Source organism: Protopterus annectens, chromosome 2.part2 (genome assembly GCF_019279795.1).
Source record: "Protopterus annectens isolate FY-2018-M chromosome 2.part2, PAN1.0, whole genome shotgun sequence".
NCBI classification, from domain to species: Eukaryota; Metazoa; Chordata; order Ceratodontiformes; family Protopteridae; genus Protopterus; species Protopterus annectens.
In genome coordinates, this window is record NC_056730.1 from 813,919,578 (window position 1) to 813,991,666 (window position 72,089).

A 72,089-nucleotide genomic window follows, 5' to 3' on the forward strand; every position below is an offset into this window, starting at 1 on the left:
ACAACAACAAACACAGTCCTAATATAACAACCTATATTTATTTTAAATAATATACACTTATGAAAACATCTCCAGAAACAAAACAAGCAGTCTACATAACTCCACAATACTCCCAAAATGACGTATTACAAATCCTTAAAGACACACTGCACCATTCTCCAACTTCCCATTAACATACTAATGACAAGTAAGCACACTGTAATAAAACACTTTAAAACTACAAAACACTACACATAACACCTGTACAAATGTAACACATCTCTCCCAATCTGCTTTTCGGCATTCTAAATGTCGGCTATCTGAACTTGCAGTAGTTTGGCATTTTGTCATTGTGGTCTCAATATTTTGCATTTCGATGTTATGGGATTCGTTATTTAAAAGTAGATCCATATACATATACAGATGGGTAGCCGCAGTGGTGCAGTGGTTAGCATTGCCGCCTCACAGCAAGAGGATCTGTGGTTCAATTCTCGGCTGGTGTGCCTTCCGTCTAGAGTGTGTGTGTCCTCTATGTGGTCACGTGGGTTTCCTCCAGGTGTTCCGGTTACCTCCCACATCCCAAAAACATGCTGAAGGTGGATTGAACACTCTCAATTGGGCCTAAGTGTGTGCATGTGTGCATTCTGTGGAAAGTTGGGTGCCGGGCTTCCAACTCAGCACTGTAAAACTCCACTGACAATTGTTCTGCAGACTGTTGTTCCACTGTGTCAACCCCTAACTGGGATAAGCCGAAAGGAGATGATGATGATCCATATACATATATAGATAGATAGATATAACCTATATACATACCGTATACAGAATATCTATCTTTGTTTCAAATCTTCTAGTGCTCATTGTATTCAATACATTAGGAAAGTAGCTACTTATGGTTGCATCTACTCAATGGTAACTCTACATTTAAAACCTGAAAGCACATTTAAATCTTGACTGAAAAACAGCTAGCATATATAATAAGCTGGATGTTTCTTCTCCTCATGTGGCGCACAATCTATTCTGCAGATACAGAGACTCCACAAGTCTTGTTTTGCGGTTCCAGAAAAGTTTATAAAAAACTGACAAGGAAGAGTATTGCTGGACTGGTACAATTATAGCTAAGGAAACAAAGTGGATCATTAAATTAAAGGCATGTAAAACACCTTGGTGTTCATTATGCCTTCTAAATCAAACTATTTTTAATACGATGGAACTGCTATATTTTACTTGATGTTCCTCGAATAATGTTATTTAACTAATTTATTTTGCTTTGAGGTTAAAATGTCAGAATTGAAAAGCGGCGATTATGTACTAAGGTGCATGCATGAATTTAAATATCTTCCATTTAAATACATATTAATTAAGAAGGAAAAATCAGGAAATTGCTGTGATTAGTTATGCATAATTTTCAGTAATCTGTGTTTGTGAGCTGTTTAAATGTCTTCAAACCTTCATTAAACAAATGTGTCTGCAAAGGGTATGTAATTTAAAACATGTTATGTTCCTTTTACTATAAAATAAATAATTTAAAAAATAATTATATATTTTTTAGTTTGAGTGAAAGATATCAGGCTGCTGTTTTATGTGTTACTTATTATTGATAGTGCACTCACTCAGCATGTGATGTCTAAAGAAAGATTATGTGCCAACTACATAACTGTTTCAGGAATATTTATACTGCCATTATGTGTGTGTGTGTGTGTGTGTGTGTGTGTGTGTGTGTGTGTGTGTGTGTGTGTGTGTGTGTGTGTGTGTGTGTGTGCGTGTGTGTGTGTGTGTCTGGATTCATTTATTACACTTAAAAAACAGGAAAAAAATTTTGTAAATTTATTTCTCTAAAATGTAACCAAACTCATATGGTACACAGGTTTAAGATTATGAACAGTTAATGATCTGCTTTCTGTAACAAAGGTACTGGATTTATTTGTGCCCGCATTCATTTGTATACTGCGTGACTCTGAGCAACTCAGTTAAACAGGCAGTACCTTCTAGGTTGCTTGTATTCAGTGGTTTTACCCAGTTAACAAATGTTTAAGGTTTTGTGTTCATCACTGTATGGTCTGCATTTACAACTATAATGAAACTTGACACAGGAATCAACCTGTCACATCAACTTTCCAGAATGTTATGAAAACATTACATTGCATACTATTATAAAAAATTTACATCTGGTATAAATTAAAGTGTACAGTGATTAAAAAAATCCATTTCTCTTTCCTTCAGCAAATCTTCATCTACAGTCTCATACAAATGAAGGTCTTACAGAGAACCAATACTGAAATGAGTCCATAGCTACAATCAGTCCTTTTATTTCAAGTAACTAGAAAGACCTACTAGAGCAAACAATCTCTACTTAGAAGAAAAGGCCTGGGAACATAAAGACGTTAAGTGACTAGTCTAGTGTGATATAGTATGCAAATTACAGCTACTGGACATTAAATAGGCAATATAAAACCTTTAATGACTTAAGCATGAACTGATTCATCCAGTTTGTATCTACACAGAAAATAATCTGCGAATAAAGCTTTTAAATTTGTTTTATATTATTCTTACATTAATCGACTCGGTGGTACGGCAGAAGCATTGTTACCTCACAGCAAGAGGTTCAGCTGTTCGATTCTCGGCTGGGCTTGGGAGTGCCTTCTGTGTGGAGTCTGCATGTCCTCCCAGCGGTTGGGTAGCATTCGAAAGACATGCGTGCGTAAATGGGTGTGCCTTAGTTGAAGGTTGGGTGTCAAGCTGGCACCTCGGCGTTTCGTAAAAATCTACTTCCAATCATTAGCAGACCAGAGTTCTGCTGTGGCGACCCCTTACCAGGAAAAGCCGAAAGACCAACAACAACAACATTAAGTGACTATTGTGATTTGTACTGAAAGTAGTTTTAGAGCAGGATCTATTGACTTGTGTCAGAGAGAACTTTGTTCTATTGTATAATATTCTGATGTTGATGGATCTACTTAATATGGTTATGCACTGAGTTTTATGGTGATCACCTTATCAGTCTTTTGGACTTTAATCATATTAATCCATTATCAATGACTCAAATTTTAGGTTTTAGATACAAGGAGTCTCTTATATACAAGAAGGAAAAGTCAAAGTACACATTATAAAAACCACCAGCTTATCATAGATCATTTTGAACAAAAGTATAGTAATATGTAACTATCTGGGCCTTAGCGCATGATGTTGGTGGAAACTGGAGTATCCAGAGAAGGCTGACAAAGGCAGCATGCAGACTTTGGGTCCTGTTCAAGAAGTCAATGCATAGCACACACACAGCAAACTAGAAGAGTTTAACTCACCAATTAATATACCATCAAACATGTGAATGATATGACAAATAGCATTTCTTACAGGGAGGCAAGTTACCCTGCACCTCCCATGTGGGAGGCGTAACTCAATACAGCCTGCCCTTTACTTGTATCTATTAACACCACAACAGCACAAACATGGGGAAAAGAAAAAGCAAGCATCATTTACTCTTACTACTGCAGTTTGATAACACAGAAGTTGCATGCAAAACCATCTGGGGACTCCTCAATTTGGGAAGTTGGAAATGGGATAAATGCTTTCCAGGAGATGCCATTCATTGGATGGTACATCTCCCTATAAACTCTGTAGAGACAATATGATGTGTCTGAATGCAGTACAAGATGTCCATGCTGTGTTCAGTCTCCACCATCCTTCTCTGGCTTCAGTAAGGATTTTTGTTTGTGCTTGAGTAATGACAATGGAAGGTGTTTTTGAAAGGTGGAACACGCCTAGTGCTAACTGAAATGGAGAGTGTGGAACACAAGCTGGACAAAACGTACACCATATTCGTTAGCTTAATGGTGGAGGAGAAAGGGATCCACAAAGGTCTAGGGAAATAATACAACTAAAGTAAGATGTGTCATCGATGTAAGCCGAGCACTCCATATATAGCAGCAGTGTATAAACAAACACAGAAGAAGTGCAAACCCTAAAACCATCTGTACCAGTATTAAAAAAAGCAGCTTGGTCAGTCAGGAAAAATTATCTTGAAGGATAAACTTTCTTATCTATGGCTTTCTTAAAATGAAGATGAACTGCTGAAAGGTTTGCAGAAGGAAATGTTAAGAAAGCGTGGGTGTCCAGAGCATGGGTAGATTTTGTTAGATGTGGTTCACAGAGGATAAAGTGCAGCTTACATAAGCAGGTTCTATCCTTACCTCCTAGGCCCACAAAACATAAGTACTGCCTTTGTAAAACAACTGCTGGTAACTTATTCCATAGCAAGCGTCCTCAGGTTATTTTGAAACATCTCAGTGACTGTCTGTATCTTGCACCTGCTCTTCAAAATCAGCTAACAATCATTATATCGGCATATAATTCTGAGGTCACCTTCATGAGGTCCATAATGCCCAACCTTTTCAAGTGAACCTTTTTGAACCCATTGAAAGTTTGTTTAATAATTTATTTTCATTGTTTTGTTTTACTATTTTTATTATATGTGTTTTATATAAGAACTACCTTTTAACCATGATGATATTTTACTTTCAGTCTGTAATGTAATTAATTTGATTATCCAGTTGTTAAATACTAAAACAATATCCAATTAAGTAAAATAAATAAATTACATAGTGTTAAACTGAATGACTCCTTTGATAACACCAGTGGTGAGTATATTTCCAGAAATTATTAACCTTTTATTACTAAACTGAGATTTTTTTTGTATTAATGATTGAAAATGGGTTGTGTTCTCTTTCTATTCAGTGATTTTCTGAATACATTTGTGATAACTTTTGTAGAGAAACTTTCATGTTTTCCGGCTATGTATTTTCAAGTATTAGATAAAATTTTAAGAGGAATTTATTACCAAGTAGTTTAGAACATTGCTAAGATCTTAATCTAGACCAGAAGAAAGGTAGAACAAAAGCATGTTTCAAAATACAGTGATTAAACCAAGAAAGCTAAACATAAAATATCAGAAGACTCGAATTACACAAATTTTAAACTTATGTTTTGTTGAGTTCCCCACTGCTGTCTACCATCTATTATATCCTGAAACCCCTTTGCAATCTTTCTGCAACCAAGACCTTCATAGCAGTAGACTATGGTATCTCACCCCTGTGCCAATGCCCAACTAGTTGAGTAGCTCAATGAACAATATTCAGAAAGCAGGCAAACATGGGGGTGTGGCCAAGGATGAACACAGGATAGCAGCAGATTTCTTCAGCTCCACCAATTTCATTACATTGACAGGAATTAATTACTTAAAAAAATAATTCTTGAAGTAATTTTCTTTCTAAATATGTTTGTTTTATATAGTTCTTGAACTATATCTAAAAAAGAAAGGAAATCTTAATAATATTCCTGTCAGAAATTACTTTGGAAATTTTCCTGTCAGTTTATCAGTCTGAAATGAGTTCCAGTAAGACAAATTCTCAAGACTCCAGCATCAAGAAAGAACTTCAGTCTCTGATAATTATAGTCCAGCAACTTACTGCTAAGATGGATAAAATGGATACTAAAATAGACACTTTCATAGAAAAACTACAAAACAAATAGACTTGTTACATATGGACCTGCAACAACAGAAGATCCAGATGACAGGCATAGAAGAAGCTGTGAATGACATGGAAAATAAAATACAAGAAGAGGAAATCAACATTGAGTTTCTGCTGAAACAAAATACACATTTACAAACAAAGCTGGATGACCTGGAAAATAGATCTAGGCAATAACATTAGGATTTTTGGACTGCCAGAAAATATTGAAGGTAACAATATTACTTCTTTTTTAACAACATGGCTCCCTAAAACTTTAGATTTACCAGAAGCATTCTCTTTTGGTATCGAAAGAGCACATAGATCTATAGCTAATACTAACTCTAACAAAAACTATCCTAGATCAGTTATAGTTAGATTTCTATCATCTTTTGATAAAGAGATGGTTCTTAAATCTGCTTGGGCTAAAGCTCCTGTTAAGTTTATGAGACAACTGTGCGTTTTGACAATGACTATTCTTCCATGGTAATTGCTAAAAGAAAAGTTTTTCTGCCACTAATAAGGGAGCTTAAAAAAGCACAGTTTAAAACATACCTTCTGTTTCCTGCCAAGCTTAAAATCTTCCTTCCTGATGGTCCTAAGGTCTTCGATGATTTAGACTCTGCTTTACTGTTTGTCAAAGAAAAAAGGATTTTGGATAAAATAGAAGAAATTGAATGGGCTAGTTCTTCATTAAAGAGATTGGCAACTGAAGCTTCTTGGAAGACTTCAGAGAAGAAGAAGAGACTAAAAAACAAATGATTTGTTATATGTTTTTTTCTCTCATCATTTTAGTTCATTATTAATCTTTTTGAATATAGTTCCTGCATTTCCAGAAAGCCACAAATATTTTGGAAAAGATTTAATCAAAGTTATTCTCTATGTGCAAAGAAATGTTATGTTTCATAACCAGTCAAAATGCCTGAGGATTTAATGGCAGGCTGTGACTCGATTTGTTTTTCTTTCTGAAAAAAGTAAGGTTAGTAATTTGATACATTTTTTTATCTTTACCTTTTTTTTTTCTTCTTCTTTTATTATTTTCTTTGTTTAAACAATGACATTCTATTTAGATTATGTAGTGGGTAAAGGGTGGGGGAGGGCAGGGAGAGAACAGTAATGAAAATATCATTAATAGAATAATAACATATGTATTTCTTGTAAGAGTTTATAAGTTCTTCAAATGCTATTTCTAATTATACTTTCTTGATTATACTGCTTATGCTTGTTTGTAAATAATCTGGCATGCTTTAACTAATAATAATCAGAACTAAATAAGAGTAAATAATATGTTTTATTTTTAACTCTATTAATATAAACAGTAAGTAACATTCCATTGTATATACTTCTTACAGCTTTCTCTTACATTTTTTTATTTCTGCCTCACTCCCTTTTATTTTCTTCTCTCTTTTTCTTTTCTTTATTAATATATAGAAATGCTTTTGACTGTGTGGGCACAGTGAATAATAGGATTTGTATGAAAATTGAGTTGGGAGAATAATGCTGAGTTTTATTGCTTGTTGGTAATTTTGAGTTTAATTTCACTTGCATAGAGGCTGTGATGATCTGTGGAATACATTGTGGAGGTTCTGTCATGTTTAGATGCATTTACACTGCTAAATGAATGTTTGTCACTAGTTTTTAATAAGTTTCCCGCCAAAATGTTAAGAGAGACAATCTGGGATGTGGGCTGTCTTATGCACAATGTCCTTGAGTTACCTCAGAATCTTCAAATCACAGAATTCTCACAGAGAAACTGAAAGCAGTTAGTATAAACATTGACAAGGTTATCACACTGACACACCACAGATTCAGGAAAAATACTCTGTTCATAAAATATGTCAGTTATAATGAGTTTAAATGATGTAGTTTCTTGTAGTAAGTAAATGTCTTATTTTAGAAGGCATAAAAATGAAACATTTATGTAAATGTTTTTGAAAATCTACTTAACAGCAGCATAATAATCTGTGTTAAAAATTTGTGTTCCAAACATATACTTTACTATAACTCATTTAATTCATCTGATTGACAAACATAAATAATCTTATAACTCTATTCTGGAAGAAATGTCATGTGATATATTTTAAAGCAGTAGGTTAGCATGATTGTAAAATCTGGTTACCAATATGTGTTTGCTGTGCATTATTTTGTATAAAGCAGACAGATTTATTCTAGGGACAGCAAGTAGGATAGTGCTCTACAAAGACACAACTCAGTGAGATCAGATATATATATATATATATATATATATATATATATGTGTGTGTGTGTGTGTGTGTGTGTGTGTGTGTGTGTGTGTGTGTATGTGTGTGTGTGTGTGAGTGTGATGGCTTTTTCTGAGAATCTGCATAACTATCCAATATGATTTATAATAATTTCTATGAATACAATATTTTACTCTATTGACAAAATGAATGTTTGCCACAAGTTTTAATAAGTTTCCGCCAAAATGTTAAGGGAGACAATCTGGGATGTGGGCTGTCTCATGCACAGTGTCCATGAGTTTCCTCAGAAGCTTCACTCACAGAATTTTCACAGAGAAACTGAAAGCAGTTAGTATAAACATTGGCAAGGTTATCACACTGACACACCACAGATTCAGGAAAAATACTCTATTCATAAAATGTGTCAGTTATGATGAGTTTAGATGATGTAGTTTCTTGTAGCAAGTAAATATCTTATTTTAGAAGGCATAGAAAATGAAACATTTATTTAAATGTTTTTGAAAATCTACTTAACAGTAGCATAATAATCTGTGTTAAAACTTGTGTCCCAAACATATACTTTACTATAACTCATTTAATTCATCTGATTGACAAGCATAAATAATCTTATAACTCTATTCTGGAAGAAATGTCATGTGATATATTTTAAAGCAGTAGGTTAGCATGATTGTAAAATCTGGTTACTAATATGTGTTTGCTGTGCATTATTTTGTATAAAGCAGACAGATTTATTCTAGGGACAGCAAGTAGGATAGTGCTCTACAAAGACACAACTCAGTGAGATCAGATATATATATATATATATATATATGTGTGTGTGTGTGTGTGTGTGTGTGTGTGTGTGTGTGTGTGTGTGTGTGTGTGTGTGTGTGTGTGTGTGTATGTATATATGTGTATGTGTATATGTATGTGTGTGTGGGGGGTATGTGTGTGTGTGTCTCTGGGTATATGTGTGTGGGTACATGTATGTGTGTGTGTCTGTGTTTATGTGTGTTAGGGCTTTTTTTTTTTAGGTAATAACGCAGGTGTTTCTGAGAATCTGCATAACTATGCAATATGATTTATAATAATTTTTATGAATACAATATTTTACTCTATTGACAATAATGAGTTTAAGTAAATGCTCATATACAAACAATTCAAGATTTTTTGGAAGCTGTTGATAGAATTCACATGACAGAAAATAGATGCATCTTAATGCATGTAATATCTGAATCATATTAGCCAAAGTTTTTGATTTAAATGAATGTTAGAACATAATTTTCTCTCCTCTTGATTTCTAACATTAAGATTATTTGAATGCTATTAGAATACAAGTGTTATATATTACATAGATCTATATAATAGTATGAACAGTTTTTAAAAAAAAAAAAAAAAAGTTTATTTTAGTTTATATGATGCTGTTTTACCAAATGTGTAGTTTTGTCTTGATAGATAATTGAATTGAAAACTGTTAACCTCAGTTAAATATAACTAGTATTAAATTGATAAGGTGGTAGCTGAGGTACTGCTGCTTAGGGTAGGGGTTAACTTGAGTAGTAAATACTGCTCTAAGTTGGAGTTTTCAACTCAGGCGGGATGCAAGGTTTAATCCTTACATTATTTTCACTTGTTCATTGTTATATGTATATAGTTTTGACATCCACAATATATGTTGTACACTCATTGTCACTACAAACAAAATTGAATCCTATACAAAATCCCATAAGAGATTTAATAAATACAGCTATATTTAAAGGTACACCTAAAAGAGGAGATGTAACATTATTTATCTTGTTATTTGTTATTTCGATCATAAGATTCTTGAGTTTTAAAAATGCCAAATGACATCTTTAAAAGGAATTTCTTTAAACATTAATGGATTGAATAATCCGTGTAAAAGGGCAAGCCTAATAAGATACATTAATCTACACAAGGCCAATCTAGTCTTCCTGCAAGAAACCCATCTCTTGAAAAAAGATATTGATAAACTAGCCACTAATAAGTATACAGTATTGGTTAGTTCAGAGCACACTCAGAAAAAGAGGAGTGGCTATTTTATGGAATAAAAGTATGCCCATTCCTAAAACCATTAAGTCTTATCAGGATGACAAAGGAATGTTTTGTATGGTTACAATACAAATTAATGGGAAGACTTACACTTTAATTAATGTATATTGGATACCTGGAATTGGTATTAATACAGTGAAACATCATATTGATAAGATCATATCATTCTCTGTAGGGGATATTATTTTAGCTGGTGATTTTAATTGTATACTACATGAAAGTGATACTACCACTATAAAGAAAAGAAGAATTACATCTAATGCAAAACATTTAAATGATTTTGCTAATTCTTATCATTTGAATGATATTAATAATCAGATAGAGTCAAAATCATTACCATACACCTTTTTTCTAACAGATACAAAACTTATTCAAAAATAGATAGGGTCTTTATTTCTAACCAGATGGTAACAGATTTAATTAATTCCAAAATCATTTCATGTCCTATATCTGATCATAACTCAATTGTTTTTGAATTCATGATAAAAATACTCATAATGTTCAGATCAAAAGGATACCAGCATACTTAACTCAGCTAAAAGACTATAAAGAATATATACTTTCAGAAGTACAACATTTTCTAGACATAAATAATACTCCTGAAGTCTCCATTGTCTATGTTTGGGATGCCTTAAAATCATATCTATATGGACAAAGTATCAGATGGTATAATAACAAAAGGAAATCTTGGGATAAGGAATTGTTAGATATTCAAAGTAAACTAGACTCTTATAAACATAATAATAAAGAAAATATTATGGACAAGAAAGTTATTGAAGAAATAAACAAACTAAATGAGAAATACAAAGAAATTTTAACTCATAAAGTTAAAATAACTTTAAAGAAATACAAGTTTTGTCTTATTCAATAAGCCCCAAATACTTACATAGACTTAAAAATAAAACAAAAGATTGAATAAACAAAACCATATCAAAGAAATCTTTTCTCTAAGGAAAAGAAGAATGTTTCTAGTATACCAGAAATACTGGATGAATTTAGAAATCACTTTCACAAGATTAACCATAACAACATTAACATGGAACCTAAAGATAAAATAAAGGAGTTTATAACCACAAACATGAATAAAAGCTTAATAAACAACAGATTAAACTATTGGACAAGAGTATTTCATATACAGAAGTTATTACACAAATAAATAAGCTTAAATCAAACAAAGCACCGGGTAATGATGGTATTATACCAGAGATATATAAAATCCTTTCTAAAACTACATATTCATTAATACATAAGGTTTTTATTCTGGCCCAAACTGAGTTAATAACCCCCATCTTGGCAATATACATTTATTTCACCAATTTTAAAACCTAATAAAGATCCAACTAGATGTTCTTCATATCGACCCATCTCATTACTTAATGTTGATTATAAAATGTTTATGAGTATTTTGCTGATAGATTGAAGACAATTATCCCGGCATTATAGACATAGATCAGACGGGCTTCATTGTAAATAGAAATACTTTTGATAATATAAGAAGAACTTTAACATTAATTGATTTTACAAATAGGAAAAAGAAAGATTTAACACTTATTAGTCTTGATATAGGTTCAGCATTTGATTCAGTAAGTTGGGACTATCTGTTTACCTTACTGAAATGCACAAATTTCTCTGATGCATTTGTAAATTTAATTGAGCATTTATACAAAGGAATGCTGGCTTATATTAAGGTAGGAACATATGTTTCACAAAAATACCCATTCTTAAAGGTACAAAGCAAGGATGTCCACTTTCTCCACTATTATTCACTTTAGTAATGGAGCCTTGGGCTAATTTGATTAGAAACAGTACTGACATAGAGGGTTTTGAAATAGAAGAAAATACAACATCAAAAATTCAACTTTTTGCAGATGATGTTCTAATTACATCACCAGGATCTAATTCTTCTATGCAGTCTTTATTTGATAAAATGATGAATTTTAAAAGTATTTCTGGTTTAATATTCAATGAAGAAAAACTAAAATACTACCTATATATACGAAAAAATACTCTCATTAGTGATTTTACTAAATATGTACCCAACTCAGGTCAGATAACTTATTTAGGTATAATACTATCTAAAGATATTAAATCTATTATATATAATAACTATAATACCTGTTTTCTTAATATACAAAATCTTTTTAATACCTGGAATAATATGTTTTTTACTATGGAAGAGAGACTTACAATTATTAAAATGATAATATTCCCCAAGATTTTATACTTAATACAATCAATAATACTTTCACCTACAAAAATAACTATCAAGAAACTGAATACACTAATGTTAAATTTCTTATGGGCACCTAATAGACCTAGGATTGCATTAAAGAAACATACTAATAGCTGGTCTCAAGGGGGTATTTCTTTTCCAGACTTTAATTTATATATTATCTCTTCTATTATAAAAGTCATTACTTTATTAATAGATTGGTCATATGTCGCAAAATGGAAAGATTATTGGGAGTTAATTAGTATGCACTTCATGAAAATCTCCTTAACACATAAAAATATGATTATAAATAACTCCATGTTGTGGTTGCTAAAGGAATTTTGTACTTCACCTATTACACCTAAACATATGGTCTGTTACCCATTAAATATTATTATTAGTTATCGTAACTTTATATTCATGCACCCTAAGTATAGGGAATGGAATTTTATTGTATTCCTATAATTTATACTCAGGGTATGCTTATGTCATCTACTTCTGAAGGAGCTCATTTAGCTATAGATAATAATCTAAAGTACTGGTATCAGCTGATATCTGATAATAAAGTTAAAAATCTAGATTTCTTAAAACAAGAATTTGATCTAAGAGAAACTTGCTGGTTAGAGGTTCAGATCTTTAGACAACATCTCATTGATAGAATAGATCTAATGTCTATAACAGTTAAAGAATCTATTCCAAAACTGATTGATTACTTGATAATAAATTTACAGCATAAAGTTTCTGATAAAGGTAAACTTTCATATATACATAAAATTATCAGACAAGAAACTTTTTACAATGTAGATTCATACTGGAATTATTTCACCTCTATTAATGGGGACCCACCAACTCAACAAGATAAACAATATATATTGGAATCTGCTTATAGAACTACATCTTCCATTGTCTGGAGACTTTATACATGGAAATTTTTACATAGATCTTTTATACACCTTTGATGATGAATAAAATTAATAATAAAGATAATCTATGTAAGAGATGTAATGTAGAAATTAATGCTGACTGGGCTCATATGTTTTATGACTGTATGAAGTTGAAAGAATACTGGAAGTCAATTAATGAATTTTGCAGGCTCTTTTTACAGATAATTTCATTATTTCTAAGTCTCTTATATTATTCAACACACCTGTACCTCAATGTGTTAAAAGATTAAGCTTCCCTTGTTATGGTCTATCCTAGCAGTGGCTAGGAAAATAATAACTAGAAATTGGATTTCAGATACACCTCCTTCGTTCAATGAATTTAAAAATGTTATGAATATAATGTGTCATATGGAAATAAGCACAATTAGAATGAGAACAACTAGAAAAACATCACATTTTATTGTATGGGATAATTTACAAAATTTGTTAAAAAAATTCTAATTTCAATAGCACAGTATTTTAGTTTAATTAATTGATCTGATTGTAGTGGATGTCTTTGTAAATACTTTAGTTGTTTTGTTGAATATTATAATAATACCTATTTTTAATTATTTGTATAAAATTGTTATGATATTTCTCTTATATGTTAAAACAATAAACTTGTTTTGAAAAAAAAAAGAAAGCAGGCAAACATAACATGAGTAGCCTGATTTGGAGACATTGTGGCAGAAGTGGGAGACTTTTTACCCACAAACCTGCCCCTTATTCAGCATCCAATGATTCTGAAATGTAACATGTCTATAGATAATCAGCTGGTACAGTCACAAACATTCTGTGGCAAACTAGAATCATCAGTCACCACTGTAGACTGCAGTTCTTGCAGACACTCCTTTTTTTCATCCCACGGCAGATCTGGGTTGGCAAAATTTCATTTAATTTCACCTGCTTAGCCAATTTATCAGGGATTAATTCTATTACAGGAAGCCTGGTCATCTGGTTTGCACTCTTACCCCATCCCTAAGTGTGTAAAGCTGGCAGGAAGTTAAATTCTTAGGGATAATATTGAATAAGCAAAGGTGGAGTCTGGATTTGGATAGACTGGCAATGATTTCATGTTTGATCCGAAAAGTAAAACAGTTTAAAGTATTTGGGAAGTCTTTAGAGAATGAAGCAGGGACTGGAGATAACACCAGTATTACAAAATCCATGGGATGGAAAGATACTTGTTTTTTTGTTTGTTTGTTTGTTTTTTAATAAATATTTTGTTTTGTTTTGTTTTTTCTTTTTTTTCAAAGGAATACAAATGATTGTTGCTTTTCAATATGTCTAGTTTAGGTAGATTGTAAGTAAAATTGCATCTCAAAGCTCATGGATGAAGCAGAGAAGACTGCGGAGAACTGTGGAGAACAATAATCAAATGCGGTAGCAGGTTATGGAACAGCAAAGAAGTCATAACATTTAAAATCAAAAAATCAAGTAGAACTGGGAGGAATTATGTATTATGTTAATAAGAAAAAAATCATAACAAGGAAATCAGTTTATTCAAATGCGGAAAGAGAAATCCATGGTATTTGAATATAACACAGCCAATGATAAAACAAAGTTTATTGTCAGCGAAAACACAACACACTGTACAACACTCTAGTGCTTTGACTAAAAAGGCTGAGTGTTGTACAGTGTGCTGTGTTTTCACTGACAATAAATTTTATTATTTTGTGCAACTTTGTTTTATCACTGGCTGTGTCATATTCTAATTCTAAATCGTTTGTGGTTTTGGTAAAGCCATGGTATTCCTCAAAGCCTCAGAAAAACCCAGTATGCAACCTTTACTGGGTCCAAAACAAACGAAGAAGAAACTTTGCAGTATGGAGGGTGTGATGTTCACTTCCTAAATTATCTTATGCACTTAGTTCACTTAAGAAAAATTGAATTGTAAAATATAATTGCAAAATATGTGCTACAAAATAATCAAATGGAAAATAGTAGGTAAACATCAAACTGAAGGATGTGGCTGGAACTAAGACGAACTGCACAACCTCTTGAGCATAAAAAAAGCTTTATTCAATGCTTTCATCCACAGACTTCATCAGAAATATTAAATACATGAACAACCAGGTATAAATACTCTTAAAAAAACAATCAACTTATAAAACAATTACATCATTAACTTTCTATTCTTTAAAAAACATTTGATGTTGATTGAATCATTCAAGCCCAGGAATAATTCTGCTCCTAACCTCAATTGTCACAAAGTTTCTTTTCTTTCAACTTTATTTTAATGCTGCCACCCCTACCATCATCTAAAACCTGCTCTAAAATAGCAAAGGAATATTTTTCATGTGTTTCACAAGATCTTATGTGTCTAAAAACAGCATTATTCATGTCTTTTGTTTTGATGGCATAAAGATGTTCTCTCATTCTTATATTTAAACATCTAGTGTTCATCCCTATGTAATATGCCGGACATCCTGAACACAATGCAATGTATACTACATTATCTGTATTACAAGTAAAGCTACCAGGTATTCTTATGGTGTAAGATATATTGTCCAGACATATATAGGGCCCCTCATATATATATACCTACAACAATTACAATTAAAACATTTATAAGTTCCATTAGGTTTATTAGACACAACCCTAGATCTTGTCTCTTTTCCACTTTCTAATAAATTTTTTATATTCAAACTTTTTTTATGAACAAACTGAGGGATTGTACCTAAAACTTCCCTCAGTTTGCTGTTCCCTGCTATCATTTTCCAGTTATTTTTAACTGTGGAAATGATTCCACTACTGTCTACTGTCATTTCCACAACTAACCTAGGAAGAGCTTCTACACTCTTAGTCCAGATGGCAATGTTGTTAACTACAAGGTCATGAGACAAAATATCGCACATCTTGTTTCCCATTAAAGACCAACAGGCAGGGTAGTTTGTTATGTCATAAGATCATAGGAAGTTACTAGGCTAATGGCTCAGGGGCCCTGACAAGCCTAGCTGACTTATGTGCCTTATGCTTTATTACAAAGAAACATATCAGGTTGTATAGCAGCAGTACAAAATATAAACGAGCTGATTAACTGACAGACTACACAGACACACATGCTTACATCTCAACAGCTCACTACAAAATGTCAGTCAAGCTCGCATGTGCTCAGTATTTATGCACATGTGCAAGCCCATGGAAAGCTTCTTAAAGGCATACATACATATGGATCTACATCCTCCCTCTTTAATGAATTGCCCACAGTATAATGACATTTGAAAAGAAGCATGCAGTTTTTCAGACAATAAGAAATAACACAACATTCATGTCCAAGTTGCCATGTATCTGGAACATGGTCTGGAAATGTGACCTGATCTAGTGATATAGCGATCAGAACTGGGTTTAGCAACAGGGATAGTCATTGATGAACAGCTTGCTTCAGGAGTTTCTGGATTCTTCTCAGGAACAGGGATATTTACTGGAACATCCTCTAGAACTGGAATGCTGGATAACTCACTCTGAGATATAGAGTCTTTTTCACAAGATAAATGCGGCAATAGATGCTCAGCCACTGGGATCAAATGTTTGTGATTCCACAATGTACGATCTTGGCTCTGGACATACACTTTTCATGACATCAATTTGATCAAAACCTTTAAACATCTGCATCCTCACTATCTCCCCTACTCGCAATGGATTGAGCAGTTTGCTTGTCTTATCATAATAGGACCTCTGGGTTAAGCACTTCTTTAACAGATGGGCTTTCTGTTGTTCTTGACACATGGAACCAGTAATGAACTACTAATTGGTAGTGTGCTTCTGGTTTATTGTGGCACAAGTCTCTGTGCAGGTGAACCAAGATGTTTATCATGAGGAACATTTCTGAGATTCAAGAGATTCAAGAAAACATCACTATTATCTTGTTTTGACTTCTCTAGTAGTTGTTTCACACTTTGGACTGCACATTCTGCCAAACCATTTGAATGCGGGTATTCAGGGCTACTCGTGACATGAGTAAAGTCCCACTCATTAGCAAATCCTTTGAACTGCTGGCTTGTAAACTGTGTACCATTGTCAGAAATAACTTTGTGCAGGCTACCATGGACTGCAAAATGATGTTTTATCTTAGCAATGACAGTACTGATGCTAGATTAGGGAGTAGGTCAATGTCGAACCAATTGGAATAAGAGTCTACTAACACAAAGTAATGTTGACCATTCCATTTAAAATGTCTGTAGCTACTGTCAACCAAGGTAGTTCAGGAATCTGGTTTAGCTGAAGTGGTTCTTTCTGTTGATGTGGCTTAGTACTATTACATACAGAACAAGATGAAAGTAGTCTCTCAATGTTCTGTGACATAGAAAGCTAAATACTAGTTCTCTCACCCTTCTCTTGGTAGAATCGGTTCCTGGGTGGCCATAATGCAAAATAGTAATATACTCTTGTTGCAAGGATTTTGGAACAATCACTTTTGGACCTTTTATGATGATACCATTGTCAAACAAAATGTCCTTGCTGTAAAGATTGCTTTGATGGACATCCTTGACTGATAAAGTGGTTGAGTTTCTGAAGAGCTAGATCTGTGGCTGTTTGACTTCTAAGCTCATCAAGATGTATGGAAGAAAAATTTCTCACTTCCATGACTTCAAAATCACATTTCTCATTTTCATGCTGTTCAGTGGTATTTCTGGGTGATCTGGATAAAGTATCAACAAGATAAAGAAGTTTGCCTTTTGTGTAGACAAGACTGAAATTATACTTTTGCAATTTGAGCATTATGTGTTGCAATCTGCCTGGAGCTGTATACATAGGCTTTCTCAAAGGTGATCTGTTTCAATCTGGATAGGTCTACCTTAAATATAATCATAGAACTTTGAACATGCAAACACAATTGCCAAGAGCTCTTTCTCTATCTGCGCATACTGCATTTCAGTTTGGGTTAGAGTTCTGGATGTATAGGCTACTGATCTATCCTCTTAAAGAATGACTGCACCAAGACCAAATACAGAAGCATCACAAGAAAGAGTAACTGGTTTGTAAACATCATAGTATCTGAGAGTTGGCAGACTGGCAATTCTGTGTTTCAGGGCATTAAATGCTCTCTGGTGTTGTTCTGACCACGACCAAGATACATATTTGCATGTCAACTCTCTAAGTGGTGCTGAAAGTTGGCTCACGTCTGGAATGAACTTTCCAAAGTAGTTAACTATGCCAAGAAAACATTGTAGGGCTTGAGCATTGTCTAGAGCTGGCATCTCAAGAATAGCTGTTTGCTTGGAAGGATCTGGTCTAAGCCTGAACTAGTAAATAAATGACCAACATAAGCAACTTCTCACAGCCTGAATTTGCACTTGTGAGGATTCAGCTTAAGATTCACTTCACGTATTCTTTTCAGAACTTTCTTGAGGTTTCTCTCATGCTCAACTTCACCATTGCCTCCTACTAGAATATCATGTACTATAATAGCACACAGATACCCAGAAAAATTGTGTTTCATTCATGCTGGAATACTTTACTGGCAGAATTTATCCCAAATGGCATTCTCAAAAATCTGTACCTGCCAAAAGGAGTACTAAAAGTGGTTAGCAATGAAGATTTTTGGTCAAGTAAAATTTGCCAAAATGAACTCTTTGCATCTAAGACATAATAAACAGTGGCATTTGGCATAAGAGCAGTGACCTCTTTGACTGTATGCATTGGATAATGAGGTATTTTTAGTGCTTTGTTCAAATCTCAGAGATCAATACATATTCTGATATCATCTGAGCTTTTCTTATGAACAATGACCATGGAGGATACCCATTCAGTTGGTTCTTCAACTGGACAAATTACACCTTGCTGCACCATTTCATCTAGCTGGGCTTTGACTCTGTTCTGCATAGTTACTAGAACTTTCTGGGCTGGTCCGACAACTGGACTGGCTTCAGGGTCTAACTTTATGGAGTACACAACTGGGCATTTGCCTAGTTTGTCTTCAAAAAGATCAGCATAGGTAGAAAAAATAGACTAGGTGAAATTAGAATAGTGGTCTTTCAAGCTTACAGGGTGCACTTCCTTATTAAATGAAAGTAATCCCATTTATCAAACTGTCTCTGAGGCCTAATAATGTCTGTATGTGCCTTTTGACCATGTAAAATTGCAAATCATAGCTGTTCCCAGCAGAGTAACATGAAAGCACTACTGCACCTTCAGTTTGAATTTCTTCACCACCATAAGCAACAAGCTTTGCACACTTTGCCAAATCAAGTTTCTCACCAGCACATACTTTAGCAAATGTTTCTGCTGACATAACATTGCACTTAGAACTTGTGTCAACTTTGAGCTCTATGGGTCTTCCATTTATCCAAACAGTACAAATTACTTCATTCTTTGCCCATAAATCTACTGCATTGACTGTTTCATTAAACACAGACACACTATCAACATAAAAAGTAGGGTCATAGCTTTCTAATTGATCAACTTCTCTCTTTGAGTTTGCTGACTCACTCTTGGACTTCACTGAGACTGTGCACACTCTAGAATTTGCTAGAAAGCAACGGGGTTCCCAGTGACTGTCACAGGGCTTACAGTTGCTGCCATATGCTTCAGCCTGTTTCTTTTAGCCATGTGCTGTATACTATCAACAAGAGCAATAGAAGACACTGGAAGTATGCATTTCTAATTTGTAAGCATAGTTGTGTGCTTTTCTGTGAGCTTGTATATCTGTTAAATGTCAATGGCCTTTATTCAAAGTTAAATTACTGTCACAAAACAAAATCTTTCTCACAACATCATCTTTAATACCACACTCAAGTCTGTCTTTTGTCAGCTCATCCTTTAAATCACCAAATCTGCGTGTTTTAGCTTTGTTTCTCAAGTCAGTTATATATGTTGCAAAAGTTTCCCCAGGCTTCTGATCTGCTGTGTAAAATAAGTGCCTTTCCATTGCAATAATTGTTTGGGGTTACATATTCCTCTAAATTTATGTTTTAAGCATTCAGGGTCTTCCCTTGACTCAGCTGGTACCACTATATGACGGTTTCTCCCTCATCCGCAAATACAGCAGGTGCATAAACAAAGGAATTATCTCTTTCTATAGCTTCTGAACCAGCTAAATTAAGCAGAATAAATGCCTTTGAACAGTCATCTTTATCAGAAAATGCAGCTTGTATGAAAATATCATATTATTGCTCAGTCTCCATTTCTCTGCAATATTATTATCAAAGACAAGAGGAGCTGGTTTTCGAAATCCGTCTGCCATGCCAACAAAGTATACACAAACACACTGTAAATACGGCCCTTGTAATTATGTACGAACATGCATACACAGCCAGTACTTGTAATAACATTCAAATGCACAATAAACTTTTTGAAATACTGTACTTTGTGGTATATGCTTTAAAATGTCTGTATTTTGAGAAATAACTGTACTGTAATACTGCACAAACATGCAAACTCTATGTATACTTTGTATAACTTGAATAGCTTTAATTAATGTGAAAAAGTATGTGCTATAAACTACAATGAAAAAAATGCAGTCGTTTTCCTTATTTTATTCATTTTATGCGATTCAGACTTTATTTCAAAATTTTTCCATAATTGTTTAAATATTTACTCAATATGTCACTGTTTCAGACATTTTGTTTACTTAGAAATTTGTTTAGAGTGTTCTGAGTACTTCATTTTATATTTTGTGGATAAGAAATAATTTACGTAAGCTTTGATACCTGGAATTAATTTCTGACCTGTTTTTTATGAATTAGATGTGCAGTGGGGGTGATCCCCTCCTCTATATTCCTCCACCTTTAACTGAGTGCCTACTCGGTCTGGATTCTGGATTTCTGGATCCCATTCTGACACTATGCCGCTCGTTTTGTTTCCCATTAAAGACAAATATGCAGGATAGTTCATGTGTATGCTTTATTACAAAGAAACATATCAGGATGTATAGCAGCAGTACAAAATATAAACAAACGGATTAACTGACAGACTACACAGACACACATGCTTACATCTCAACAGCTTACTACAAAATGGCAATCAGGCTTGCATATACTCAGTATTTATACACTTATGCAAGCCCCTAGAAAATTTCTTAAAGGTATACATACATATTGATCTACGGTAGGTAATCCACAGTTGAGCTAAAAATGGAATACCCTTTATTGAAACACACAAACAAGCGATCCTAGTGGAGTATAATGAAAAGCATCAAAAACATTCCTTATTTATATATAATCAGGTTGTTTGGAGCAAGGGAGTAGTTACAGAGGGTGGTTCTGTTAAGACCAATAAAAGCAGTAAAATCATTCCTTTAGCCAAGTCCTTCTTCGTCCTTAACACAATAGTGTAATCAGAGACTGTGCTAACTAAAACTGAAACTAGAAAGCTAGAGACAAATTACATTCTAAGACCAGTTTATTAACACTTTGTATAGGCTAACCAATTAGTCAAAACTTTCTTAATAAAGAAACTAACTAAAAAATGACTAACTGGCTAACAAAAAGATCTAAGTCCAAACCAAAAACAAGCCAGCACATATACAGTGGGTGAAACTCATTTAATATAAAAACAAAAAATCCATTCACATGAATGAAACTGGTTTCGCCTGTTGCCTTCTTCAGTGATATAAACAAAAATATATAAAAAGTTGCTAGAGCATATGGGTTTATATATAGCGTCATCATGTGTGTGACTGTATGACTGGCTAAGGAAAATTTCAAAAATGTTCATTTAATCCTGGTGGGATCAACCCCCCCCCCCCCAATTTGACTATCCACTTTTTTCTTTATTGTTCAGTATTTCATGTAAAGTGGCCTTATCATTCCTTCTATACCTGATACAATCAATAACAGTAAAACCAAAAATCCCAGTAGTATGTTTTGAAATATGTTTGTATAAAGCACTAGAATGCTTTTTATTTTGAATATCGCTCAGATGTTCCCCTATCCTAAACTTTAAAGGTCGTGATGTCTGACCCACATAAAATGCCATACATGTACATTTGGCCAAGTAGATAACCCAACTGGTATTGCAATTCGCAAAAAATGAGATGTCATAAACAATAGGAGAATTATGGCTACTAAAGCTGTCTGTCTTAAATAATCTAGGACAATATGTGCAGTGTCCACATGGAGTGCACCCCACCAATTTGTGTCCAGTGATTGTTCTTTGAGTTAAAGATTGATCAACCTCATTCCATTTTTTATAGTGACTAAACAATGAGCCCAAAGAACGGCCCTTCTGAAAAGAGAAGGAGCAGTTGTCATTCAAATGTTCCCTGAGCTTGATGTCTGACTGCAAAACATTCCAATGTTTGCTCAGAATCTCCATAAAGATCCTAGTGTTTCTGCCATATGTTGTCACAAGCCTCAGTTCTTGTCTATTTTTCCTTTGCCGCTGCTGATATGAGAGCAATTGGTTCCTATCCTGTTGGTTAGCAAACCGACTGGATCTGCAAATATCATCTGCTCTATATCCTCTACTTTTAAATCTGGTAACCAAATCCTGTCTATACTGGCTATACGTGGAGGAGCTGGAACAGATTATTATGATCCTAAGAAATTGTGACTTAGGGATATTCCTGATGACATGTTGTGGGTAGAAGCTGGTAGCATGTAGAAGTGTATTAAATTGTGGAAATGTTCTGAAAACCTCACTTTCCAGTGTGTCTGTACTGGTTCTTCTAATCAACACATCCAGGAAAGTAATTTCCTTTTTGTGAAAAGTTAGTTTGAACTCAATACCCCACTTGTTTTCATTGAGGTATTCCGCAAATTCTAACAAAAATGCCACATCAGCCTTCCACACCAACCAACAGTCATCAAGATATCTACGCCAGATGTCAATTTCATTCAAAAATATATTATGACTATTGTCATAAATTAGATGCTCCTCCACGTAAGCCATAAATAGATCAGCATAGATGGGGGCAAAGGAAGCCCCCATCGCAGTCCCCTGAACCTGCCAGATACATTGTTGTTGGTAATAAAACACATTATGTGTAAGAACCATTTCTGCCATGCACACAAGAAGAGTATTAAAACCTGGTTGGTAAAGATTGGCTCTATCTAGTCAATATTGCAGGGCAGTAAGGCTGCCCAATGGGGAATGCTAGTATATAGAGAGGTGACATCCAAAGTGCACAAGAGCCAGTCGGCCTCCAATTGCATCTCAGAAATAATGGCTAGAAACTGGGTGGTATCCTGAATCCTGGCACGAATCAATCCAAGCAATGGTTTAAGATATGTAGTAAGATACTCCGAAAGTGGCTCCATTAGTGAGCATCTGCCAGAAATATTCAGTCGGCCAGGTGGTTTGTCTGGATCTTTATGGATCTTGGGTAATAAGTATAAGTATTGTTGTTTGGGATTATCTACTTTTAACTGATAACCAATATCTACAGAATTAAAGCCTTTAAATCTTCCAGGAATTAAAGCCTTTAAATCTTCCAGGACCTGGATTTATTTGTGCTTGGTTCAGTGGTGCTTTTTTCTTTTACAATATCTACAGAGATAATACCTTCCTCCACAGCCAAATCCAAAAAATGATCAATCTCATGTTTAAATTTTGATGTTGGATCAAGGGGCATGATCATAGAGTGTCTAGAATCAGATATCTGCCTGTGCTTCTGCATGGTATTGCTCCCAATCTTGAATGACAACCGCCCCTCCCTTATCTGCTGGCAAAATAACTATATTCTTGTTCAACCTAAGTTTATCAATGCACACCCTTTCCTCCTTGGTGATGTTATCCTTCATAATGTTATATTTATGAAAATTTAGATGTAAATCCTTAATATCATATCGAAAAGCTGAAAAAGTAGGTGACATAGGTGGTTTGAAAGTAGATGGTCTAAATTTAAAGGGTCTGAGGTCAATGTTGTCATCCCCGGTCTCCTCCAAGTCCTGAAAATGTAATTTTAAATTCAAAATACGGCAAAAGTTACTCAAATCCTGTATAAAGAACTGTTCTGGTACACAGAAACCTAGTACAAAACTGTGACCTTTATTGAGAACTTTAATATCTAATTCTGTAAGTGTCAAAGAAGAAATATTATGTACATTGTCATAAACTGTGTTCAGATCTTAGTCATAATATCCAAAATTCCTCTGAGGTCTGATGGTACCTTTGTTTTATGTGTTTCCTCCCCCCTCTTTTTCTTGGTTTGGGCCTAAAAGCCGCCCACTTCCAAATCATTCCCAATATTATTCCTTTTGGGGGTTGGAAACGCACTCGTGTGGCCATCTTCCCAATCTGTGTTTGAGGACAAATCCCCCCCAGAGGTAACTGATTCCCTATTCCGCTTTTTTAATATAGACTTGGTCCTGACTGGCCTAGGCCCTTTAGAAGTCTGATTGGGGGTCAGAAATTTAACCTTCTGGTGAATTTCAAAGGATTTCCCTCTATCGTAGTCACCCACATCTCGACTGAACTTTTTGATCTTTTTATCTTTCAGAATTATTTCAAATTCCGAGAGATCTTGATTAAGTTCCTTAATGCAAGAATTGTAACATGATAAAGTCATGTACTTCTGAAACCCCTCACTTGTGGTAAGTACCTCCTTGGTTTGTTGTTCTATCATTTTTTCATAATGACTTGCCAGTACATTTACAAAGCCCATAGAGGCTTGTTGCACACTTCTAACCATTGGTCTAACAATAGTTGGTCCGGTTGTGATACCATCAGTCATAGCTTAATCCTAAGCCCTCTTGGTACAATGTTCTTCTGTTGATATGCCCTAAATAATCTAACATGCCATACGTTACTTCTCAATTGTTTCATTTCTCTGGTAAGCTTGATGAAAGCAGATTTGCACTCCTGACTAGGATCCTGGATTATAGAGACATTGTTGCCATCAGTTGATCCCAACCCAAATACCCCAAGGTCCTCAGATAATAGACAGCAAATCCATAGTTGGCTAATGTGACTAAAAAATGCATAACCCAAAACTAATAAAAATGTGAATATAAATAATATTCAACTTGTTGAGGCACAAATTCCTGTGGTTATGCAGGGTGTGAGGATATAATGTCTATTATACGGTGTAAAGAGAAGTTTTTAAAAAAACTATTTTCTCCTTGTCACCACATTTCTAGCAAACTGGGTATTCACCCCAAACCAAAAGCAAATATAATAATTTGCAAAAAATGGGTATTCACCCCAATACACAATTATCAAAGGGCCACTATAAATAGCCAAACCCACCTGTGAAAGCACAAAACAGTGAGTAATATTCTGTGTCCCTAAGATACAAATGTGACATAGTCAGCCAGTACCCCCTAAGCACAGACAGTATTGCACCTGTCAGCAAATCGGGAAGCTTTATAAAAGTATTTTTCAGTATTGGTTTGTATAGGCTTGAAAAAGCTGTATAGCGAAAGCACTTACCGACTGAACTTGTTGTCAATAAAGGAGTTTTTTATGCTTATGCTTATATTTGAGCCTGGAATTATCAGTTATTTGTGAAAACTATGTTTGAGTCTGAACAGACTTCATGCTATCTAACTGAAGGTCTGAAGAGACGTATTAGTGTGAATCCCACACTTTATTTATGTCTGAATTGCTGACAGCCTGGTTTGACCTCGAACAGTAACTGTTTTATATTTTTTATATACTGGCTTTCTATCATTTTCTGTTCGTGGTCGTACATCTGCTGGTGGAGTCATTTATTATTTGGTGTATTTATATAACAGTGATGGTTTCAATCCAAAACGTGGATGGCTTCATGGGACTATATCCCCTATACCAGAAACAATTAGTTCAAATTAACAGTATTTATAATAACAGACAATGAGAAAATACTGTAAAAATAAAAAATAAAAATCCTGGTTATGCTGGTACCTGAAACTAGTTACAATGTTCTAAAAATTCAAAAAACAAAAAACAAACTGGTGAAAAAACCACCCTTGCAGGCCCAGCGCCTTTAAACTCCTGGATTCAGATAGATGTGTGCAAAGTTCTTTATAATCCACAGGTTATGTTTTAAACAAGAACGTCAATAAACGAAAAAAACAAATTGAAATTTTATTAAGCTTAAAAACAAGCTTTTCGTCGGCGCTCTGCACCAACTTCCTCAGAAAAACAAACTGCACCACACATTTGTCTCACTATAAATACATCACTATTCCACTCAAATGCGCCCCCCCTAGCGGCTCCCCTTTAAAAAGCACATAATTACACTTTGAAAATTTTTAACTATGAAGAGGCCAAAATGTTCAACAATTTGGTATCTACTACTCATACCTGCCATCAATGCTGGTAAACCTATAATGCTCCAAATATTGAATTTTAAAGCCACCATAAATACATATAAATACAAATGATAAAATGTCAATAGCCACAAGAAAAATTATGATGTATTTTAAAAATAAGTATAAAAGTGGAAAGAAAATTCCCACAAGTGTTAATATAAACATTAATATAAACAGTAAATAGTGAACACAGAAGTGAAATAAAAAATGGTAAAACCCAAGAATATGTTCCCAGATGGCATTAAGTCACTCCAGGGGGCTTCACCTCACTAGGCTTCTCAATTTGAGAAAGCAACTGATGGAAAGCATACTGTTAAGTCCAGGTAAATGGTAAGCTTCCAACTTAAGTTGCCACGTCAACTCATCTAGCTGTTTGGTAACAAAAAGATCTACCAATAAACATCTACCAGAATAAGTATTAATAAATATACAACTTTTAACAAAGATCACTTTCATATCAAATAAATACTTCATCAAGTCTGTGTGTCAAAAACAAATCATAATATGAATGAACACGTGAACAGATATACAACTGAAAACCTAAGTAGGATGAAAAAACATAAAAATAATTGCTAACCTGGAAATATAATGATAAATGTTAAAAATAAAGCTCTAAGGCCATAGGGATCTGTTAAATATGGCATCTAACTAAGAAAACACTTAGTTTGAGTGTATAAAAATGCACTCAAGAGTAATTGCAACCTTTAAAACAAAAAAGAAAAAGACTTTCACTGCCTAAAAGGAAAAAGTGTAACAAAAGTGTTCGGTTTAAAATCTAAAGTAGCATTTAATGTTAATGTGGAGCCATCAAAAATGATTAATGTATATATGAGCTACCTAAAGTATTTCCTTTATAACATTGTAAATTAGTGCTAAGTTAGTGCTAAAAGAAGTAAACAGTGTTTGATATTTGTTTGTAAACACAATATAAGAAAGTAATATCAGCATTAATCAGTCCTTTATCAGTCTTTTAATAGTCTTTTAAACAGTTTTCTGAGATCTGATATGCTTTTTATGAACCAATAATAAGCCCCAGTTTTCTGAAGGTGTTCTGTTTCAGCTAACACAGTAGTTCATATTTTTCAAACAGAGTAGAGATGTCTCCTTCCAGTTCCAAAAGGTCCACATGGTCAACAATTTGTAATTTAAAGCCAGTGTGTCTTTTGTGTAGCTGCAGGTTCTGAGCCAATGCATTATTCTTGCACTTAGCTCTAATTTCAGAAAGATGGCCAGAAATCCTTCTTTTAAGTCTGTTGAGCATTTTCCCCACATAAAATGCTTCACAGTCATTGCAGCTAGCCCTGTAAACCACCTGCAATGAGTTACAGTCACTTCCTGCATGGGTTTTAATCATTTTCTTTAAATAAGGGCAGAAAAACCTGCCTTTCTCCTGTATGTGCCAAAAGACACAGTTGGCTCCACACTTATTGGTCATGTATCCTGTGGTATGGGCCTACCTTCAATCCAACCCTAATGTTCCTGGCTTTCCTATATACAAAGGAAGGAGGTTCTCCAAGGATGTCCATTAAATATGAGCTTTCAGTAATTATGGCCCAATTCTCGCTAAAAGTCAAGATACAACTGTCTTTAGATTTGTTGTCCATAGGTTTCTTTAACACCCTCAAAGAAGACCTGTTAAGTGCTGGTGTATCACTTTATTCAAATAGTAACATGCTTTTGTTCACAATTGCATTTAACTTTATCAGAACTAAAAATTTATTCCACACACTTTCTTTAACATATTCACTCCAATGGAACTCAGGAAGTTTGCACTGTAACTTCAAATGGGCAGAGCCTAAGCCTTTTGAAAGAATCAAATTATGCCCTCTATTACGTTTGTAATATTTTGCAAACAGCTTACAACATCTCAGCAACCACTCAAGTTACACACACATACTGTCAGTATTTTATTCATCTAGCTGAGAGCTTTCATATGAGGCTGAGGAGTTCAGTCTGAGTTAATTGGTTGTTGAGATATTTAGAAAAATGTGAAAATTATATATATGCAAATTAATATAATAAAAACAGCAGTTAATATCTCTTTACCTGCACTAGACAGAGGTCAAATATTAAAGCAGTTGAATTTGCTATTGTGCAAGCTTTAAGATTAAATCTTTTAAAACCTTGTACATACCTTGGTTTTGGAATTATCGATGAAAATATGAACAAACAATATTTGATGGCTGGAGGCGTCAGTAGGAGTTAACTGCAGATGTACATGGAGGCTTCACTAAGATGTAATGTGTTAAATATATAAAAAAATCTAAATTATTTTAAAAAGTAACAGGATATCACAATATATTTAGAAAAACTAAACCAGTTAACTGATTAAGATTTTAAATAATATTTGATATTTACAACATCATTCAGCCATCATGTTTTGTGGGCTGCTCAAAGGAGCTGCCTATGTAATTCATTTACTCTTAATTTCTTGTTTTAAATCACCTGTATTGTTAAGTGTCATGTTGATTTATAATAATACTGTGATTGCAATGAGGCAAAAAAAAAAGACTTGGACCCACAGTTGCGAATCTATACCAAGTATAGAAACTGCAAGTTACATAAGCAATAATTTTGCAGTCATTCCTTTCTAGTATGGAAAAGGTGCAGTGCTAATTACTCTAACCAGGCCGTAGTTACCAGAAATAATTTTCCTTCCAATTATTCGTAACTACATTCATAATGTAACTATTATCCATAATACTTTCTTTAGAAAATGTATTATTTGATCATACCTCTCAACTGCCCAGATTTTCGCAGAATGCTCAAATTTTTGCCTTATAATTTTAATCTGGTCCTCATAAAATTTGTGGGTTTCTGTCAAATCTTTGAAGATTGAAGTCACTAATTAATGACAGACATTTGAGTTTCAGTCTTCATACCTTTCGGGAAAATGCATGATAATGCAATACCTGTTAGTCTATCAACTTTCCAAGTTTATAACAACAATATTTAACATTTGTCTCTATTTTGGGTGCTTTGTCTCCCCCCCCACCATTATTTTTGGCTTTGTCCAGAATTCGTGAGCTGAGAGGTTGAGAGGTATGAATCTGGTCTAGCAGTTTTAGGTCAACGTTGAATTTCACAAAGTTGAAATTTAATTCTTCTGTTTTCTATATCTTCCTTAGCCACTTCAATTAATTTACCCATGTCATAGCCTCTGTTAACAATTAATTCTGTAAGAAGGTATTTTATTAATAACTTAAGCATTATCATATGTAACCTTGAAGCACAGATAAAATCATCACGTGTGATGTTATATTTCATACAAGGATACTGACTCTAGAAATGGCAATAATTATGGGCAAAGATAGATTTGCAGTTGACAACACTCTGAAAACAGCTGCCATTCAAGTCCAAGGTAACTGTAATATCCAAAAAAATTGGCACTAAGACCTGTATTCTCCAAAGCAATGCGTAAAAATGTGGTGCTGGCATTCAATTATTGTAAACTAATTCCCACAAAACATGGATTACCTGTACAGACAAAAAATAAATCATCAATATAATGCCTATAAAATGATAACCATTTAAAAATGAGTGCCGGAATAAAAATGTTTCCCATTTAGCTAAAAGCATATTTGCAAACGTAGGAGCAGCATTTGCACCCATAGCTACTCTCTAAATGTCATGATAAAATGCATTACTAAAAACAAAAACAAAATCAAAAATAGCATTAAGGCTAATGAAATGCATGCCTGGTAATTCATTAAATTGCCTTGCACAAGGCCAAGCCATATGGCTTGCACCAGAAAGGCCCTTCTATCACAATATGTCCATTTATGATTTGGAAACATGTTAACCATGACAGTTATGATGTTGGTACCATTATGGCATTTTAAAGTTTCATCCCTGGTGTCCAGTGCATCCCATCACTCCCACAACAATCCGTGTTATGATGCTGGTGCCTTTACAGCACTTTAAAAAGTATTCCCTGGTGTCTGGTGGTTCCCCCACCCAAGATCCCCGTACCACCATTGGTGTCATTATGGCAGTTTAAGAGTAATCTCTGGAGTCTAGTACTTACCCCACCATATCATTTAGAGAGGTTGAACACAGCCTTTGCCTGTGTTCAATACAAAGATGTGGTAGGGATGGCCATACTGATCTACATGGCTGAGCAATTTCTTCACTCATCCATGTAGATGCCGTTCTGGAGGAGGTTCTGGTAAGAAAGCAAATGTATAATTAACATATGCCTCTCTCCTGGAATGCCTCATTAGTATTCAGCATGGCAGCAGAACCAGCTATTTATGGCGCTGCATGTCTTCATGTTAGAGGACAATGTAGCACTGTGTAATGGTGGTTACTGAACTAAGGAATGGTTTTGTGACATGTATACCTCCATGCACACATTGCGATATCTTAAGTAATTTGCCCCATATTGTATTTATTTTGAAATTACTAAAATCAGTTTTAGAATTTCAGAAATCCCTGAAATAATCAATAGTAATATCTTATATGTTCATAGGTTCACAGTTAAGTACTAGGCTAACTGCCTTGTGGGCCATTTTAAGCCTAGACAGTTTCCTTTTTTGTACTTAAATTAACCTTTACCATTTGGTTAAAGATTGGCCTTACCTATCCTATGGTTACTAATTATATATTACCCTTAATGAAGATAAATGGGATAATACCAAAGCTAATATGAGGGGACTCATGCATGGTTAAAGCATTTAGGAGCTGCCTCTGTCTATTAGTAGTACAGGAAGCAGTCCTAGATTAAATTTTCCATTTCCCATCCATAGATCCAAGTTGTACTTGAATATGGAGAGGGATGAATTTTGTTTTATGTGGCTGAGGAGTCTATTCCAGAGCAGTGGTATATATACCTGTTCTTCCAAACTGTTCTGTTGATGTTACAGAAGAGTTTAGATCCCTAGACCAGTATTTCTGATGCCATTTGACTTGCTGATGTGCAGTAAATCCATCAATCTTGGGTCATAGGATGCCTTGTATGCCAGACACAGGTCACCTCTTAGTAGTATGTAGGATACCAAGTATAGTGACTGAGCTTTGAGTCAGCCCATGTAGGACATTTTGTTTAGGCCTTATACCCTTTCAGTAAGGTATCTAGTGGGCATTCCAGTTGTTGCATGTGTCCCAACAGATACATGCTGAAAGGAGAATTATATTTAATGATTAGCCTAATGAGGGCTGAGTAAAGGGGGACAGTGACATCCCTATATCTAAACACAATCTGTTTGTTTATAAGCTGTGCAATACAGAAGAACTTTCTTACAACAATGGATACATATTGTTTAAAAGTTAGGTCACTATCCACACAAGATCCCAAATCTTGTGGAATAGAATAATACAGTGATTCAGTATCAACTGTAAATAGCACAGTTTTACTGCTGCTAAATACATAGCCTCTTAAAGCATCTAGAAAGTTCCAGAAATCCTTAGTGTATAAACAAATATTCTATACAATTGGATTTAACCCTTTCCAAATGCATATAATTAACTTGAATTTTCGATCCACTACTAGCAACAACAAGCCAAAATTGTAGGAGGTGGCTTCCTCTTAACACCATGCAGTATTGAATAGTGAGAAAAAAAGCACTCTTTTGGTGGCCATGAAGGAATACAAAAAGCTTGTTCATTCATAGAGAAATACTGGTGGCCTAAAATGTGTGGAACTAATGAAGATTGCTGTAAACAATATTTGACCTATTTATAATGTATTCCTGTTAGGCACACTCTAGGTTGGGACATATTCAAGTCAATGGCTGGCACTTGGAAAGGAACACAGATTCATTTCATTGGTCCCCTACCAGACACAAAAGGGATTTAGATATATTTTTGGTTCTTGTAGAAATGTTTCTAAAATGGATTGAAACAATAAACAATGCAGTGGTGCAGTGGTAGCTTTGCCGCCTCACAGCAAAAGGTTCTCCGGTTTGATTCTTGGCTGGGGTGCCTTCTGTGTGGAGTCTGCATGTTCTCCCTGCATCCGTGTGAGTTTCCTCTGGGTGCTCCGGTTTCCTCCCATGTTACAAAGACATGCATCTGGAGCATTTTCTCCCCTGGCCTCTGCTGAAAATTGACTTTGTTCCAAGTTGGACTTTCCCGGTAACAAATCTTAAATAAATAAATAAAATAAAGTTTTGCACTCAAACTTCCTCAAGTTTGGGATTCTCCCAAGTACTTGAGACTGATGAATGCATTTTAGTGGTTCAGTCATGACATGACTGAGATGTACAAGGTACTGGGAGGTTTTGTATGCTACATCATCCATAAACATCAAGAATGGTACAGTCATACCTCTCAGCTGTCCAGATTTTCACAAAATGTCTGGATTTTTTAATCATATTTGTGGTCTATTTCTTATAAAATGTGTGGTGTTATGGATTTTGTGGCAAATCAGTGAGGACTGAATTCACTAAATAGTAACAGAAATCTGAGTTTCAGACAATAATCTTCAGAAAATTCATGGTGACACAATACCTTTTTATTCTAGCAACTTAATACATTTAGAAGAGCAATATTTAAGATTTGTCTCTATTTTTCAGGCTTTGTCCCCCCATTATTTTTGGCTTTGTCCAGATTTTTTGTACCAAGAGGTTGAGAGCTATGGGTAGAGTATATAAACTGAGCATCAAATAATTTGGTTAAAAATAATTGTGAATTTGGGTAAGGACTGTGTTATTCAATTATCACTCTTCTAAATCTACACAGGTGCACCATTCTGAATTAATAGCAGGATGAAAATGGATACCAGAATGAACCCTGGTAATTATGGGGAGGGGGGGTTAGCATTCAAGTAGATAAATCATAAATGTCTCAAAGATCTATCTACAGTGTAATTTGGGTAAGTTTTTTTTTTACTTTTTTCTGCTATAAATTTAGCAAATTGAAAAGATAAACTGAAGTTAACATACTGTAATAGAAAACTTGGTAATGTGCAATAATTTGGACAGCTGAGTCCTTAGTTAGCTAACTGGAAAGGTCTTTCAGATGTTATGAGACAGAATGGAAATAATATTTATCTGCTGATGAAGCCAAACAAAAGTGATAACTGAATGGGCCCACAGATATTACTTGAGTAAATGTCATTAATTAGGTATTTTAATTTTTATTTTTCAGATACATACTATATGTTCCTATCTCTTGCTTTTCCAACCCAGTTTGTGGACTCCATGAAATACCAAGTGTGCCCACAGTCTGGAGTACCCATGAAGCCAATGTACATTATCAATCCAGCATTTAAGGGAAATTATTGGGGCAGAACATGCGTAAGTTGGAAGACCTAGTTGAAGATGGCACTTTGATCTCTACTTTTGTAGACAAATATGCAACAAAAGAAAACTAATTCAGGCTGTCCACTGACATCATCATGTAAAACCACCTTTATTTGGAACTCACACTTTAACTTTTCCAGTGATATCATCAGAAACTGGAGTGACTGTTGATAAAACTGTCATAGTTTTAAAATGAAACAAAGAATTATAAAATTTATAAAAAAAATACAAGGTGCCGAAGTAATAATACTGCAGTAAGAGACAAGTTACAAGTTCAATTATATGTTTTTATGCCTGTGGGATTTCGGTGTGTTAGTTTTTGTAATTGAAGTAATAAAAGAGCATGCTAAAGAAATCAGTTAAATGATTGTTTAAGTATTGCATGATTAAATGTGTTTTACAATGAAAGGTAACCTGATCCATCTAGCCATAAAACAATTTTGTGCTCAAATCAATTTGTATTTTATATAGGTGGCAAACACAGAATAGACAGTACATAATACATTGTGGGCCTGATTCCAAAAGACTTTGTCTCGGTGTACAGTAAGTGATCACTTACACCGATAGCAGGCTGAGAGCAGATGTTTTGGAATCTGTTCCCTGTAGTACGCCTGTTTATAAATTTATTTATTATTTATTTATTTTACATTTGTTGACTGGGATAGTCCGACTGGATACATGTCCATTTTCAGCGGAGGCCCAGGGAGAAAAGCTCCAAGGTAGTCAGAGTCAAACATATAACAATGTAGACCTTACAATGTAGTAATTTACTTATACTAATAGCAGGTCATTCAGAATCAGGGCAGACTTACACTGAGAGCAGCTCTTTTGGAATCTGGTTCATTTTCCAGTCTATAACAAATATGTCCTATCCTGTATACAGATTTATGGAAGTTTTTAATCTAATGATATCTTACATAACTGTTATCAAAAATACATGCAGATCAAAATTGATTTAGGTTAACAAAGGGAAAGGAGAATCATTTCAATATCTAGGAATAATGTTTGGTCTTATAAATTTAACTGATGCCATGGTACTATAAGACTATATAACATTACTAGATAAAACAGTTAAGACAGCTTATGTACATAGTTGTTTCAAAGAATATAAATCTGTGGTCTACTAAAGAGGTTATCAGTGGAAGAGCTTTTAAGAAGGAACTTCTGTAATTTTGCACAAGTGAAAGAATATGTTTAACATTTAGATAACAAATTGCCAGAACAGGCTAGTGCTACCATGTTAGCTAATCTGTTCATAGATTCTGAAGATCTGAGAGACTTGAAACAGGAATTGGGGAAAATTAATAAATAGCCCAAATAATTAGTATTGTTTATCACGTTACTATAATGAGTACAGAACATCAGTTTTAAATCATATCAGTGGAAGAATTCTGGACCTCTCCAAATAGATTTAGTAATCCCATACGATACAGAGTCTCTTTACTACTCTAAATTCCAGTGCTTCTAAAACCTTGCAATATTATGACAGATGCCTAGTGTTGAAATTTTACAAGATATGATTATCTATGTGTGTGTGTGCATATATATATATATATATATATATATATATATATATATATATATATATATATATATACATCCCAGGAGATAAATGAATCCATGGTAGAACAGATTGTAAGGAATTCTATACAAGCAAACATCCTACTGACTTGTAGACCTTCCTGTGAAATGAGGAGATAAAAGCTCAGAATGGAATAGTGAAGAATATAATTTCAGTCAAAAATACTTTTCTTGAAACAGATGCTAAAAGATAATCTCAATCATAATCTAGGAAATAGGTGACCCTCCATTCCAATAAATGAATGGGAATATATTCCACAAGCATGAAGTGTAAAGTTGGACTTTATTGTATTATATTAAAAAACATCACCTTTATAAATGGCATATATTTGAGGGATAATACCAATAAGTTATGGCTCATATAGCAGACCATACACTGTGAGGTACCTAAATTCCCTGCATTTCATTTAGAGGTTTTAAAATTAAAGGAACAACATGTCATTTAATCATTTAACAAAATAAAAATGACAGAACAGAATAAACAAAATACAAAGTACAACCCAAAAATTCCGTGAGCTGACTGGGTTCATATGTTCATAGCCCTACATAGATTTTGGCCCTTATATTTTACATATGAATAACCCAGATATGAGCAGAACAATAATTTTTGGGACATTTATGTGTTGCCCCTATCCATGAAGGACATGGATGTTAAACCAGGAATTATTTTTGCTGTTACCCATCCATTCATCCAAATTACATTTGAATAGGGTAAGAGAAGTACTTTTTTAAGTGGAGTGTAAGACATTTGCATAAAAGAGGCATTCTCTGTAATGCAATCTTATCCCTCCAGTATTTTCTACTTATGTTGCAAAAGAGATTGTGATTCCCTGAGTGGGTGTTCGTACTACCACTTCACTTACAAATGTGTAATAAGACAGGATAGGATAGGGCTTGGCAATTTGCAAAATGAGTCTTATTGAAATTGTTGTGTTTATTTTCTTCTTGACAGTGTCTGTTATTGTATTTTTCATCATCAGATATATGAGAAAACCAACATTTGTAAACTGATTTAAACCAGGTACAGTAGAAGATCTTTAGACAGCAATATCGAATGAAGAGGTAGATTGTGCCTGGAAGGTATAAAAAATAAAATAGCCAATGTTTTGTAGTATATCATTGAAAAGTTTATTACTAAGATCAATAATTTTGGTCAGTGGGTCAGCACAAATCGTACCCTATGTAAATCATATTTGTCTGTGCAAGTGTACCATAATGGTAAGGTCAAAAGCACTGGTATTTAACAATCTACAGAGGCATTCTAATATACTGATAATTACTGCTGGACCATGGTGAGGCAGGATTTAACTATGACTAACACAGTTTACCCTTGAGGGTGAGGTTTGAATTAATAAATTTCACAGGGAGAGGGTAAATCCTGTTTCATCCAAAATCAAGTAGTGATTATAGTATTATATATTAGAATTGTCTTATAAAATGTGTCTATCTTTATTAAATTACCCCACTGAATAGTGCCTCTGTTATTGCTTAATAGATGTTTCACCATGCATTATAAAGTAGAGGCATAAAATGACCATTTCATGTTTCTGTAAGTGCAAACTCACAGTACAAGGTTATATTTGTAGCTCATGTCACTGATACTGTGGCACTATGCAATCATGACAGCATTTTTGAATTTAAGAATTAAATGAGGAATGAAGGTTTGAATGAGAACTCCATTTCCTAAAGCATACAATCTTTTTTTCAGTACAGAGCTGGATATTTTTTATAGATTTACTTTCTCAAACTTGACACCAGCATCTTTCCGGCAGTGATCTGAAACAGCTTCAGCGGTCTACTAAACACTGAAACTGATCATTCTGCAGCAAAAGTACTGGTATTTTACCATAGCTAAAAACATTCAGTTTAGCTAATCAGTTAATCCACTTGATGGTTATTTTGTAGAACTGATATATAGGATCATAGGAGGTTACTAAGCTAATGGCCCTGGGGCCTTTACAGGCCTAGCCAAGAGTTTATCACCAAAAAGAAACCTCAGTTAGCACCTGCTGCCCCTGTCAATGAGGGATACAGGTGGAACCCCTGGCACAAATTTGTGGTTTCCCATCCACTCATCAAGGTTGTGCTTGAAGAGGGTCAGCGAGGTATTCTGTTTGACATGTATGGGAAGTCTATTCCAGAGACAGGGCAGCCTCTGGGAGACAAACCTGTCTCTCCAACACGTTTTGTTGATGTGGCACATTAGATTTAGGCCTATCAAGAGGGTAATTCAAGAGGAGTTAGATTTATGGATATGGAGCATCTCTAATAGGGCAGGGTTCAATATTGCCTTGTAGGCAAAACAAAGATCACCTCTGAGCAATCTGTATGATAACGAGTAGAGTGATTGTGATTTGAGCCTGTCCACATTGGACAGGTGTTGGAGGCCATGGATTCCCTTTGTGAAGTATTTCTGTGGCCTTTCCAGTTGGTGCAGGTATTTGGAGAGGTACATACTAAACAGGGTGTTATACTCAATTATTGGCCTAATGAGGGAGGAATACAGAGAGGTAAGAACCTCCTTTATTCTGGATGCAATCCCTTTACTTATGAGATGAACCAAGTAGAAGGCTTTTCTGACCACTGCTGCTACATGATGGTCGAATGCGAGGTTGTTAGCAACCTGAGTGCCCAGGTTTCTCACCACAGGTTGTGTGCTTAGGGGGTTGCCATTGATGTGGTAATCAGTAGGGGCTGTGTTTTTGCTGTATGGTATGATAATACATTTTTTTGTATTTAACATAAGGCCATGACTTTGGCACCAGTTATTTGTAGATGTGACACCCTCTTGCATTATGTTAACATTATTTGTGGAGTCTCTGATGGCCCTGCATGGCTCAGTAATCAAGGAGCCTCAATCCTCACCACTGGCAACAGCTAGGGGATGTACATACTGGGACAATGACAAGTACACACACAGTAAAGTGCAATTTCCTTTAAGAGCACACAGAGATCACAGTCAGTCTGGGGCTGGTTTCTCCCTCTTTCTCCAGATCCCCAATAAGACTCCCCAATGGCACAGCTATATGGTTGAGATCTCAGCTGAGTGGCCTAGCCAAAACCTCCAGCACCCTCACTATCCAAGCCGTGCTTTGTGTCCCTGGCCAAATAGCTGACACACACACTCTTTGAGGTTTCATTTATATACAAATACACAAACACCTGGGGAAGGCTGGCACAGGTTTACTAGCTATGCCCCTTTCTGCCCAGACTATAAGGTAGTTCCAGCTGCCACCAGCCACTACTTATCAACTACTTTAAGGCCCTTACCAAAGGGTGTCCAATCTTACTGTGTAATGTTACTATTAATCCAAATGGTAGTCTGACCAAGAACAAGGCTATTTAGGAATGACCTGTACAATGTCACCATATAGATATGCAAGTACTCTCAGAGCTTAAATATGTCTCACAAATATCAGCCACAAAGATAGGTTTAAATATATGTAATAATAAATAATAAAAGAACAAGACAATTCTCAGTAAATCAACATAGTAACTTCAGAGTTTAAAATCACAGGAATTATTTAAAACAACATTGCAGGACAGTCTCAAATAAATACAGAAAACATCTAAAGTAATCTTTAGTATATTCCTAACTATATCTAAAAGAGTCACTAAGCCCTAGAAACTTACAGCAAGGCAAGTGCAGAAGGTGGTGAGTGGATGTTTTTGCTAAGTCCAAGACAAAATACAAAATGCACAGTCTCCCTCTAAGAGACTTCTTAAATTAATATCAAATATTACTGCTGGGTTAGCTTGGATGATGTTACTTTTTGTCACCTGACTTCAGTTCCCAGGCTAAACTCCTCATTGTAGCATTTTACATCTACTTGTGAAAAATACATATCTCTCAGATGTTTGCAGATCTTGGAAGTCGTAAAACAATAAAACGCTTTTACATTTTAAACATAGTAATTACTTCCCTTTCAAGACAATACAGAAAATGTTTAGCTCTAGACATTGTGTCTACTTCTCAACTGAAACTGAGAGATAACATATTTTGTTTGTGGCCAGTTATAACGTAACTTAACCTCAACTATTCTTAAGTTTTACAAGTTAATCTGCAATGTTCCAGTAGGGTACACTGTGGCTATATCTTTGAAGCTCAGTACTGTACAAACCCTGTTAAACACATATTTTTGTATCAGCAGTTTAATATGCATATAACATACAGTTCTAATACATATAATTATTTACAAAATTCAAGATAGCTGGGCTGGCAGTTTCCTTCTGCCACACTTCTATATAACTCATATCAATATTCACAAATGACAAAATTATTTACAGAATTCCAGCTAGCTAGGCTGGCAGTGTGACACCCCCCCCCCCAAAAAAAAAAACTCAAGCTAGTTTTTCAAGTGACCCTTGAGAAACATTGCTTGAGAGGGTTGAGCCTATCTGGGAATACTTTACCCCATTCCCTGTTTTGAGCCCATCTGCATTAGCATTGCTAAATCCACTGCAGTGCTGCACTGTCATATCATATGCTTGCAACCCTAGGCTTCACCTTAGTAACTTGGCATTTTGCTGTCTGGCTCTATGTAGCCATGTTAAGGGATTGTGGTCTGTAACTGCAGTGAATTTCCTTCTATACAGATAAGGCTGACATTTTTTGCAGTATCCATACTATAGCTAAACATTCCTTTTCTATAGCTGCATATGATTCCTCCCTGGATTGGAGCCTACAACTGAGATATACCACTGGGTGGTCTTCTCCCTCTGAGGAGACCTGGCTGAGTACAGCCCCCACCCTATGGTTTGAAGCATCCACTTGCACAACAAATCCGTTGCTGTAATCTGGACTGGCTAACACAGGGGCTCCTCCCAAAGCTTCTTTAAGCTTCTGGAATGCACGCTCACATGCCTGGGTCCACACTACCTTATCTAGCTTGTTTTACCTTGTCAAGTCTGTGACAGGTGCTTGGGGACAAACTTCTGTAGTTCCCTGCTTTCCCTAACAATGCCCTCACCTGCTTTTTGGTAACAGGGGCAGGCCATGCCTGAATAGGTTTCACTTTGGCAGGTTCTGGTCTGATCTTGCCACTCCCCACTCTATGTCCCAGGTAGGAGACCTCTGCCATACCCACCTGACATTTGCTGGGCTTAATAGTCAACCCTGCCATCTGTAGTCTGGCCAGCACCTACCTGACATGTTGAAGGTGCTCTTGCCAGGAATGGCTGTAGATGGCAATATCATTTAGGTAAGCAAGGGCAAACCCTCCTGCTCCTGCTAGGATATAATCTATCAGCCTCTGGAAAGTCACAGGGGCATTTTTCATCCCAAAGGGCATCTTTGTGAACTCATACAGGCCAAAAGGATTCACAAAGGCTGACCTCTCTCTAGCACTGGGAGTTAAGGGCACCTGTCAGTAACCCTTGGTAAGATCAATGGTGGTAAGATACTTAGCCCCACCCAGCTGCTCTAGGGCTTCATCTGTCCTAGGCATGGGGTAAGCATCTGACTCAGTGTGACTATTTAATTTCCTGTAATCCACACAGAGCCTGCTGCTGCCATCCTTCTTTGGTACCAGCACCACTGGTGAGGCCCAAGGACTGCTGGACTCTTGAATCACCCCTAGTTCCAACATGTCCTGTACCTCCTCCCTCAGAGTCTGTTGGACTCTCTCAGGCACTCTATAAGGGGCCTGCCTAATAGGCCTTTGAGGTCCTGTATCCACATGGTGCTACACCAGATGGGTGCACACTGGTTTCCCAATGTCCCCACACTCACTTGAATTTCTCAAACCTGGATAGGGAATAGCTGCTGGGACATTGCTACCCCTTCCACTGAGGTGTCAGTCCAAGCCTCACTGAGGAGATCAGTCACCAGATCCTCTCAGACTCCTGCCATCTACTGCAAATACTCAGCACAAGGGCCTCCCTAACATGGTAAGGTTTTATCCTGCTAACATGGTACAATTTGTGCCCCTGTCTCCTACCTAGCAGTTCTACCATGTAGTTAACATCACTGACCTTCCTTACCACCTTGTATGGTCCCTCCCAAGCTGCCTGCAGCTTGTTGTGTCTGACAGGAATGAGAACCATTACCTGCTGCCCTACAGCATACTCTCTAGCCTGAGCATTCCTGTCATACCAGACCTTTTTCTGCTGTTGGGCTTCTGCAAGGTTCTCCTCGGCCAAGTCCATGAGTTCCCTGAACCTTGTCCTGAGGTTTAGGACATATGCCACAACAGGCTGCTTGTGGGGATTCACACTCACCCTCTCACTCATCTTGAATCAAATCTAGAAGTCCCCTCACTCTATGCCCATACAGCAACTCAAAGGGTGAAAAACCTGCGGTGGTGTGAAGCGGCTGATACCCTTCCTTAGGAGGTAGTAGTCAGCTTTTGAGAAGTTTTTTATCCTGGTTATGACTGGGGAGGGGTTGGGTAGGATAGAAACTTCAAATGAGACAGACCAATGATCTGATCTCACCAGGGAATAACATACTATGGGAGTGGTGTAGTGGTCTCCCATGTTGGTGAGCACCAAGTCCAGTATGTTATCTCCTCTTGTGAGGGGTGAGACCAGCTGGTCTATTGCGTTAGAACTTATGAAGTCAAGGAATTGTTTGGTGAGTGCATTAGGGCAGGAATAGTTCACCCAGTCTATGGTGGGGTAGTTGAAGTCACCAATGATAAGGGTGTTAGGGGGTACCTTGATGGAGTCAAGTAGGTCCAGGTAGGAGGAAAAGGTATCCTAAGACATGGAGGGGGGTCTATAGCTGAGTATAACTTGGATAGGTGTCTAGCCTACTGTCAGTTGCACCTGGAGTAATTCCAGCCTGTCATGCCTGTAAACCAGTCTGGAGGTGTGCCTGTCTTTAATGAAGATGGAGACTCCACCACTCTTAGTCTTTCCAATCTCATTTTAGGGATAGAAAGTGTGGAATGAGGTATATCCTGGTAGTGCAGGGGTGCTCTCCACAACCCTGAGCCAAGTTTCAATGACTGCACAGACATTGGTATCTTCCAGTCTGAGGAGAGCCTCCAGGGAGTGCATTTTCAGATTAAGGCTCCTAGCATTGAGCAGCATGACCTTCAATTTGCTTTTTGACAGATCTTTTATGTTGGAAGATTTGTCTTTGGGACATGGCATAAAAATGGCATAATGGGGGAGGTAAGAGCCTTGGTCAAAATCCAGAACCTCAGGGTTGACAGGTGGAAGCCATGTCTGGCAAATCATCGAGGCCTGTCAACCATGTCATCTCAGGCAGAAGATAATGGATCCCCTTGGAAAGATACCAGAAACTAAGCCAATTGTTGGAGTCAATCATTTTTTGTTTGTATTGTGGTATCATGTTTTGTGAAGGTAGGATGCTGCTTAGAGCTAGGGTCGTACCTACCTGGAGCACATACTCTAAGAGCTCAATCATGTCTGTCTTCATATAATTCAGGGAGGTACATTTCAAGTCATTCACACCAACATGAACAATGACAGAGTTATACTTGTACCTGTTGTGGAGAGACTTAAGTGTGTTTGTGATGTGGTGGATTCTAGTGCCTGACAAACAGCTGACCATGACCTTCTTGCTGAGCCTGGTGAGGGGGGCAATAGTGTGTCTCACTACTGAGTCATTCAATGGCTACCATGTTTGGTTTATTGTTATGCCTAATGGGCTGTGTTTGTGAGACACCGGTGTGTTGACTACTATGTGTGATGTGATTGGTGTTGTGTGTGGAATGTTTGTGACTCTGTTTTGGGGGTCTCTATTGTTTAGGTAAGTTTTTGTTGAGGACGTCTGCATAGGTGGGTGTGTGACTCTGTGATGTGGATGGTATGGTGTTTGTGCTGGCAATCTCCTCTCTTTCAGGAATACTGACTGTGGTGGAGAGAGCATGGATTCCAGCTTACTGATGTAGATGCATCTCTCGCATAATAACAGTTGTGCAAATGTTTGTGTGATGTGTGTGTGTGTGTGTGTGTGTGTGTGTGTGTGTGTGTGTGTGTGTGTGTGTGTGTGTGTGTGTGTGTGTATGAGAGAGAGAAAGAGAGAGAGAGACAGAGTAACAGAGGGGGGGGGGACCTAAGTAAATGAAAGCAGCTCTTATTGATCAATATACATCTCCCACAGAATTCATACCATGTTTTATCGAGAACAAATGACAATTGAAGACAGCACTTTAGACAATGAATTTAATATACACCACAGTAAAAATAATGAATACAATGAATCAGTCACTTATTTTAATCTTAAACTAAGGGTGATGTGCACATTAATGCAAATGCACACTTTGTTTATTCCACTTATAATATACTGAGCACAATACCTCATTTAAAACCCAAATCAGATTAAAAACAAGGTAAAAAACATGTTCACCATTACCAGTATGCCCATGCTGAATTAATTCATTAATATTCCTATTCTTAGAATTATACTGTTATACTCACTCCCTGATTTTTGCTCAGATTCCCTAGGTAAAGCCATTTATACAGTGCAGTATATTCAAAAACAAGTATTACTGCAAGTAAAATAAACACTAATGATATAAAAAAAGTTTAGTAGCAGGATGTGTAAAACTGTTAACGTTTGCCATGTAACTACAATACTTATAGAAGCCCCATAAGGAAATGACATCCTTAATTCAGTTTTAATATATCTGGCAAATTTGTATTGTTTCTAACAATATTCTAGGTCAAGAACCAACAGTAGATCAAACTGAGGAGTTCCTTGTAAGAATTAGTGAATATTTAGACAGAATGTCACACAAATCAGAGCTGCTAGTAGAACACATAGCCTCCAAACAGCATTAATTGAAATTATTTTTATTTTTATTTTTAGTAGAACCTGAATTAAGTCTTCAGTCAATGGCGTTGTTTAAGACATGCTCTAATGTTGTACAAGATGACCTTGGCTCCTAAACCTAGGATTCATGCAACAAGTTTCATTAAGGTAACTAGTATCTGCTCACTTCTAAAACAATGTGCAATGTGTAGGGGAGGTAAACATGGTATAGGGGAATACACGATTACATGCACATCTTCAGCAATGCAAGTACAGTCACTGGGAAGCATTACCTGCCAATGGCTTGCAGGTGTCTCTGTTTAACCTGGCAGCATGAACAATCAGCTTTTACAGACTCGGCTGTCTGGTAAACACCTAGAAATGGTGTGTCAAGGAGAAGGGGCATTGTAAAAAATTCTGCAAGTACTTTTTGTGGTACCATAATTAGTTTAAAAATCAATTATTGCAGCTAGTGCTAACAACATGTGATCATTAGTCTGTCCACTGTAATATAATATGTCACTAGCTACAGTTCTGATAATGTGTTCCTCAAAGTACATGTCTGATGTTGCATGGAAATATGAGAAGGAAGAATTGCTTATTTGAATGCACTTCCTGCTCCATTCATTGCAACATTTACCCATGCATGGCATTTCATTTACTATCTGTAATTTCCCTAACATATATTACTCTTCAATGTATGTTCTATATGCTGTCTGCTTGGCCCGATGCAAAGACAGTTCACTACCTAAGGGAAAAATGACAAATATAGTTTAGGCTGCCTTAGGTAGTTAAAAAATGTCTGGCTGGTTTGCACAGCTGGCAGCATTCTGGACAGTAAACATTCAAGAAAGTATACCTGTTTGATATCTTTCTTTGTGACACAAGGTGTAGCTGAGGTGAATTAACAGATATAAGGTACATAAAGCATTCCTTGAATCCTGTTTATAGAACACCTTGCCATAATGGAGAATAGTTAATTTTCAATCATAATCCATTTGAAGGAACATTTGCTCACTGCTTGGCAGCACCCAAACAGGGTTCACTACTTAAGGAAAAAGAGAAAAATTTAGTTTAGACTACCTTAGCTCAAACATACCTGGTGTTGCATGACCCCCTACAACATGGAGTGTACTTCAGTAAATGCAACTGACAGATGTCAAATTCTGTGGTACAAGGTGTAAGTGATGTGAATCGAGAGAAACAAGTCACATGAAGCTTTGTTTGAATCCTGTGTGGAGATCACATTGCAAGTTATCACAATATGACTTTTTTATTTACCTTCTTTTTAAGGTGCATTTGTTATTTGCATGGCATTGTGCAAACAGGGTGTACTACCTAAGGAAAAAGTGACAAATTTTGTTTAGGTTGCTTTGAGTAGCTGAAAAATACCTGGTGGCTTTGCACAGCTGACAGCACTCTAGAAAGTAATCAGTCAAGAAGAAGCACTTCTTCTCTGTGGCGCAAGGTGCAACTGAGATAAATTGACAGAAATAATGTACATGAAGCATTGTGTGAATCCTTTTCACAAAACACTTTGCCATAATTCACAATCTTTACATTTCCATTTATTTCTATTTTAAAGTACATGTCCCCTCCTCTTGGCATCATACAAACACAGTTCACTACCTATGGAAAAAAGTAAAACAGTTAAGGCTGCCTTCGGTAGCTCAGACATGCTAGATAGTGTGCTGTCTTCAGCTCTCTGGTCAGTACTGAAAGGAGACATTCTAGCTGTTGTAGAGCTATCAATGTGGCACAAGGTGTAAGAGCAACAACTTTACATAAATAATACAGGCTATTAAGGGTTCAAATCCATCATGAAGATACTTTTTAAAAAGGGTATAAGAAGCAGTTTTTCAGAAAGTTTTGAATAGGGCTGTAATAGTAATGCAAAATGATAATGTTAAACATAATTCTTGCAAGCAATTTATCAATAAGCCTTGCATAATGAAAATGTGCTTTTTAGCATATACAATGTATGCTATACATAAAGAGTTCCTCATCATCTTTTTGTTATCTATAGCTGCAGGGGAGATTTCTGCACACCATAAGGTGCACTAAGAGATATTACCTCACCTGAGAGAGGCATGGGGTAAGTAAGAATCAAGTAAAAATTAAAGCCATAATATTATTTTCCTTCCACTTAAATAGTAGCATCTTGAGCAGGCATAACCCATCATTCCTCTCAAGCATGCACGCCTTCCCCAATACGTTTTGCTGCTTGCATTAGGCAATTAGAATGCCAGTTTTATTGTGTGAGTTCAGTATGCAGAAACCTTTTGTTATAAATTAATGATTATTTATAAGATCTTAATAACAGTCTGTCAGGAAGAATTACATTATGGTAATTGTAATTATTAAGTTAGAATGCAAAATTCCAATCTGTCATACTGTAATAAAGGCAGCTGTTTTACAGAAGTGATGTAAACATTTGTTATGTGGGGGGGGGGGGCATTTCCATCCTTCACATGTCAGGTTTATTGTGCGGCATCAGTAAGAGCTCGACATTACACACTTATATTGTCTGCCTACATCAGTGGTTCAACACACTGATGAGGCCACTGTTTTGCAAGTGAACTAAAGCTATCTGAATGTCAGACTTCGACTGTGGTGCCTACATGTGTGACAGTATTATCAATAATGTGTAAATAGCTATGCAGGGTGTTTGACTACAGCAGTGCTTAACTTCTGCATATGTAGTGGCAACTTTTACAAGCCCTGATTGCCTGTAAAAATAATTTTACCAGATAAGTCTCCTTGGCAATACACTGCTGATGTCATCCCTTCCTAGATGCTATCTGCCACAATTGTATTCGGTATTCTCCTGTGGCATTAAATGCTGATAACATGCTGTATAGACGTTGTAAGCAGATAGGTAGGTGGTTTGATTCTATCACTCCTTCAATAGTGTGACAGTTATTGCTGTTATATAACATTGGCCACCTCACAACCACCTTTATGTATCCTTCTAATAAGGAAATAGAATTACAGTGACACTGTATGACACTAGCAAACCCTAACATCACCAGGGAAATTAATGCATTCTACTGCATTGTGTGACTTTGACAGTGTGCTTTGCACATGGTGTATCTACAAATGTAGAATGCTGGAGTCCAGCTGTGGGTATGTCTTTCACCCTCATACATTGCATACTTTCCTGCAAAGACATCAATAATGTGTAGCTGTACAGTGTCAGCATGTAAACTGAATACTTTTTAGCATAAACATCCAGCTTATAAACAGTGGTGATGTCATTCATTTAACTGTGTCTCAGTTGTACATCAACATGGTCCTGTGGCACTAGCATTTCAGCCACTGACGTTTAGCTTCAGATCCTGGGTAGTTGTTTGAAATCCAGCCAATGGTGCTCAGAGTACATTGTGTCAGTGTTATTGAGACTGTAACATGTCACTAACAGTGTTGTCATGAACATTGGTCTTGTACACATATATATGTTGTTCCCTCTTATTGAGAATGGTGACAATTTGTCACACAGCAATGCTTTCATTCAGAGAAATGATGGCACTGGCTTCCATGTTTCCTACATTACATGTAGGAAGTGTTATTCTCTGGCATGGGGAAATGAGACAACATGCTGTTGTTGATGGCATACTTTAGCAATACTTTAGCAATCACAGGTACACAAACCCCTTGCAGGAGGTACATGATGCCATGCCTTCACATGACCACATATGTCACACTTGTAGTGACATTTATACTGCGGTGTATTCATCCAGGGAAATATCCATGCATTATCTGCTGTCAAATGCTCATGTTTTCAACATCAATACTAAATGCCTGTTAGCATTGTTGGGCCTTATACTCTAATGCATGACCGACATGTACCACAGTGGTAATGTGTCCATTGACCTCCATGAACTCCTTATTTATTTATTTTATTTATTCTATTTAACATTTGTTTACCAGGATGTCCGACTGGACTAGCAGTCCATTTTCAGTGAAGGGCTGGGGAGAAAAGCTCCAAGTACAGTCTAACAAGTGACATTAATTTACAATATAACATTAATAACAGAGAAACAGCACAACATTAGTCTAGTTAAAACAGAGCAATAGTCTTCAATGCATTAAAGCAGGTATGGGCTGGTCAAATGGAGGCCCAGTCAGAAATAAAAAGAAAAGAAAGAAATCTTGAGTAAACAATTTTTACGCACATAACATAATAGTAGATTAAGCAACTGTTTGTTACACACAGAAATAATATGCATGTGCACCATTATTAGGTGTAAGGCTGTAAAGGGGGGATAAGGAGAAAAAAGAGGTATGGTGTAAGAGAAATAAAATTGTGACCTACTATACAGAGGCACAGTCAACTAATCTAAAAGGGTGGCGAAAGGTAAACACACTCTGGCTAGGCTTATAAATGCCCTGGGGCAGATAGCCTAGTATCAACCTATGAACCTATGAACCTAAGAGTGGGGAGGAGGATAGACGGTATGGTCAGTCAGGTGCTATGCTTGGGCAGTGCCAGTTGTTGGTTAGGTGTTCCATGAGAAGATGTTTAAACTTGGCTGGGTTTGTGGTATTTATGATTTGTTGAGGGATGGTATTCCATATTCGGGATATTTGACTAGAGTATAGTCAGTCTCCAAAACTATTATCTGATTTGGCGACTTTTAATAGGAATTTGTTAGATGATCTCAGGGTTCTATTGCTGAAGTAGGATTGTACAAGATTATGGAGTGCTGGGCATTTATCAGGCTGGTATATGATGGTATGGGCAGTTGTTATTTGATTGAGAGATAATAGATTGAGTAGATCTAGCCATTTTAGTTGGCAGAGAGCAGCACACTGGTGGGATCTGTGTGGGGAGTTTGAGGACAATCTGGTGATTTTGTTGTAACAGACCTCAAGTTTAGTTAAGTCTGTTTCTTTCAGGTTTGTAAAGATGGGAGAGGCTTAGAGTGCGGTGGATAGTATGTGAGTCCTTGCAATTGATTGTCTGGTAGAGTTAGTTAAGAATGGCTTCACTCTGTAGAGTGAACCTACTTTTATGTGTGCCTTTTTTATGACACATTTTAAATATTTGTTAAATCTCAGGCTATCAATGGTGACTTAAAGTAGTTCGCTATTTGAGACTGGTTCCATTTTGGTTTTATTGGACGAGTAGATAAGAAAAGGGGGAGTGTGGTCAGTTGGTCTATTATTTGAGAAAAGCATTAATTTAGTTTTGTTCGGACTGAGAATACGCTGATAATTAGAGAGATAGGATTCAATAGCTGTGAAGGATTTTTGAGTTATATCTTGGAGTTGTGACAATGAGGGTGTGGCAAAGATAAGAGAGGAATCATTTGCATATTGAATGATGGTGGCAAGATTAGTAGCGGTGTAGAATTTGTTAGTAAAGATAGTAAAGAGGAGTGATCCTAGAATTAAACCTTGTGGGGCACCAACAGTGATGGGCAGTGTTGAGGAGAGATCATTTTGCCACTTAGCTTGTTGGCGATCAGATAGGTAGTTGTGAAACCACGACAGGGCTGTTTGGGTTAAGTTAAGAGATGAGAGCTCTTTGAGTAGAATTTGGTTGGAAACTGTATTGAAAGCTTTGGACATAGAAGAAAATAAGTTTCACAATATTTTTGTGTTGGTTTATTGTATTAGTGAAATTTAGTAGGGCAGTTGTGGTGCTGTGTCTGGGAGAAAATTCATTTTGGGAGTTGGTTAGTAAGCTGTTACATACTAGATAGTCCATGAGTTGCGAGTGTATACATTTTTGCAGAATTTTGAAAAGTGGAAATAAAATGGCAATAGGTCTATAGTTTGAAAGTTCTATTGAGTTGTCACCTTTGTGCAGAGGGATGACATAGGAAATTTTCCAGTGTTTAAGGAAATACTGCTCATTGATGGATCAGTTGATTAAAAGAGAGATGGGGTAAGAGATAGAGTCAGCTGCTAGCTTAAGATATTCAGTTGGGAGTTGATCTGCGGTGAATGATGTGGGCTTTAATGTATTTAACAATTATTTTATGGTGCTCATTTGGATAGATTTAAGAGTGAAAGAACTGGGAATTGCAGCTGTTCCTGCTGGAATAAACAGGGCTGAACTATCCTTATTTTTCACTAAGGATAATATGGAGTTGTTAATGTATGAGTTAAACTGAGTTGCTATGCTTTCTCTGGTATTTGTAATGCTGGAGGTTGGAGTTGAGGATTGTCCAGGTTGTAATAGTTGTTTGATAGAAAACTAGAATTTTTGGGGATTATTTTGGTGTTGCTGCTGGATCTTAATATCCTTTATCCCAGATACTGTTTACCACACACAGAAATGATATAATAATTTAGCATGGGTGGTTTGTCATATTAGTTGTATGACTTCCACTGAGGTGCTCGTGGTTCATCCAGATTTCATTAGTCAGTTGAATTGTATCATTTGCTGTACAATTTCTGACTTGGGCAACATTATGCAAATGCAATGTTATTACAAAAAAGAACATTTGTATCTAGTTATTGTTATCCATTTTTATGATGGACAATGATATATCATCACAACCTATAATTGCATGGCATTGAAGTGTTTATTCAGGACATGTTGTGCTGTGAGTCCTCCTGCGGCACATGCATTGAGTTTTAGCATTTATAGCATACCTACACAGATATACTGATGCTCACTTCTGGGACAGTGTATATCCTACATGATGTAGACAGCTTGCTTGTCAAAGACAATCAGTCATATTGTAAGGCTCAGTGTTGTGCAGAGATTAACATGTGCAGCTTGTGTCTTGCATTCTCATTAACTCTGTTCTTATGATAGCCATACATCCCGTGTTGATACTGGTCTATATTACTTCATTGAAGTTTTATTTCTATGAATACATAATCATCGACCCCATTGCATCGGACATTAGTTCATAGAATGTTCATTTCAGTGAACGGTTTTCATAGGTAAGGGAGTTAGCTGGCCATCAATAGAAATGTGCTAATTTCCCCAGTGTAGTGCGATCTTGGAGTTGACATATATAAGTAGTGGGGTGGGGGTGGGGGGCTGTACTGGGGTAGGGGTAGCCCCCCCACCTTGTTGGGTTTGAAATAATGTAGTGTGTGATGATCGTTGTAGTGGACAAGTAATTCCCTTCCTTATAACAAACGTTCACTGATGTGACGATTCAATGAATGGACGTACGATGAAAAGGGGTCGATGATTAGGTATTCATGGAAATAAAACTTAAATGAAGTAATATAAACCCATTGACACACACATTCAATTCAGTTATTTGTTGCAACCTCCACTGTTATCTGATGGGGCATAAGCAGTCAATACAGGGTCTGAAGAGTGCCTTGTATAATAGGCAGAGGTTTGAATCTGCTAACATCTGCCTGTCCGACTACAGTGGCTTACACAGAGTCACAGGCTAGCTTTTTCATGCATTCTCATACCATGTAGGTTGTCAGTATACCTTATATGGTATGATAGTGCTGTCCACCCTTTGTGGTTGTTCTTTACGTGACCGATATGCATATGTCTGTGGTGCCCATGGTCGTTATGCATTTCTATGATATCTTTTCAGACGTGTTCTAAAATGACATGATGCAAATGTTTCTTAGATCATTGACTGTTCATATGCATTACCTGTTCAAAAGATAATTATGTCCTTTATGTCATCCTGTAGATGTCTTTAATGCTGCCATTGTTTCTTTATGTCATGATATACAGCTTACTGGGAGATATGTGATTCCATAAACATGTCTATATGCATGGAATGCAGGGTAACCATTGGGAGATGTGATTGGTCCTCCATTACAACACTTTTTATTCTATTGCTGATGTTGAATTGCTGTTCTGTTACTTTTCCCTGTAAGTCTATGTGAGAATGCCCAGTATTAATATGTCAGACATGTTTTTAAGTCCCCAAAGGCAACACTGGACTCCTGGCATTTCATCCATTCATTCTTGACATTGGTTGTTGTTTGTTATTAGATTGTTATACATCATTTAAATAAACATACAACACTTGCCTGTCTTTTACATGCTTGTAGGTGATTGAGCCCCTTTCTTATTGGTGCCACTGTCATTTCTTTGCATAGAGATATCCATTTCTGAGCAAACTGACATTATAGGTTCATAGATTCATAGGTTGATACTAGGCTATCTGCCCTAGGGCATTTATAAGCCTAGCCAGAGTGTGTTTGGCTTTCGTCACCCTTTTAGATTAGTTGACTGTGCCTCTGTATAGTAGGTCACAGCAGATAGCCCTTTTAAGGTTAGTTTACTGTGCCTCTGTCTAGTAGGGACACAGAAGAGATCCCAGGGGTAAACCTACGATCTCCCAAACACTCGTCAAGATTTCTCTTGAAGAGGGTCATTGAGGGGCTCTGCCTTACATGGATTGGGATTTTGTTCCAGAGTGAGGGGAGCCTCTGGGATATGAATCTGTCCCTCCAGCATGTCCTATTTATTTCTGTGCTGAGATTTAAGTCCCTGGAGTGTGTAGCTCTAAGGGATTTGGATTTCCTGAGGTGGAGCATGTCCATTAATTCTGGGTTGGACATGGCTTTATACGTCAGGCAGAGATCGCCTCTGAGTAGGCGGTAAGCAACTGAGTAGAGCTGGAGTTTCTTTAGCCTAGCTGCGTAGGGCATCTGTTTGAGTCCCTTGATCCTCTTGGTGAGGTGCTTTTGGGGTCTTTCCAGTTGCTGCAGGTGTTGGGTAAGGTACATCCCAAATGGGGCATTGTATTCAATTATGGGCCTGATGAGTGATGAGTAGAGGGGCACAATGACCTCTCTTGATCTAGATGTGAACCCTTTCGTGATAAGGTGGGCCATATAGAAGGTCTTTCTAACCACTTTGGCAACATGATTGTCAAAAGAGAGATTGCTATCTACTTGGGTCCCCAAATCCCTAATTACTTCTTCCATACTTAATGGATTACCACCTATGTGGTAATTTGTGGGCACTTTGTTTTTCCCAAAGGGGAAGACTATGCACTTTTTGGCATTTAGTTTTAGGCCGTGGCTCTGGCACCAGTTATCCGTCTCTGTGATACCCTTTTGGAGGATGCTTGTGTCAGTCGGCGAGTCAATTATGGCACCCAGTTTGCAGTCATTTGCGAACTTGGTTAGCCATAGTCCTCCCGTGTTAGCCTGTACCTCAGAGAAATATATACCAAACAAGAGAGGTCCCAGGACTGAGCCTTGTGGGACACCACTTGAAACTGGTTTAGAGTCTGACATGGCACCTGCAATTCTGACCATGTGGGTTCTATACCTGAGCCAGTTTGTAACCCATCTTGTGACATAGGGGTTGATATTTAAGCTGGTGAGCTTATTTATGATGCCCGAGTGGGGTATTGTGTCGAAGGCTTTTGTGAGGTCCAGGTAGGCTGTGTGGACTACCTTCCTTTCATCTATGGCCTTGGTGACTGTTTCAAAGAAGTCAACCAGGTTCAAGAGGCAAGATCTGCCCTTAACAAAGCCGAATTGGGTAGGATCCAGTGTTTGGAGGTTCCCAATGTCTTTGTTTATGAGTTCCATGATGATACGCTCCATAGCTTTGCAGACCAGGCTAGTCAGGCTTATAGGGCTATAGTTTCTGGGGTCCGTTGTGGCACCACCTTTGTGGAGTGGGACCACTGTTGCTGTACGCCATTCCTTGGGTACATATCCCGTAGTAAGGCTGAGATTGAACAGTGACTTTACGTGAGGGTTCAGTTCTTCTTGGAGCTCAAGTAAGACGCAGCCCGAGACACCGTCCGGTCCCATTGATGCTGTGTTTTTTGCTTTGGAGAGGGCATCTCTCACCTGTGCATCTGTGATTTCAGGGAGGCTACACTCTGTTGGGATAGACATTTGCTCTTTTGGGGGGAAGGGGGGGGGAGTTTGCACTGAACCTGTCTGCCAGGATGTTGGCAATGTCTGTGGGTTCAGTGTATTTTTTTGTCATTTTGCACTAACTCCGAGCATATCTGGGAGTTGCCACCCAGGTTCCTGACATAATTAAAGAAGGCCTTGTGATTATCTTTAGCATCTTGTGCAATTTTTCTTTCGAAGCTGGCCTTAGATGATTTTATGAGGGATTGTAGTTTCTTGCTAGTACTGATCAGAGATGCCTTCCCTTTTTGGGATTTTGCTCTATCATGTAGTAGCTTCCTCCTTCTGTTGTATAGCTTATTTATGGCTGGGGTCCACCAGACAGGTCTCCTGCCTTTGGAGGAGTGAGTCTTGGTTTTATTTGGGATAGCACGATCCATGCATTCCTGTAGGTGTCCATAGAATGCCTTTGTAAAGGATTCTGCGGTTTGGGCCATAGTTTCCACTGGCCCGGGGGCTTTGAAGGATTCTACCTCGGTTTTGAGAAGTGTGAAGTTTGCTTTTGAGAAGTTCTTCACCGTGGTTTCCTTGGCTGGGTGTGGGGATGGAATATGGGTGTCCAGTGAGATTAATTTATGGTCAGATCTTACCAATGAGGGGTATACCTCTGGTATGGAACATAGAGTCCCCATGTTGGTGATGATCAGGTCCAATATGTTTTCTCCTCTTGTGGGAGTGGTGACCAGTTGTTCCATAGCATTTGAGTTTATAAATTCTAGGAACCATTGGGCAAGGGTGTTGGGGCTTGAGTAGTGCTCCCAGTCTATGTTTGGGTAGTTGAAGTCACCCAATATAATGGTGTTTGGAGAGACCTTCATATTCTCCAGTGTTCTCAGGAAAGCCGAGTGAGGTTCCTGAGTTTGGGAGGGTGGTCTGTAGCAGGCTACAAACTGAAAGGCAGTTTTGCCCACTGTTAGTTGCACATGGATGGTCTCTGATGTTTCGTGCAGTGCCACTAACCTGGAGGTGTGGGTATCTTTGATGAATATGGATACTCCCCCTCCTTTTGTGGTTCGGTCCGCATTTTGGGGCAGAAAAGCATGGTATGAGGTATAACCTGGTAGTGCTGGGGTGCTCTTGGGAGCCTTGAACCAGATTTCTGTTACTGCACAGATATCAATATTCTCCATACTGAGGAGAGCCTCGAGTGCATGCATCTTGAGGTTTAGACTTCTGGAGTTGAGCAGCATTGCCCTTAGTTTCTTTTTCCTTGTGTTGTCTATGGAGGTGGGTTTGTCTTTTGAGCCTTGTCTAAAAAAGGCACTACGGGGGTGGCAAGAGCCTTAGCCAGTATTCAAAAGCCCAGGGGTGACAGGTGCAAACCGTCCCTAGCGAAGCAATGTGGCTTGTTGAGCATGTCATCCCAGGCTGACAGACACTGGATCCCCTTTGAATGACACCAATACTTTAGCCAATTGTTAAAATTGATCATTTTGTCTTTATACTGTGGCATCATTCTTGGTGAGGGTAAGATGCTACTCAAGGTCAGGATCATACCGGCCTGGGCTACATGATCAGAGAGCTCCTCTATGTCTCTTTTCATGTAGTCCAGGGAGGTACATCTCAGGTCATTCACACCAGCATGGACAATGACGGAGTCATATTTGTACTTGATTTGGAGTAACCTGAGTGCTTGTGTTATGTGGCGGATCCTGGCACCCAACAGGCAGCTTACAGTGACCTTCTCCTGGTTCAGCCTGGTGAGTGGGACGTCAGTGTGTCTGACAATAGAGTCACCTATTACAAGTGTATTAGGTGTGTTGTTTAGCCTTAAGGGCTGTGACTGTGTGGCACACTGACTTTGTGAACTATGTGATACGTGGGTATTGTTGTGGGGTAGCAGTTGCTTGGATGTCTGCTTTGGAGGTCTCTGCTGCTTGGGCATATTTTTATTTAGAGCCTCCAAGTATGTTTTTGTGTGTTTATGTGTTTGGTTTGCTGTTGCGATAGGTCTATGTGAGACTGGATTTGTGGTGTGTGTGGTTACCTTCTCCTCCTGACTGACTGCACCAGTACTGGGTTGAGAGAGCTCAGCCTCCAGTTTGGCTATATAGTTGCATCTCTCACATATATTTGAGCTTGTTGGGAGGAGGAGAGGGTGGTCTGTGTACATAAGGCAGTTGTAACATTGCCTCAAGATTCCCAGATTCACCAGCTGGACTGGAGAGTAAACCCGAAACTGACTTTTGGACATGCCAGAATAGTATAAGGAACTACTTTTTGACTGATCAAAAAGGACCAATAGGGAGCCAAGTACTTAAAGGGAGTATAAGAGAGTGTAGTGCTTTAGTTTATTAGTGCTTACTTATAAGATTACTTATACAAGCAACTGCAGGGCTTTAGAATGAAAATTGAGTGCTTGCTTTGAGATTTAGAACAGTTCTAAGGGAAAAAGTGAAGAGCAGACTTTGTGGAGCCAGGAATAGTTTAAACCCGTTTAAGTGACGCTGCCCGATGCTGCGCTACATGCAAAATCGTACAAAACCGCGCAAATGCGGGTTTTAAAGCAGGGAAACTGAAAGAGATAGGAATTGACCCAAAACAGCCAATAAGCTACTAGTTTCAGGGCTGAGACCACTCCTCCGGGGACAGATAGGCTGCTCAAAGCTCCCCACTCTCACTGGTGAACAGAGAAGCTTCCTCCTATCCAAGTAAGGATATAGGCAACACAGGAAACTATACCACAGTCTGGAATTCAGCAAAACCTGAAATCTGGACTAATCTAGTTCAGCAAAAGCAGGAAAAGAGAATGGACAGGATTCACGAAGCCTCCGTATAAGAGTTATAACTCTTACACGGAGGCTGCAGTTAAACGGAGTGATGTCAGCATGCTCTGCATATTCATGAGAGCATGCTGAATCACACCTAAGGCTAACACGGTCCGTGGAAGACAGTAGCGGGCATGTTCGTAGGCCGAGCCCTGCAAGCGGACACACCCCCAGAAGAGTAAAATTGCCCAAAGTAAACACCCACGACAGAGGCCATGGAAATGTGAATAAACACAACACAACACATGCCCCCACAGACTATGAACATAAAATATATAAATGAACATGTTATATATTTTTTTAATCGTAAAGATGTTTGCCCGTGAGTGCACTCGTTTGTGCGGGCGTGCCCGTAGCTTAGCCACAGTTAGCAGTCAGTGGAAAAGGATATAAGAACTAAATAAGCAAAGTAAACCAAGAAGCAATAGTGTAGCAGTAGAGACGTCGGCTGAAGAGCAAGCATTCATGGTTCGAGCCCCCACAACACCAATTTTTATTTCTAGTAAAATAAGCATGAAACAAGTCCCTGACAAACATGCAAACATATAAAATCATAGTTCATGTATAATGTAATGAAATAGTCCATTTATTTTGAAGAAATGTGAGATAACAAAATAATAAAAGATGCCAGATGTGTTTATAGCTGAGCTACAGTTTAACAAGGTGAGTGCATCTGCCCGTAGGTGAGCAGTGGTTTAACAGGTGCAAAATGAGTGCCCATAGGTGAGCAGTGGATTAACACGCTGAAACTGTGTGCCCCTAGCTGAGCTGAGCGTAATATGCGTGCTGATAGCCAAATGAGGCGTAAACCAGCGTACCCCATTTGCGCGGAGCTGCGCACCACGCCAACAAGCTAACAGACGAGCAACGTTGAGCAAGCCGTATCAAAACTGCCTTTACACAGACACACCCCTCAGCCTGTCTAGACAGTCATAAAAAATAAAAAGCAGTGGCCAGGTTCGAACCCAGGATACTATACACCATAGTCAAGGTACTGAACCACTAAGCCATGACAGCAGTACCTATAAATGCAGTAATAGAAAATATATAGGAATGAATACAAAGTGGAGCATGACAAAGCAGGTGTTGTGAAGTTGATACAATTCCAAAATGGCCAATCACAGATATGTGAGGGAAAAACGGCCTATATAAGCCCCATAGGCAGGAAAATCACAGCATAAACGATTGTAGAACTGACTTGCAGCCAGAAAGACAGGAGTAGGTGAGGGTAGTTGCTTTCGAGCACAGAGGTGGGGCGTTGAGGAGTCCAGATACATGGTCTGGCTCCTAGTCCACAATCATGAGGCCCAACTCATGCAGGGCCAGGTCCTGTGGGGAGCATATAGGGCTGAGGTGTGGGACCGGTTGGCTCATGATCTCACCAGTGCCACAGGGATTCCAAGGACTGGTGAGCAGGTTCGTCACCACCATGCGGACCTGAAGAGACGCAAGCAAGACCAATTGAACCTTTGGATCCAGGAGGCCCGGCAAATGCCTAACGCCCCACTACTGAGTAAGTTACATGTAATTATGTATGTAAGAAATTAAACTAGCTGATATTATGGAGATGTGTATTCCAATATTACTTCATTTATATTACAGCTGCAGGTGTCCGTTCTGCGAACCGCAGAGCCTATGGCGATAGGCTGGTGCGGTTGCACCACCAGGCAGGTCAGTAATCCTCTCCCAGTAACTGTAAAGAAATATAAAAGTATGACAGTTAGCAAAAGAGTGCAGTGTAGTCACTAAGTAATAGAATGTGCAAGTAACACGTGTAAGAGTGTTTGCAAGTATTGCTTGATTACAAAAGTGTGTTGCAGTCTGTAATCCAAACAGAAAAATGAAAATGTCTGAAATAAAGTCTGAAATAAAGATGCCCCACCTGTAATATAATAGTACACAACCTGCAGCAGGCTGAAAAGTACAGCTGCAGAAGATGAGCAAATCACATGTGTGAAATATACCCCTGTTGAAATACTGAAACATGACATAAGTGAGACTGCTGGAAAGGATTGTAATAACTACAGGTAAAACATGTCAATAAAGACTAGAAGTAAGTATCATCCTGAATAGTAAAATGAAAACAAGTGAGAGAGTGTGAGAAAGTGTCATGAATCCACCAATAAAGTAGTAATAACCCCTGAATAAAGTATACTGCAGTCAGTACAGAATGAAATGCATGTGAGAAGCAAAACCAAACAGCAAAATCTGTTTAAAGTGTTGCTGCAGCTGGAATGTGTATCCCAAAATCTGGATATGTTGCTCTCAGTCTGCAATATGCAGATAGTATGATTGTCTGACATACCAAACATCCACAGTTGTCTATAGCTATATAAAGCAAATGTAGCAGGATGATGTAGCTGAACAAAGCTAGATATGAATGTGTATGAAGAACAATAAAATGTATATTGATGTAGCAGTAACAGTCCTATCACCAAGTTGAAGTAGTTATCATATAGGAAACTGTAGTTAGAACAGTAGTGTGTATATATGTGCAGCTATTAGAAATGTACAGCATATGTATTGGTATTCGAAGGTGTTAATATTATTTTCTTCACCCCACCCTATAACCACATATAACCCATTGCACGTGAAAATGGTATGTGCAATCACAATTAACACCCCTGGACATTTGTCCTGTTGGGTCATAAATATTTGCATGTCCGTTGATGCATCTGCCCTGTTCACACATCCAAACCTGATGGCCTGTTGCCATCAATCAACCCTGCATGTTGTTGGACTGTGTATTGCTGTTCAAATTATGCATGTGTTATGCTCGCTGTTCAATGGTGTGAATATCTGGGTGTTTGGTTAATGGGAATACTAATGCATGCTGTTACAACTAATTGTGAATGGTATTATATGTCACTAACCCAAACTGTCATGACATAATGCAAAACATAGGATGACAGGGAAGGCGGGTTCCAGCGGACCCACCTCTCCCACCTCAGCTGGCGAGTGCACCTGGCACTAGTGCCCAGTCTGGACCCTCCTCCGATGGCCCTGTGCCACCTGCGGGTGGAAGTGCTGCAGGGGATGGGGCTCATCCCCCCTCTGCAAGTGTGGCCGGAGGAGAACCACCACTCACCCTCTGTAGCGTCCGGACTGTGGTGCGTAGGGAGATCCAGGACTCTGTTCTTGGGCCCCTATGCCAGCTTGAGGCAGAGGTGGCACAACTTATGGGCATGCCTGTTGCCCGGCCTACACAGCCCCCAGCACAGCCCCGTCCTGGGCAGTGAAGGAACAGTGGCAACTGCCCATGGGTGGTGATATCAGTTCCACTGTTGCCATCTGTGGGCTCATGGGCTCTGGATATCCAAACCTCTGTCCCCGTCAATTGTGTAACCCCCCCAAACGTGTCATAAACCGCACCTGTATGCATCTTGTTTGTCTTGTCTGTTGACCTACCCAACCTACCTGCCCAGCTATACCGACTTTCTTCATCTGACATACCACTCTCACCTGAAAAAAAAAAAAAAAAAAAAAGGGCACTCTGTACCCACAAAAAAATTACGCCCCATACATAGCTGCCCATTCCGCATACATATCTGCTGGACATGGAAACTATCAATTACAATTGGCTGTACAACAAGTATTATTGTTGTCCTGACACCTCTCTCAGGGGTGGAAGGTTTCAAATGTCACACCAAATTAGATACATATGCACAGCTGTTGCTGATGAAGAAATGGGCAGCTATGGGCCTTACCTACATCCCTCCTGCAAATCCCAAGCTTGTTTCCCTACTGTCTTACCCTCTTTGTGACCCCTTTTTCACCACTTTCCTGTCTCCCCATTTTCATTTCTTTCAAAGAAAATAGCGCGGGTGTGCGCCAGAGTAAGCACTGTTAAGCGGTTGTAAGCAGGTGTGCGCGTGTGTGCGTGGAGCTAAACGCCAGTGTGCATGCGTGAGCTCCACGCAAACCAGCGCTAACCCGGTTACAACTGCTTAAAAGTGCCTTAGTCACTCTGATTGACAGGTCCTGTAGTCAGATCAAAAGCAAAATAAAATCCCACTGTCAGTCCCGGACCCAGGACCTTGGAAACAGTAGTCTGTATGACCTACCACTAAGCCATGAGTCTTATACAAGAACCTTGTGCTAAAATAAATATATCATGTAATAGTAGGAATGAATGTAAAGGGAATATAGGATGTGTAGTACACAAAGCATGTCATTTAGAATTACTGTCAAAACTAGTGGATTTCCATAATAGTAGTGTGTGAACAGAAACAGCCATGCTAGGTGGTAGCTAGTAGGTAATAATGTCAGTTAATGTACATATATAAATGTATGTATATTTACATACATATATATATATATATATATATATATATAGTTGTAGGTGTCATTGTACATACACACTTACTACAGGGAACAGGAGAGAGGAATGGAGAAATGTGAATCTACAACACAGCCTGAATCATGAGAGAGATACTAACCTTTACACTCACAGAACAGTGTCCACAGCATACCAGCATGGTCCCTGCCCTTACAATCTGAAAGGGCAACGCCTATCTCACATACCCTTTTATAGCACTGTCCTGAAATCGCAGTGAGAACTGCAATCAGTACACAACTGGCTGCATGCAATTAGCAAATGCTGGCTTACAATTGGTGCAGAGGCCATCACATGGACCTATGCAGATACCTACAAAAGCATCCTGTACTAACACTCCACACATGCAATACGTTCATTGCACTGTCTGGAAGCAGACAGTGGGAGAGAGACAGACAGAGACAGAGACAGAGAGTGAGAGGAAAAAAAAAACACACGCTACACACTGAGTCTAAGCTGTCAGCAGTGACAGTAGCAAGCCGTGCCAGCAGCAGCAGGAAGCAGAAGTAGTGGTAACCCAACCAGCTGTGACAAACACAGGTAATGTAAAGTAGCAGGTTAATAGTCTGCATAATGTGAACCCTCCAAATGTGTCATAGGTCTGTATCTATAGGTATGTCCATGTGATATGTTGTGTGTACGTAGTTCCACCAAAAGGGATGACTATACATTACATATCAGTCAGTGTTAGGCCATGATCCTGGCAGCAGTTGTCTGTGCGTAGCCCTCATCAATGGCTGTACTGACTGTTTTGAAAGGTCAACCAGGTTCAAAAGGCAGGATCAGCCCATCACAAAGGCAAACTGGCCGGGAACAAGTGTCTGCAGGTACCCAATATCGCTGTATATGCATCCCATACTGAATAATACCATAGCTTAGCAGACCAGGCCAGTTATGCTTATGATGCGGTAGTTCCCAGGGGCAGTAGAGGTGCCTCCTTAGTGGTGTGGGACCACTGTTGCTGTATGCCAGTGTTCAGGTACATATCCTGTAGTACGGCCAAGGTTAAATATCAGTCTTATATGCGGTTGTATGTCCTCTTGGAGTGCACGTAGCACACATCCAGGGATACCATCAGGTCACAGTGATGCTGTGTGTTCTGCTTTGCTGAGGGCGGCCCTCACCTGGACATGTGAGATGATAGGGAGGTTACATTCAGTTGTGATAAGTATTTCTACTTGTGGGGGAGAAGGAGGGGGGATACGTGCACCGAACCTGTCTGCAAGAATGTTGCCAATATCTGTGTGTTCGGTGAATGTTAAGTAGGTGTGTATTAACTCAGAGCATATCTGAGGCATTTGGTCCATATGTGTAACATAACTGAAGAAGGCCTTGTGGTTATCTATGGTGTTTGTGGCCATTTCCCTCCCAGAGTAGGCCGTGGCCGTTGTTATGAGAGACCGTAGCATATTACCAGTGCTGACCACAGATGCCTTCCCTTAATGTGAATCTGCTCTGTCCTGCAGTAGCCTCCTGCTATTGTTATACAATCCGCCTCTGGCTGGGGTCCACCGGACAGGATGCCTAACCTTTGTGCATAGGGTCTGGGTTAGAAATGTGTGTGCAAGTTCCATGCAATCTGTGGGATGTCCGTGGTAAGCATTCGCAAAGGGGTCAGCAGTGTGGGTTGTGGCTTCCACTGGCCCAGTGGGCTGCATGGATACCATCTCAGTCCTAACAAGTGAATAACTGTCTAATCACATACATATCAAAGTAGTCCACTGTGCTGGTGGTGGTGGTGGGATATGTATATCCAGGCCGAGTAACTTGTGTCCAGATCACACTAGTGGATGGCGTTCCACATACAGTACTTTGGTATGAACCCCCAGAGTGAGGTTGTGCATTGGACCTGTCACAGTGTGCTGACCGATGGGGCATGCTACTATGTTGTATGGAATGTGGCAGGTATTGTTGGACAGGTGTTGGCTGAGCACTGATATCTGGCCATGTACTTGTGTATCCACCATGAGACACACACATGCAACATATGGGAGTAGTAGTATATCACTACACTTGAGTATCATGTATAGTATGTGTGCCATATATTGCTGACATAGTCTGCTGATATCCTGTTTGTGTTCTCTTCCAGGGAGATGGCGCGTCAGCGTAATCCCACCTACTCTGCAGCGGAAGATGAGGAGATACACCAGAGCCTGGTGCGGGATTATGACATACTGTTTTCCCGCACCAGCCAGAATCAGCAGGAGAGGGCTGCACTGTGGCAAGACCTTGTCCGTAGGGTAAATGACATTGGCACGCATAATAGGACATATGAGCAGGTATGACATCACTGCAGTGATTTAATCAGAAATGTCCGTCAGCGTGCGTCGGATATCCACAGGCAACAGGTTGCCACAGGAGGTGGGGTGGCCACACATCCCCCTCACCAGACTGGAGGGGCTACTCCTAAGTGTTGTGGCTCCAGCCCCGGAACAGCAACAGCAATACACCTGCATCATGATGGAGGCCGGATCCACACAGCAGCACGACATGGAGCATGCAGGTAATATGCCATATGTACACTTGACTGTTCTGTACACTGTTAGTTTATGCATGTGTAAGGTGTGTCCGTGGTATGTAGCTGTCAACATAGTATGTAATTGTGCATGTGTAATATTGGCAATATCAGCAGCTGACGTGTGAAAGGCAACTGGTGTACTACTGCACTGTATCATATGCAGTATCAATGGCACAGTTGTGCCCACTGACATTAATCTCCTCATTTCTGCAGGTCCCTCGGTGTTACAGGAAGGCAGGCCATCCATGCTGGTGAGTGTATTTAACAATACCTATAATAGTCCTGATAGTGCTAGTAATACTAGTGTAACTCAGTAGTGCTCTGTGTGTATACTGTGGGGTGTGCATGTGTGCAGGTGTGCCTGTGTCCACGTGTGCATGTGTGCATGTGTGCATGTGTGCCTGTGTCCACGTGTGCATGTGCGCATGTGTGCATGTGTGCCTGTGTCCACGTGTGCATGTGTCCACGTGTCCACGTGTGCATGTGTGCATGTGTGCCTGTGTGCATGTGTGCATGTGTGCCTGTGTCCATGTGTGCATGTGTGCATGTGTGCATGTGTCCACGTGTACATGTGTGCATGTGTGCATAAGTGCATCACTGGTAACATTGTGTGGACACTGTAAACTGTGTTTCCTGTCTTCCTCCCACAGGTTCTGGTGCTGCTTTGGTGTCCTGCAGCAGGGAACCTGAATCTGGTGCCACAGGTACTGGTAATGATGATATCTGTGTAATGGCACAGGAAGGTGTGTCAGGGTCCGCCATTGGTCATCCAATTGACAGTACACAGCTGTCAACCCGATCATTGCGCACAGTCATCCTGTCAGTACATCCTTTGTCACCATTGTCCCTAGGTGATGGACAGGATACAGTGGGCATTGACCAGAGTAATGTGGTATCTGTGGCACATGCTTCCCCACACAGCAGCCATTGGCAGGGTCCTGCGATGGTACCACACAGACAGTTGGCCATGGGTTCTCGTGGGAGCATCCATGGCCGTACTGCCTCTGGCAGACGTGCCCAAAGAGGTCTGTCAACCTCAGCTATGTTTCGGGCTGTCATGCAGGCACAGTCGCGTATGGAAAGGTACACCAGACAGGGTCTGAGGGATCTGAGAGCATGTCGCACAGCCATGACTGACAGTATGCGTGACATCGCGGATGCTATCCGTAATTTCACCGATGTCATAGACAGACGTTGTGGGGACATATTACAGCAGTTCCACAACCACATGTCCATGAGCCAGGGTAATGGTGGGCGGTTGCGGCATCGACGTGGCCATATGCCAGCAACAGCAGTAGCTGGCAGTCGGCACGGATGACCACAGGCCCGCGCATGCCCCCATAGTGCCAGCAGCAGCCCCAGCAATGCTGGGTCTGTGCTGTCATCGGAACACCCCAGGAGACCACGTGCACGTGGCTCTGGACAGTCCCAACAGGGACCTGTGTCCAGTCAACACACTCCCGCTTCTGATGACAGTACCCAGTCTGGCTTAGTACTGGATATGGTCCGTAGCACCCCTGCCAGGCACAGGTACCGTGTCCGTGCCCACAGACACTGATCTGTATGACCTTCCAGGTGCAGTCTGTGGCTGTCCACAAGCCCCTGTATATGGCAGCCATGAGGTGGAACTGTGTGCATGCATACACACATGCAAAATGTTAACACCTAGGGCTACCACATACACACACACTGCACCAACAGTGCCCCACCCTGTACTGCTGTCCCTCACCAACACACATACACACACATGTCAATTGGTGGTATCAGTGGCAGACTCAGGCATACCTAATTCACACCCTGTGCATATGATGACACTGTGCCACCTCCTGCAATCTCCAACATCATTGCAGGAACAGGTAAACACGTTGCTGATGCACAGGGTGACTACATAGAAGTGTATTAGTAGTATCATGTTGGTAACAGTACAGTGTGCTGATATGACTGTGTGTATATCCCAGCATGCCTGATGCAGTAACCGTATGACTGTCCTGAATTGTTATCTGCACCCATAGTACATACCAAAGTGTAACAGCTGCACATTATTGCATGCGGTGGTAAGGATGTCAACAGATAGCCACATACATGGGTAGCACAGGGGAAGCTAATGCAAGTAGTGATATGCAATGATGGACATGTACAGTAATGGTGTCAAGTTGCCCACAACGACTATGCAATGTGGATGTTTGCGCATGTTGATATGTGTGCAGTACCAATGTAATCCAAATCACAATTAACTATGACATAATATCAGTTCTACCATGGGCATCTGCGCTGTGCATTCCTGGGTACATGTTGATAGTGCCTACATATTTGCACTGTTACCTACTGTTAGTGTTACCCCTTCTTTGTTGTACAATGGACTACTTCCAGCCCTGCTTACTGTAGCTTTGTTTGCATGCCTGTTCGCTTGGGGTTCCCTGGAACACTGCTTCCACCTGCAATGCAGAGTTACAGTGCTTCTGTGGACTCCTAGTGACATCTGCATAGCGTACGATACGTATGTCAAGTTTACACATGACAGAACGTCACTGTCTGTCCTGTTCACATGTACGTTGCCTGTGACACATTGCACATGTCTTACCTGGCATTTACCCACGTGTGCAGTCATATATGCCAGTGCTTATGAAACAGTAGCAGTACATCCACACATACACACCTTCAGTATGTTGTTCCCCATTGGCCCTATGTGTTGGTACTCACCATGGCAATCACACTACTAGGGTAGCATGTGCAAAGGTAACCTGTGAATCACCTCTATGGTCCAGTTGTGGTTTATGTGAGTCATGTGGCAATGTCACAGCTGCCACATGTATGCAGTCAACCATCACCCTTGGCCAGGAACGTACAACACATGTGTGGGATGCCACCACATAGCCAATCTGGGGACTGAGCACTCTGAACCCAGTAATGCCATACCCTGTCAGGTGGCATGTCATACTACAGTGACTACAATACCAGTCAGACATAGACACACACTGACAGCAAGCTGAACACACTGGGGCATACGTGGGGACTCAGAATAGCATCCTGCCTGAGCATCACACACCTCCGCAGCTGGCACACAGGCATATTTTACGTCGGAACAGAGCACATGCCACACATGGCACACACATCCCATGTGCCACACACTCACAGCCTGTAGGGCTACACAACACACCTACTACAAATGTGTCAGGTACCTGTCTTGGCCGCTGCAGTGGGGTCCCGCTCAACAGGCTGTACATGGTGAAGGTCACAGTGATATGCCTCAGGGGCACTATGGTCCACCACAAAACACATGCATACAGGTCAGTCAGAGGCATGGACACATATGACTCAGTTATTGACCATGCCACTATGGATGACCTGAGACATACCTCCCTGGACTACATGATAGGGAACATAGAAGGGATCTCTCAGCATGTGGCATGGGCCAGTATGAGCCTGATCTTGGTTGCCATCATACCCTCACCAGGTATGCTACCACTATATGTAGGAAGGGTGTTGTATGTCTTCATTCTGCTCAGTCTCCAATGTCATTCATAGGGTATCCGCTGGCTGTCAACGTGTGCTTACATGCTAGGGAAGCCACAATGATGTGCAAGGGCAGCTTGCACGTGACACCCATGGCCCAATGTATATTGGCGAAGCTCCTTGATACACACATACTGCCTTATGCTGCAGGACACGGATTACATAGCCACCTCCGTGGGTATCACACAGGTTAGGACACTAACAGTGCTGCTACACAACACCAGCAGTGTACACCGCAAGATGCATGCACTGGACACTGTCATCAGCATGGTGAACTGCAATGTCTGTGCAGTACCAGATTCCTGATTCATGGCTCACAGGTGCAACCCATCACTGCCAGGTTATGCCTCATACCATGCCTGTCGTCCCCTACACATGTAACACACATGGACAGGGGGTGGTATCCCAAGGCACCACAGATACACACACCTCCATGTTGTTGGCACAGCACAAAGCATCAGGGCCTATTCATGTGCAGCTAACAGTGTGTCGGACTGCCGTCTGGTTCATAGCCTGGCACACACAACCCTCCCATACACAGGAAAACCACCTATCCTCCATAACAACATTGGCAATATGACAGTCTCAAGAACTGTCTTTATATGGCTGGACTGCATCCAGCTAAACATTGTGCGTGAGCATTACTGTAGCTACAACACACTAGTTGAAGGGTTCCCAGCATGTGGTCACTGAATTGCAGTGGAATGACATGTTACCACTCCCACAACAGGTGGGAACATACAGCACCTGTACATCGACTACATTTAGAGTATATGGCCCAGACCAGATGTGTATCCCCTGCTGTAGGTATTTTACCATATACACCCACACTGTATAGACACATACCGCATGCGGCCCCTGCACAGTAAGACACAGTCATATTGTTATGCATTGCAAATACCATTTATCCATTTGAGGCATGTGTCAGACATGGTAACTACTGCAGGTCACAGGTATTTATGTGTATGTGCACACACATACAACATGTGTGCAATGCCATTGCTGGTTTAGGCAATGGCATGCATTGTTATGCACAAAGACCCACACAAGGTCATAATGTGTGACACAACCACACGTGGCAGTTGTGGGTTACCAAAACATACCTATCTATACTCTGACAATGGTAATAGACCCAGTAGCAGAGCGCACTATTGGCATTACTGGCCAACTAGCCCTGTTTGGCTGTGCTGATAGTGTGGTGACATCCCCTGTGTTTACTGGGGGAATATGCAGCATCTGGTGTATTGTAGTATTTGCCAAAAGGATCTGTTCTTTCACACTTGCATTTACACACACCCTACTACCCCCCCACACACACATGCATACTTGCCATTTGCAGGATTCATACCCCTACCTAACTAAGTCATGACACGTGAGAGAGACGCATTAGCGAAGTGCACTATTCGGATTACTAGATGGTTCTTCTTCTCTGGCTGCACTTATAGGGTGCTGACATCATCAGTGTTTTGAAAGGGTAATGTGCATCAGGTAGTGTGATCTCCTGATTGCCAAAACTAACATGTTTTTCATACAGAATTGCACACACACAAACTCCCCACATCCAAACACACACACACTTGCAGGTTTCAAACCCTTACCTAACTATGTTATGACACTCGTGACAGACGCATTAGCAGAGCGCGCTATTCGAATTACTGGGAGGTTTCCCTTCTCCTGCTATACTTATAGGGTGATGACATCATCCGTGCTGAGATAGGGGAATGTGCATCCTGTAGAGTGCTTTCACAGTTGCCAAAAGGGACATCTCCCTCACACAGCCTTGCACACACACTAACCCCCCTCCACACAAACTGGGCAGTTGCAGGATTCAAACCCCTACCTAACTATGTTATGACACTCGCGACAGACACATTAGCAGAGTGCGCTATTCGAATTACTGGGAGGTTTCCCTTCTCCTGCTGTACTTATAGGGTGCTGACATCATCCATGCTGAGATAGGGGAATGTGCATCCTGTAGAGTGCTTTCACAGTTGCCAAAAGGGACATCTCCCTCACACAGACTTGCACACACACTAACCCCCCTCTACACACACTGGGCAGTTGCAGGATTCAAACCCCTACCTACCTATATTATGACACTTGAGGGAGACGCATTAGCAGTGCGCGCTAACCGAATTACTGGGCATCTGGTCTGCACCTGCAGTATTTATAGGGTGCTGACATCTTTATTTCTACAGAGGTATGTACATCTAGTACTACCTGTTAGGTGGGGGATAGCATATATATGCATTTGCAGCCACCTACGTCAGGGTCAAATATGCACATCGCACTGGCAGGTTATGTTCTATACCATGCTTCGTGACCACAGGACCTGTAACACACAACACAACCAGTCCAGCACACCACACCCACATCCAGGACACACACTTAGCTTCCCTGGGAACAGTGCCGGGATATGCATGTGTCCACATACACCATTCCAGTTGTTAACATCAGGTACAGGCATATTGTGTGTGAGAACTACTCAGGCCTCTACCACTTTACCCTACAGCCACTACAATTTGTGGGTCCATGTGCTATGGCAGAACCACACACCACAGCCACATGGGGGAATACATATTGCACCTGTCCATCTGCAACATGGGTACTCACTGTTCCACACCAGAGGTAGACCACCATTGTTGATATCTGACCATACCCACCTTTCCCTGGACATCCATATCCCATCTCCACCCCCAGGCAAGGTTGTCACTGCACACAAACTGTATTTAGCACAAGCAGACTCTACACTTGTGAAGACTGGGGTGGACAACTTCAAAGGACCCATGCTGGGGGACTATACCTGCCACTCAGCATAATTCTTGACAAATGCATTCTATGAGCATGTCATGTTGTGTACTAACTGGCCAACTGCCTCGTGTCTGCCACAACAGGGATTATACTGTGCCTGCAGGGATTGCATGGGATACTTTGCAGACAGTTGTCAACATACTTTCATAATGACCTAACACTATAGTACCGTATAGTGTACTGGTTCAGTACTTTCACTGTGGTGGACAGTATCCTGGGCTTTAGTCCTATCACTGCTTGACATCTTCATAGTGAGCACAACAGACTGTGTAGGGGCCAGTTGTGCACATATGACCATGTTGCATTATGTTCAGATATGGACTACCTACACCAGGCTCATCCAACATTGGTAGTGTATTCCACAACATGGGTGGACATTGACAAACACTAGCGATGTTCCCTAGGCCATTTCTGATGCTAGTCACAGGGTGTGTTTGTCCTTCGACACACATTGTAACTGGAGTTTGCCATGACATATGTCATGGTTAGTATACTGTGCCTCCGTCTACCTCTGACATAACAGTGATACCCAGGGTTAGCCTATCATCTCCCATCCACTCATCGGGATTCCTCTTGAGGGGTGTTGATAGGTGACTCTCTGGCTGACCTGTACCGGGAGTTTACTGAAGAGTGGGGGTGCCTTCTGTGTTATGGATCATTCTGTACAGTTTGTCCTATGTATGTCAGTGCTGGGGTTCAGGTCTCTCATGTGCATAGCTCACTGCCATTCAGATTGTACAAGGTGCAGCATGTTCATTGATTCCAGGTTGGACATGGCTTCATACATCAGGCACAGCTTGCCTGTAGCTGGGCAGTATGGCAGTGTGTGGGGCTGCAGTTTGTTTACTCAGGCAACACATGGCATCTGTTCATGCTCTTTGCTACTCCTGGTGGGGTACTGTTGTGGACTTTACAGTTGATGGAGGTGTCTGCTGAGGTATATCCCACAGGGGCTATTGTAGTCAATTGTGACGCTGATGAAGGATGACTGCAGAGCCACAGTGACCTCCCCTTATCTACATCTGACAACCTTCATGATTGGGTGGGTATATAGTATGTTTCTGCGAACACTACAGCCACATGTTTGTCCAGTGCAGGATATCTATCACCTTTTGTCCCCAGGTCTCTCATTACATGTTAGGTACGTAATGGGTTAACACCTGGGTGGTAATTTGTGGGCACATACTGTATATCCATGGTGGTTGTCTATACACAGTTCTGCAATTAGCTTGCTGACATGGCTATGGCTCCAGTTGTCTGTTTATAGGTGGCCCTTTTGTGGGTTGCTTGTGTCAGCTGGGGGTCGGATATGGTGGGCTGTTTGTACTCCTCTGCATACATGTTCAGTCACAGTCCTTCCATGTTGGCCTATACCTATGGGACATATATACAGAACGGGGGGGGCCAGGACCAGGCCTTGTGGGATGCCACTCATATCTGCTTTGTAGTCTGACATGGATGCAGCATGTCTGACCATGTCAGTTCTGTCCTTGGTCTGGTTTGCAACCCCTCTACTGACATAGGGGTATATATTTAAGCTGATGAATATATCCATACTGAACTCGTAGGGTATTGTCTAGAAGCATATGCATGGTCCAGCTACACTGTGTGGACCACATTGCCCTCATCCATGACCTTAATGACTGCTTCAAATGGGTCAAACATGTTTAGGGGCAGGATCTGCAGTTACGACAGCCACACTGTGTAGGGTCCAGTATCAGCAGGTCCACTATAGCTTTATGTCTGCGGTACATACTGATCCTTTCCATAGCTGTGCAGACCAAGCTTGTCAGGATCCTGGGGTGGTAATTTGCAGTATCCATTCAGGCAACACCTTTGGTGTGAAGGACCACTGTTGTTGTACACTGCTCTTTGGGTACATATCCTGTGGTAAGGCTGACATTGGGCAGTAGTGTGATTTGGCATTCCATTATTCTTGGAGTCCATGTTGGCCTCAGCCCAGGACACCATCACATACCTTTGCTGCTGTGTGTTTTGCTTTGCAGATGATGGCTGTTACCTCAGCATCTGCAATGTCAGGGGACCAGCAGTCTACTGGGATAGATATTTTGCATTCTGGGGTTGCACTGCACCTGTCAGGTTGTATGTTAGCAATATGTGTGTGTGTTTGGTATGTTGTTTATAATATCTGTGTGATTCGGAGCATATCTGTGGATGCCCAACATGGTTCCTACCATCAGTTAAGTAAGCCTTGTGATTATCCTTAGTGTCCTGTGCAATTTGTATCTTCATAGGTTTATGGGTTCATACTAGGCTATCCACCCTAGGGCATTAGTAAGCCTAGCCAGAGTGTGTGTGTCTTTCACGCCTTGCTATGTGACTATTATGGCCATTTATGAATTTCTTTACTGTGCCTCTGTCTGGTCGTGACACAGTGAAGACCCCCAGTATACATGTACGATCATCCATCCACTTGGCAATATTCCTGTTGAGGGGTGTCAGTGAGGGGCTCAGCCTAACATGGATTGGGATCCTGTTTCTTGGTGTGGGGAGCCTCTGGGTTATGTATCTGTCCCTCCAGCACATCCTATTTCATTATGTGTTGAAGCTTACATCTGTCACTCTCACAGATCCAATGGCTTTGATTTCCTGTGGTGGAGCATGTCCATTACTCCTGTGTTGGACATGGCCTTGTACAACAGACATACAATGCCTCTGTGTAGGCAGTCTGTGACTG